Source organism: Prosopis cineraria, unplaced genomic scaffold, assembly GCF_029017545.1.
Source record: "Prosopis cineraria cultivar Desert tree isolate PC_DT_omini unplaced genomic scaffold, ASM2901754v1 PC2, whole genome shotgun sequence".
Lineage (NCBI taxonomy): Eukaryota > Viridiplantae > Streptophyta > Magnoliopsida > Fabales > Fabaceae > Prosopis > Prosopis cineraria.
The window spans coordinates 40,991,839-41,063,927 of NW_026555333.1; the positions used below are offsets into that span (position 1 = coordinate 40,991,839).

General features: G+C 32.2%; 5 protein-coding genes across 9 annotated transcripts; 4 read left to right on the forward strand and 1 right to left on the reverse strand.

The window, feature by feature from the left end:
• The first annotated feature begins 9,817 nt into the window (after positions 1-9,817).
• LOC129298369 (probable jasmonic acid carboxyl methyltransferase 2) lies at positions 9,818-15,124 on the forward strand. Its single transcript, XM_054936773.1, has 4 exons — positions 9,818-9,957; positions 10,586-10,990; positions 13,162-13,428; positions 14,365-15,124. Exons 1-4 carry the CDS (start codon positions 9,883-9,885, stop codon positions 14,737-14,739), a joined length of 1,122 nt encoding a protein of 373 aa, XP_054792748.1. The 5' UTR covers positions 9,818-9,882; the 3' UTR covers positions 14,740-15,124.
• A 4,222-nt stretch (positions 15,125-19,346) lies between these two features.
• On the forward strand, positions 19,347-25,825 carry LOC129303820 (abscisic acid 8'-hydroxylase 4). 2 transcript variants are annotated; one of them, XR_008591543.1, is made up of 10 exons: positions 19,347-19,651; positions 20,803-21,124; positions 21,373-21,522; positions 22,533-22,734; positions 22,854-22,933; positions 23,064-23,147; positions 24,305-24,383; positions 24,514-24,620; positions 24,733-24,854; positions 25,556-25,573. XR_008591543.1 is itself a non-coding variant. In XM_054943359.1 (10 exons), the coding sequence occupies exons 1-10, from the start codon at positions 19,398-19,400 to the stop codon at positions 25,668-25,670; spliced, it is 1,512 nt and encodes a 503-aa protein (XP_054799334.1). In that variant the 5' UTR covers positions 19,352-19,397; the 3' UTR covers positions 25,671-25,825. The 2 variants fall into 2 exon arrangements, 1 of the variants encoding a protein (XP_054799334.1); XM_054943359.1 differs by having other exon boundaries at positions 19,352-19,651; positions 24,736-24,854; positions 25,556-25,825.
• A 6,741-nt stretch (positions 25,826-32,566) lies between these two features.
• LOC129304214 (TMV resistance protein N-like) lies at positions 32,567-36,532 on the forward strand. The gene is made up of 2 exons (XM_054943906.1): positions 32,567-33,039; positions 35,069-36,532. Exons 1-2 carry the CDS (start codon positions 32,573-32,575, stop codon positions 35,502-35,504), a joined length of 903 nt encoding a protein of 300 aa, XP_054799881.1. The 5' UTR covers positions 32,567-32,572; the 3' UTR covers positions 35,505-36,532.
• Positions 36,533-36,661: 129 nt separating this feature from the next.
• On the forward strand, positions 36,662-39,454 carry LOC129302759 (protein SUPPRESSOR OF npr1-1, CONSTITUTIVE 1-like). The gene is made up of 4 exons (XM_054941643.1): positions 36,662-37,163; positions 37,264-38,052; positions 38,440-38,971; positions 39,366-39,454. Exons 1-4 carry the CDS (start codon positions 36,936-36,938, stop codon positions 39,452-39,454), a joined length of 1,638 nt encoding a protein of 545 aa, XP_054797618.1. The 5' UTR covers positions 36,662-36,935.
• Positions 39,455-40,675: 1,221 nt separating this feature from the next.
• Positions 40,676-46,422, reverse strand: LOC129302360 (uncharacterized). Of its 4 annotated transcripts, none has more exons than XM_054941178.1 (5): positions 44,544-46,422; positions 43,574-43,733; positions 41,570-41,661; positions 41,116-41,238; positions 40,676-41,026 (listed from the first exon to the last, which is right to left on the reverse strand). In XM_054941178.1, the coding sequence occupies exons 1-5, from the start codon at positions 44,555-44,557 to the stop codon at positions 40,981-40,983; spliced, it is 435 nt and encodes a 144-aa protein (XP_054797153.1). In that variant the 5' UTR covers positions 44,558-46,422; the 3' UTR covers positions 40,676-40,980. The 4 variants fall into 4 exon arrangements, with proteins under 4 accessions (XP_054797153.1, XP_054797154.1, XP_054797156.1 ...); XM_054941179.1 differs by having other exon boundaries at positions 41,116-41,252; XM_054941181.1 differs by lacking the exon at positions 41,116-41,238.
• Between the last annotated feature and the right edge of the window lie 25,667 nt (positions 46,423-72,089).

Consider the following 72,089-nt stretch of genomic DNA (forward strand, 5'->3'; position numbering starts at 1 on the left):
CAGCATTATGATTTAATCCCACATTTTAAATCTAACATACATGGGTCCATAAAATCAATGTGTTATTTCTTTCCAATATTTCTCACCATACTCGTCATAAGTGAATTTAAGTGTTCTTCCTTTCATAAATCAGAATGATAAATCATTCCTCAACTCGTAACTCAAACATTATCAATATGTTAAATAATTAAAGATATTCAATTATAGAATATTTCTACATTTTCCCCTTAAATCCTAATATAATGAAAAAATTAATTTTAAAATAATTAATATTAAAATTTAAAGTTGTATCAATATGCATATAAATATAATTTAATAGTATTCAATATAAAAGAAATTAAATTATTAATTAATTGGGATGCTATTCACTTACCTAAATTTTTCAGAGTTCAAAACTCACCTCTTAACTTCAATCACATTTCTTCTTTTCCAAACACCCTATAAATCATATTAAAATTCTATTAATCCTTCAACCAATACAATAGTTCCTTTTCAACATCATCCCCACTAATATTAAACTATAGTTGATTTGAAACTTTAAAACTAAAGCTTCATTTTAAAATTCCTCATTAGTATTTTGTTAAAACACTAAATATACATAATTTCCAACCCACTCAAAAACTTTCTACCATTCAAATCTTTTATCAACAAACCATCAATCTCCAAGAATTTAAATAATCACATGTTATTAATTTCATAATCAAATTTCCTTTACAACTTCCAAGTTAAGTTCATAGATCAATAACAACCAAGATAAACATACTTCCCATAAGAATTAATAAAATTTGAAAAATATTCAAAATCAAGTACAACTTCCTCTAACAAACATTTTGTTGAACACCTCACATGCGTTGATTCTCAAACTTAAACCAAACCATCTTTTCATCAAGTTTCGTCTCCCAAATTTTCTAACATGACATATTAATGTGTGTGTGTGTGTGTGTGTGTGTGTGTGTAAATCAGGCTTCCAAGTTCCATTTCTTTAATGGGTAAATTGACTTTAATTGAATAAAATTACATCTCATCCTCCACTTTTCTCATGATAGCAATATGAGGAAAGAAACAAATCACAATCTCTGTTAATTAAACATGCAAAGACACGCGAAACAAATAAGGAGTAGGGGAGAAGGGTTGGATGCACTTGAAACAATGATAGAGGTGAAGGAAGAGTGATGGTGTAAGGGAAGAAAATGATCAATAGCTCAAACCTCCTACAACAATAAAGCTCCATTATGCTTCACTACTCACAACTTGACGAAATGAGAGGAGAGGAAAGAAATTTGGCAGCCTCAATTATGTAAAAGGATGAAGAGGTTGATTGAAGTAGAAATAGGGAAGAATGGAGGGATCTTGGAAAACACACAATAATGGCAAATGAACGCCAGCAGCTATCAATCACGGATGGATGAAGCAATGGTAGTTACTCACGCCAATAATGACTGAAAATGGAAGGAAAGAAGGAGAAGGTGCAAAGGAAACAAAAAATTAGAGCACTTCTTTCTCTCTCTTGATAAGTCTGGAATAATTGAAGAAGAGGAGGAAGATATATTTTAGATTTGAAGAAGGGGCAATTCAATAATAATCCATTTGGCCACAATCAAATTAGAACTTGGGACCTAATATGTAAGTTACTTACATGGCTTCCACTACATCAGCTTACCTTCTTGTCATAATTACACCAAGAAATAATATAATTACAATTAAAACACATTATTACATTTTTTTTACTTAAAATTCCTAGGTTATTATATTAGCATCCAAATGGCCCCATATGAGGCTTTATATAGTAGAAAGTGTAGATTGCCTCTTTATTGGACTAAGTTGAATGAAAGAAGCATAATGGGTTCAAATTTGGTAAAACCATAACAAAAATTGATATTGTCAAATAAAAATTTTTAACTGCTCAAAGTAGGTAGAAGAGTTATGTGGATAAGAGGACGAGACCATTAGAGTTTATGGTGGGTGTCCATATGTTTTTGAATGTCATACCTATGACTGAAATTAGGAGGTCTATTCGGGTAAAGAAATTGACTCCCAAATAAATTAAGCCCTTTTAAATTCTAGAAAAGATTAGGCCACTGGCGTATTAAATTGCCTTGCCTCCTCACTTGTTGGGCATATATGATATGTTCCATATTTTACAATTGAAGAAGTACTAACCTAACTCGTCACATATAATTGAATCAGAAGATGTAGAGTTATGTGATAATCTAACTTATAGGGTTAAGTTGGAGCAAATTATGGATGTGAAGAAGAAATAGATGAGAAACAAGACAATTCATCAAGTGAAATTCATTTGAAAGGGAATGACTTTCGGTAATGCTACATGGGACATTAAAGAGAAGATAAAGCAATAGCATTCTTATTTGTACTAAGAAGGTATGATTTTAGTAGGTTGGTTAAATTTTGGGGACAAATTCATAAAAGAAAGAGAGAGTTGTAATATCTTAGAAAATTAAACCCCTATTAACTAGATTAAATGAGGATAAAGTAAATTAATATGGTGTGTGGTCAAAGGGTCCTAATGAATGCTTTGGGTTATGATTTCAGCCTTAGGATTGGGTCTGAAGTAGAGTTGAGACATTGGGACCAAAAGAAAGGAGAAAAAATAAGAGAAAGTGCTTCTGTGCCATATGCCGCAGCGCAAAGCCATATTATTTGACGTATCATATGGTTGTTAAAATTGTGGCAAGTTATGATTATTGAATTGCTACTACCACATAGTTGTGACTTGTGAGTATTATGGTAATGAGCACTATAAATTGATTGTAATATGTATGAAATTTATACACATAAGTGAAATGAAATAAGTGTATTCATATGCTATGGGATTGTATTCATATGTAAATATGTTTAATATTAATTGATAAGCAATTGCATAGATTAGATATACTTTACTTACTGAGTAGTTGTATTCACCCCTCTCTCTTAATATTTTACAAGTTCTATCTCAGGTATCCAAAAGGGAAAAGCTTTGGAGGTTTAGAAATCAATTATTCCTATTATAATTCCTCCATTTTCATTGGTTTATATGTAACTTTAGGATATTGGCAACTAGGGTTATAATTGAATTTATGCTTGCACTAATTTGTTGCATGATTGAGTTTGTTGTATTTTGGGCCTTGAGGTTATATGTATGTTATGTGTTGATTTGTATAAAGCCCAAATTCTAGTGCAAGTATAAGGTTGGAATATCTTACTTATTTTACATGGATATTGATTCAAAGCAAATTTTTGACCTCCCTAGTTGTTTTTTATATTAAGGGGTTAAGGCTTGGAAATGAGATATGGTGATTATTATGTGTATGTGATGTATTGCACAAGTTTTCCTAAGTCTATTGAGCATAGTATAGGTGTCAGTTATAGCTTTGCCACATGTATTTGGGTTTTAGACACTTTTGTGTTGTGAAAAGTGTGAAAAATGGGTAAAATGCATTCAGGTTCTAACTTTTTTATGTAAAATATTTTGAGAGTAAAACCCATACCATTAGCTAGTATCTGTAAGAAGCTTTCTGTGAATACCTAGATTATCTCAATTGGATGTCAGATGGAGAAATAGGGCACATAAAAAATTTGCCCCTTGATAGCGGCAAAATTTGTCAAATTTTGAAATAAATTGCAACTCATGGCATAGCATCGAAGATGCTACGATGCATAAGGATATGTTGTAGTGAACTCCACTAATTTTTACTGAATTGTTATTTTCTTTCAAAATGCACATACTTTAAACATTTTTTGGTGTCCCATGCTTCAGTATTAATACTCTAGTTTGATTTTAGTTTACAAAAATGATATTTAAGTATTCTTTTAAGTATGACAACTTGAAATTCCATTTATGCAAGTATTACAAACTTGGTAATGTATTGGGTTAATCCAGTGATTACCTTAATATTGGTGTTAACTGTGTATTGATAAGAGAGACCTTACATTAACTATTGTTTTCAAAGTTGGGTTATTTTAGGATCCTATTCACTCAAAAGTATTTATAATTAATCTTTTGTAGTTTTAAATAGTTAAGGTTGATCATATCATTCTTTGTTAAGTCTCTAAATTAATTGAATGGTTTTTATGGTTAGGAAACTATATGGCTAATGACGTTGGACACATTACATTTATCTATGACCAAGGCTTGGAAGTCATGTTCGTACTCATGCAAACTCTTTGATGTAATGAAAGTAGTAGCAAACCTGGTCACTCTCGAATGCACAATTCTTTCCAACCATCTCTTCTCCTAAATCATGACAAAAAAGTTATATGATAATACATAAAAATAGTAATATTTGATGCTTTTGTTGCAAGGTCAAATACATCAGGCATGCTTGTAATATCTTACAAAATAAGATTCAAATAGTGAGGACCATAGGGTGACTAATAAATATGATTATTTCACAAATCAACTTGCTAGTAGTTGCATAATTGGCTACATTATCAATTACTACATGCATTATATTTTCAAGGCCAACCTACTTTATAACTTTACATAACAATGAAAAGAAATTCTTGGCATCTTTGATTATATGTGAAGCATCAATATATTTTATGAAAACCCAAACTAATAGGAGAATAAGCAAGAAAATTTATCAACACTCGTTGCCTTTCACAGTCCAACCATCAGCCATGAGTTTGCAGCCATTTTCTTTCCTAATGGCTCAATGGCTTTCAATAAACAATTGACATTCTTTTTTGCAATTAGGCAAAAAATTAACCCTTAACTCTTCAAATGAAAACCTAGGCTAATAGTAGCAATTGCATCCAAATCCAATTAAAAGTAAGGACAATTAACATCATTAAATAGAATGCAATTCATATATAGCTACTTAGCAGCTACCATCTTAGCTTTATATTGGGCTACTTTAGATGACAATGCACTCTTATGGCCTAGTTGAGAGCCAAGTATTGTGCTTGGGGCAAAATAATTGCCACCACTAATAGTTTTTCCTTCTTTTCAATGCAATAATACTAGAACTTGCCTTCTTAGTTTGATTACTTAGCTTTGGATTTGGAGTAAATACTTCACATTATGGGTTATCAACATGCTCTTCAAGCACACAATAATGATCAACCTTCCTCTTATTTGCCAATGAAACTTCTTTCAAAGATGGTATCATCCTATAGTGAACATCATGTGAAAACTTAACATACAAGAAGTTATATTTCTCGAAACACTTACAATATGTTGCTTCATCCTATTTATCCCACCTTCTCTAAATGACAACAAGCAATGAAGGCAAGTATACACACAAGTTCTTCTATCTTTTTTAAATGCAATATACTCCCATGTAGGATCAGTCTTTACCTAAAGAGATGGTATGTAGATGATACTTGAAGGATAGAGGTATTACTATTAGAACCAACAACAGTTTGTGGGGTAGAACTAGTATTTGGAATAGTTAGACGCATTATTTGGAGTAGAACTAAGAGTACTAGTGGCAAGACTTGGATTATTAACTTACACATTGGGGCTAGAGTAGGGGCATCCATATCTATAAAATAAATGTAAGATTAATCAAAATTTACAAAATCATAATTAGCATTATGCACCGAAACCATTAAATAATAGAAGATAGAGCTTTGACTTGTTAACCAAAAGGTAGACAAGACACACTTACTAGAGGGATGAGGAAGATAGAGATATGAGATAGAGGAAGATGGAGCTACAAGACTAAGGATGAGTAAATGATCACAAGCATGACTGCATGATTATGATGAAGACGGCTAGAAGAAATTGAGGAAGACTATAAGAAGAAACTTGCAACAAAAGATAGTCACGAGCAAAACTAAGATGATGTTGATGAGATTGAGGAATAGAGCACGAGTGCAATGAGATTGAGGAAGATGGTTGAACAAGATGAGGGATTAGGGTTTGGGATCGACCACAAGAGCCAAGAGGCTCAGGGTTAAGATTCGATTTGCGTGAGCTTTTTTTCCCTTTTGTTTTCCCAAGATGGGAGAAAATACAAAAATGACATCATATTATGAAATTAGGGGGAAGAAAAAAAAAAGAAAATCATTTGGACTGTTTGAATTGTCAGTTTTGATTAGTTTACATCCACTGTAGATGATTCAAAAGTTATTCTCTCACTTACATAACATTAGTCTTTTGTATGGTTTTCCGTAACATTTTATTTAAAAAAAAAAGGTCATTCCCTCTTTCCTTGATTATGCATCACTTTTGGATTGATTACCTGACTAGTTTTCAATTAATAAGGTCGAACCGGCATTTGTAGATTGTTCAGATATTTTTCCGAGCTTGTTGTTGCCCACGTGACTTCATCGGCTGTGGCCCACTTCGCTGCCCATTGAAGTTATTGTCACCTTCCAAAACATCAGTAAATCGTAATCCCTGTGCAATCAACCCACATCCGATCCTAGTGTCGCTACTAGTTCGTATTTTCAAGCTAAGTTGACTAATTAGCTTTTGTCCAAAAAGGAAAAACCACATGGCTTTTCATTTGGATGGTTCTAGTTGTCAGACGTCTGGCCCCCTGTCGTTGAAATTATTGTTATGAGAAATTAAAGCTGCCCAGTAGGCAGGTTACGTCCATGGCTTTCATTCATCCAACAACGGGTAACAGCGTTGACACGTTCTCAATAATTGTACGTTCTATTTTTCAACGTGATCCACATCCGATTTACAAAATAGGAAAGGTAATGAACATGTTTTTTATTCTTTTATTATAACCCATTTATACCCTTATAATTACATATTTTTGTGCTGTCCAAATCAGACCACAAAACAATAATTCACCAAAAATACAGGGATAATGAAGTTTTTAATTTTTTAAATTTATCTTAATTATTAATTTAATCTATTAAATTTAATTTTTATTATTTAAATAGGAGGTAATAATATTCAAATTTTTTGACTTGACAGCGAAATATTGATAACAACCTTTTAGATTAATAAAAATAATATGTAATTATTTAGGCAAAAAATAGACACAAAAATAAAAAAAAAACACAGGGCAATGGACTAACTTAATAAAAATTAAACAAATTTGAGAGTTGAATTGTTCTAATTCAATTACATATATATGTCAAGTCATCAAAATACTTTACACATTAAATTAATTTGAGAGTAAAATTATTTTTTAAAACTTAGAGGACTAATATCATATTTTAAGAAAATATAAGGGTCCAAATTGATAAAAAATAAACTTAAAGAACCAAATCGATAATTAATTTAAAATGAGAGACTAAAAATTTTATCACCTCAAAAATTTATAACAATTTCAATTTGAAAAGGAAAGATGGGGCAAAAATAAGAACAAAAGTCAACAAAGAAACAAAACTTCGGTCTGAAAACGTCATTTTAGTAATATCCACAACAGGAATTGAAGCAAGTCCTTAAATTTATATAGGAGATTTATATATAAGATAATATTTAAAAGAAGAAAATATGTACACCACACCATTGCGTGTTGGGAATTTATTACTTTAATTTACTGTGCTAATTAGAACATTGTAATAGTTACTAAGAAAATGAAATGAGAATAAGAATTCTTACCAAAATATGTTTAATAATTAGTTTCTTGTTTGACAATAGAATCTCATTCTCGAGGATTTAATTATACATGGGAGTGGGATTCCACCACACAACACAACACAACCACCAAAGGATTGGCCTCTCTCTGATGGAATGAGATTTTAATGGACCCATGCTCTTTAATTGTGCACTTCATGGTATACTTTTAGCATCATTGACGCAACGGTCCTTTTTAACAATATTATTTTAGTGCTTCCTTTTGGAAAAAAAAACTTTAAATTTTGTTGAGTTCAATTGAAAAATATTAAAAAAATAAAAACAAAGGTTAAATATTAATTTTTTCCCTAAATATTTTTTGAGGTGCATTGGGCATTTTATACTAAAAAGTGAGGCAATATTCCTCTCTAATTTTTTTTAAAGAGCAAACTTGTTCTTCTGTCAAAGACATGTTATCTTCTTTGTTATCTTTGCTAAAGTGGAATAATTGTGAGACTCAAATATAATGACAATAAGACATTATAACCCATTTTGACCATTTAATATGGGCCAAAGGGGCTGAAAGTGGCAATGGCAACTTGCCTATTTTAATAGGGAAATCATGGCAAAAGGGGTCAAAATATTTTTCTATAATTGTTCGTGAGCCCCACAACTATTTTACCTCAACAAATAATAGAGAAGGGAATGGATCTATGAGGAAAGGGCGATTTACTCAAAAAAAAAATTATTTAGAGAAGATATTGCCCTAGCCTTCAATGTAGAGTGCCTAGCACTCCTTTAAAAAAATTAGGGAGAAAAATAGCTTTTAATCCAGAAAACAATGTTGAAAAGGTTCAATAAAATTAAATAATAAATAAAGATTCAAAAAAAGTTATAAAGAATCTGAAATAAACCACGTGCATTTTATAACTCATATGGACTTTTTAAAAAGTTGATTTGAAACTTTTATTATAAAAGTTTACTCACTTTCCTTAATCTAATAACCTGTTTTAATTATCGTGCTCGCTATAAAACAAAATTTTGTAATTAAATGAAAGATAATTGTTTTGATAATTTAACTATTTATAAGAAGTAAATTATAGTTTATAATTATAAGATATAAACAAATTTATTCAATTAAGAATAAAATAGATTAATTTAAATAAATAACAAGCATTCATTATTATAACAGTATACATTTTTAGCATTGAAGTGATCTTATTTATTTGATATTATTATATTTTAGGATTGATTATTTAATTTATTTTCTCAAAGCATGATTGTATCCAATACGGGAGGATTTGACTCGGATACTTCTGATATTTTATGTTTATTTCATGGCGCAGATGGGTAAGGTACTATAGAGTAGAAAATTCAAGGTAGATGTGAAATTAAAATTTTAAATTAATTAAATTAATAATTTCATTTTTGATACGTATATATACTTTTTTTTATTTCTCAAAAGTATTCCCATAGTCGAAAATTATGAAATTAATCTCTCCAAAATTTGAGTACCATTTAAAGAGTTATTCTCTTTTAAGTGATATGGTCTCTATACACCTTCAGGAATCAAACTTTGAGATGATGATTAAAGAGCTCAAACTACTATCATATATGTCACATCCACTTGGTTGATACATACATACATACATACATACATACATATATATATATATATATATGCACACTTATTACATAAAGAATTTGTTATCTCACACGCATACACATATTATGCTAGCAGTATGTATGTATATATGTATTTATTAAAACGTGTATAAATTAGACTAATTTATTAGAAATTACGTATTAATTACTTGACGTGTTTAAATACATATCCAATAAACTTAAATAAGAAGCCAATTATTTATTAATGGACATTTGGCTTTTCATATGTCATTGTTTTTAATTTTTTTCTGGAATGATGAAACTTTTAATCTCTTAAATTTATCTCAATTATTGATTTGATCCCTAAAATTTAATCTTTATCAATTAATTAAGTTTCTAAAATTTTACAATCATACACAATCGGTTTAATTTGAAGGAAAAAAAATAGTATCATAAGGAGTAATTATATATAGTTACGAAAACTTTAAAAACTTAATCAATGAAAATTAAAAATTGAAGGACCAAACAAATAATTGAAGCAAACTTAGAACACTATAAATTTCATTACCAGTTCACCACTAATTAATTTTGGCATGATATAATTAATAATAGGAATACATTATTAATCACATTTTTCATTATTTCTTTGTCCTGTGGTGTCGGTGACATACGGGGCAGGGTATTATATATATGGAGAGAAACCAAAGGTTTGGCTCATGCACTACATAGAGAGAGAGAGAGAGAGAGAGAGAGTCCTACACCAAATACTCTATTAGTCCCTCAACACATAACACTTTGTCACAACAAGCTAAGACATGCAGGTTGAGCAAGTACTTCACATGAACAAAGGAGCAGGCGACACTAGCTATGCTATGAACTCAGCCGTTCAGGTTCATTTCATTTCCTCAACTCTCAGTCTACTAACACAAACCTTTCCTTTCTTGCTATAATTAAACTTGTGCTTGTGCACGTGTGTGGGTATTGCATGTTTGGATATGTGTGTGTCTCTCTGTGCTGTCAATTACGGCAAGCTGTCTCAGTGGCCGTTACCTCTCTTGCTTGAAAGAAATCCTAAGTTCAGACATAGTATTGATATATTTGTGTGCGTGCACGCATAGTTGTGCGAGTATTCTTTTCCTATAGGGAATAATAGCTAAGTTATGGGGTAAAATTTTTAAAATTATATTTTTACTATTTTTATGAATTTTCCCTCATAATTTTTCCTTCATATTTTCTTCCCACTTTTCCTCCAACTAGGCTTTGTTTGGATGAAGCGAGAAGAGGCAAGAAAATTATGAGGAGACATTTTTAAAAATAGTAATTTTTTTTTTTACTATTTTTGATTAGAATTTTTCTTTGTAATTTCATTTAATCTCTATTTTTCTCCCTATCCAAACAAAAAGGTTAAAGTTTAAGTTAAAAAAAAGTTCATTTCATTACCTTCAACCCATAAACCTCTATTCTTCCAAACATTCATAATGATACAAATAATAAATTGTAAGTAAATGTTGCATGTAGAACACCATTATCTCTGTGTCCATGGCTGCAACAAAGGAAGCCATTGTAGAAACCGTGTGCTCCAATTGGACAGACAACATGGGCATCGCCGACCTGGGCTGCTCCTCCGGACCCAACGCCTTGATGGTCATCTCTGACATACTCGACACGGTGTGCGCCACCACGCGTCAGCTCGGGAGACCATCGCTGGAGTTGAAGGTGTATTTGAATGACCTGTACACGAATGACTTCAACAACATCTTCGCCTCATTGCCAAGTTTCTATAGAAAACTGAGGCGAGAGAAAGGAAGCGAGTTGGGGCGATGTTTTATTTTTGGCGTGCCTGGCTCTTTTTACTGTCCACTCTTCCCATCTAATAGTCTTCACTTTGTTCACTCTTCTTCTAGCCTCCATTGGCTTTCTCAGGTACGTCAAATTGATCTCCGCAATTATTTTTATAATACTTTGATTTATATACATGGATCAGAATCCTCTAAAGTTCGCTTTCGAAAGATTTCTGAATTTGAGAGAATGTGATTAAATGAACATGCATGATTTTACCACATGCTAAATGAAATCACGTACTTTAAGCTTTAGTAGTTTAAATGTACTCCCCAATCCTTGTTTATAAGACATTTTTTAAGATGATTTGACCTTCTAAAATATAAGATACTTTAACAAAAATAAAGTTTCATTTACTATACTAATTCCATTAATACTACCAGTTTATCCTTATTATGTTTTTCTCTCTATTTATTTAATGTTTTCCTAATTAATAAAGTTCCATTAAAATGAAGGATAATTTTAAAAATTTATATTTATATTTTTTTAAAAAATTAAGATTATAAAGTCTATTCAATAAATTAATATATGTAATTTTTCCAAAAAGTATATTGTAAATTGAGCTTGATGGACTGTAATATGTGGTGCCAAATACTTTCAATTTTTTCCTCCATTTTTCATATAGATTGTACATGGATATTGCTTTGTGTTCATATTGCTGCATGTGAATTGAAATCAAATGCATCTATCGTCACTTGATTTATTCCACAACTCAAATGCTTTCAAAATTCAGGAAATTTTAGATGATTTTGATTAATCTTATACAAATAATCTTAATCAACGTTTTCTAAAAAAATTATTTAATCATGGAATCTAAACATGCATGATACATACATACATACATACATACATATCTAAAACTAGGATCCATAGTTTTTTTTTTTTTTTGAAATGACTAAAGTGAGTGGAAGAGGAGGCTTGCAAGTGTTTCAAGTTACGTTAACGTCAAAATTTGAGAAAATCATGAGGGCTTTCAGATATGTCTTTGGTCAATGCACAAGCAACTGTAGTCACAGTACCCAATCCTAATTCCTAAGAGCTACAATACTATGTTCTGTGGTCCTAACTCTTACCAGAAGTCCCGTGTGTGGAAATTAGGCCTAACTGTTACGTGTGGTCCCAATCCACTGAATTTCTTATCCACTCACTCCCTCCCTCTCGCACATCCACACAAGCACTTGCTCAAATTAACAAATTATTCTCTCTATTTTAAAAATATTTGTCGTTTTAAAAGGAAAAAATTGCTTCATATAATTTTTCTTTTCAAAATGCTTCATATTTTATCCTTTGAGATATTAAAATTACTATTAGTTGCATGTCTTAATCTGTTTTAAAGTAAATCATATTTTTACACATTAATTGTACTTTTTAATATGTATGCAATCATTTTCAAAGATAAAAGTTTTGAAACAGAAAGAATAAAAGGCACAATGGAAAGAAAGTACATTTTCATTGTTTGAGAGTGAAAAAGGAATTTGAATATAATAAATAGCACAAATTCACTCACGCAAGAAGTGTCTCACATACATTATAAGATATATAACAGCTATTCAATTTAAGTGCAAAGATTTAATCTAACAACTGTAAGAAATTTTGTCATATAATACTTATAAAATATCAAATTTCAAATTTTTAAAGGAGATGGCATATGTGAGGACTATTCTAATTAATCACAAGGGTTGTTTAGAATTTTTAAAGGGAAAAGTATCTTGATATTTTTTTTAAAATATTAATGAAATTCAATAACTATTATTGGGATGCTCATTAAGTGAGTAAATTTATGCCAATCATCAAATTCAAATCTGAGTGAAAGACAAGCTAATATATTATTATAAGAAGAAATTAAATTTAGGAAACATTATTGAGAAGTCCCATAACAAGATTTCAATTATGTTAAAGTCCCATAAAATGTATAAATTGCCACTAAGTCCCAAGTTCTGTCCAATTAAAACTTGACAAAGAAAATGGCAACTTGATATTAAACTCATATCCAAGTTGTCATTTTCTTTTTTGCCAAGTTCGAGACTTGCAACTATTTTGTACATGTCATGGGACTTCTTGATACGTAAAATCCTTACAAAATCCTGTGAAGTGATTTTCCCTTAAATTTACTAGACATGGTCCATGTCACATGGAAAAAGGAATAAAAGAGTAAACCTCTGTTGGCATGAGTTAAAAAAAAGAAGAAGAAGAAGTCTGTTGTTGTAGTTTGTAAATAATATTATAATAAAAGTGAAAAAAATGGATGCATGCAGGTTCCTGCTGGGTTGGATGGAGGGGGATTGGTGAACAAGGGAAAGATTTACATATCAGAGAGCAGTCCAAGGAGCGTGGTGGAAGCGTATTCAAGACAGTTCCAGAATGACTTTACAGTGTTCCTCAAGTCTCGTTCTCGTGAGATGGTTCGTGGAGGACGGATGGTCCTTTCCCTCATTGGTAGAGACTCCATCGACCCCACCACTCCCCACAGTTGCTACCAGTGGGAGCTCCTGGCCCAAGCCCTCATGTCCCTTGTCTCCCAAGTACGTCTTTCCTTTTTCTCTTATCTCTAGCTCTCACCTAATTCAAAAGTGAGTGAACTTAATTGATATGAAAAGTATCATGTCAGATCAGGTACACCCAGATGATCAATTCAAAATCACTCAGGTTGTTGTTCATAACATCCAAATCCATTAGCTTTTCTAACTTGAGAAAATTAAAGAGAAAAGAAAAGTATAAGAGAGAATTACCTTTACCAATTGCTTTTCTTTTTTTTTTTTTTAACATTTTCCCTTCATCCAAACCAAAATTAATCTTTGTTGCTGTAATCATAGCAGCTTATCTAATTTTCAGATTTCAAATAATGTGATACACACAAGTTTCTAAGCAAAATCAATGCGAGATTTATTTTTGAACTTCAAATAGTCTGTAATTATGGGCTTTAAACATTATCTTCACATTTATTCCTAGACAACAAAACTAGATTCTAATGCCACTTACTGAGGACAGAGAGCAAAAACTTTAAAGGAGGGAAGGTAATGATGGATAAAGGAGATACCCTATTTTAACTCAAAATCTTAAAATTAAAGTTACAGCCCATGGGTCATTTCATGTATGTTTTTATATTTTTTTTATTAAACCCAACTTATACTTCTATTTAATTAAATTTACTTATATTTGAATATCCTAACAAGTAGTACATCTGGTTCAAAATACAGATGTATATAGATTGACTCACAAACTTGGCTTACCTACAAAGATCAAGCTCATGGGTCTTCCATGTTTATATATTTCTTACTAAACTTAACTTTAACAAATACGAAATTTTCCAACTCAATTTAAATTTATTTACATTTGCACATCCTAACAAGCACCCTTTCTTGAAAAAGCACCACAACATAGACTTACACACACACACACACGCACACACTTGACTTGATTACCTGGTAACTATAAATTAATATACGGTGAACATGCAGGGTTTAATTGAAGAGGAGAAGGTGGATTCATTTGATGCTCCCTACTATGCTCCGTGCATGCAAGAGTTAAAATTAGCAGTTCTGAAGGAAGGATCATTCATGGTGGAGAAAGAGAAGGCATGTGAGATCGACTGGGATGGCGGAGATCAGGCGGTGGAGGCGGCGGGGCACTGGGAGGCGCTGGGAACGATGACGAGAGGAGAGCGAGTGGCTCGCACCGTAAGGGCGGTGGTTGAGTCCATGCTGGAATCCCAATTCGGAAGCCACGTCATGGACAAGCTGTTCCAAGTCTACACTGAGCTTGTGGACCACTATCTGTCGCGCACCTCCGCCAAATACACCAACTTGGTTGTGTCCCTTGTCAAGCGCTCCTGACTTCGTGCGTACCTCTCGTTACTTCCCTATTTCTCGACCAACCAATTCCGCCCAATATCTCTATCTCTCTACTGTGTAGCGTCCTTATTTCAAACGTTGTAATCTTTGCTTCTAGTACTGTTTAATAATGCGCGCTCTTATATGTCATGCATGTTGGGAAGTGCATGCTTTAACTTCAAGTGGTCCATAATTGTGCCTGCATTATTACACATCTTAGCTTGTGGGTTTGCAGTATGTGATGTATATGTGTGTAGAGGGAGTTAGATTTGATAATTATACTTAATACAGACATTAAATATCTGTACTATCTGAATCATTAAAATTCAGATCAATGGTTATAAATGTATATTTACTTAAAATTAATAAATAAGTAAATTTATCCGAATCATTGATTTATATTTTAATGATTTAGATGGTATAAGTACTCAATGCCTATATTAAGTACAGTCACTAAATTCAAGTCCATGTGTAGACTGTGTGTAGGAGTATCATTATCAAATGTAAGGAAAAAAAATTGTGAATCCTAGGAAGTAACGATGGGGATATATATGGGAAGGTGGGGCTAATTTGTATCATTTATAAGAAGGCAATAATTAAAGATGAATGAGAATGATTTCTGGTTTCTTTTCTTTTCCTTCTTTTTTTTTGAAAAATAACAAAACAATAGCTCCAAAATATCCAAGGGACAATTAAATATCATGAGATTTGATACTTATTGTTTAGTCCTCAAGAACTTCTTTGGAATTTTAATTTTTGATGAAATAACATATTTACCTTTCATAATTATTATGTATTGAGGAATGATTACTTTATTAGTTGGCTATAATTGGTTAAAATAGAATAGAATTCTTTCTGCAAATTTATTTCGGTTAAGTGTAAGTACTAAAAGTAAAATATAACTTTTGTAGGGTTGCAGTCGATAGTATGTGTGTGTACGAGTACCATTTTCAGATTTATGAAAGCGATAATTATTTAAACCACATGGAAAAAAAGGGGGGGAAAACTGTGAAGCCTGAGCGAATCAAGGGGATGGAAGGTGGGCCTAATTTGTCGTATGTGTAAAAAGACAATAATAAAAGTTGATGAGAATGATTTCTCGTTTTTTGTTTCTTTTTGTTAATTATACTTCCCTTTTTTTTTTTTTTGAGAAAAAGAAAACGATGATGGGAATGGTCCCTCCCAATAATGCGGGCACACATAATTGGTGGTAATGATGAATTTCTAATAATGGACTTATCACTCAATCTGGCACACCCAAGGGTATGGTTCCTTCCTGAAATAAAAATAAAAATGTTACTTTTTATACATTAAAAGAAATAAAATAGTTTAAATAAAATGTTTTTATTTTTTTAAAACAACAACAACAACAGCTGGGATAGTTTTTTTCCGCAGCCCGGTAACATTAGACTTCATTCATGACATAGAAATGTGATTTTTTATAGAACTCCTAAAACATTATTATCTATTTTGTTAAAATAATCAGAGGTGTCTGGATGTTGCAGTGGCCTTAACCTGACTTGGTCATTTAATAAAAATAATAAAATATTATATATTTAAATTGATTTCATTTTTTTTCTTGGTATTATGAACTTGTTTGATGAAGAGAAAGATGTGGATTCAATGGATAATGACAAAAAAAAAAAAAACTCTATTAGAATTACTTCGCTTTCCCCTGTTAACACGGTACGTTATCCATGCATTGAATAAGTAAAATTAGACAAAATTGAAATTTTAGTCACCTAATTATTTTTTCGTGAGCCTATGTTAAATAAAAATGCCTTATATTTAAAATAAAGTCAATATATTCAAAGCCGCAAAATCATTTTAATTTTTTTTAGTGAAAAAGTCCCAAAATTAGTTTTTATTATTTGCAAATATTCTTCTATTGAAGGCAATCATGCATATTCAAGACACTATCTACACTAAATGTAAATGCCTTTTCCAACAAAAAATCAAACCTTATTACATGATGTTGTGAGGTATAATTAGTTATCCCCACTAAACTCCACTTGTGTTAGTGGCTACAAAATAGTTTTAAAAAGCCATATATATATATATGTATACACACATAATGGGTGTTATTATGCATACACTCGATTAGATTTTTTTTCTTTTCATTGAATCTTTCAAGTTATCTCCATTAAATGTGCTGGTGAGTTAGAGAGAGAAAGTGAGTGTAAGAGAGAAGGCGAGTCTTGGTGCGAGTAATGTTTACAACACTATTTGCCCGGCTGTCTAGTCTACTGGATAGACCCCAATATGGCCAAGAATGAGATCTTAGTATCGAAAAAGAAGCTTATCAATGAAAATGTTGTGATGGGAGGTGCAAATAATATCACTAAAGGAACTTTCAAACCCATGATCAAGCCAAATATCATTAAAAGCAGCGGATCAAAGTCTATCTCTCTCCTTCCATTATTACCTATTTCATTATATTCTCTCTTTAATATTTTTTTTTAAAATAGAATATTAATTAAATGAAGAATAGTTTTGGATGTTTATATTTTCGTTTTGAAAAAAAATAATATTGCAAAATATATATTTAATAAACTTTAGTATATGTATAATTTTATCTAAAAATATTTAATAAGTTTTATTAATATATATAATTTTACCTAATAATATTGTATAAATTAAAATGGAGGGTAAACTATTCGATCGCAATGACAATAGATGCCAAAAATATCTAAGCTAATGTCTCCCAATACAATGATGAATTGGCTGATTCACAGCCCAAATAATTATACGTCCATTTATTATTTTTAGTCATTGAATTTGAATTGAAGTCTTAAAGAAAGAAGCTAGGCCGTGCATTTTAATCATACGATGCATGCGCAACATCTTTTTATTTAAAAAATAAAAAAAATACAGTTATCCTCTTGTTGACTATTTCTATTGAATTTAAGCATCCATGTAAACAAACACATGGTGACGTACCCCCGCGAGAAAAATAAAGTGGGGCTGAATTAATTGTGTACAATTAACGCTGTGTCCTTGTGGCAGTCACGATTAATTAGGCGAAATTTGCAAAGTGAGCATTCGTCTAATTTGATAGGGTTCACCTTAATTAATTAATTAATTCCATTGCTTTTGACCGATTCAAATTACTTTCCTCTCATCCTTCTTCACTGTATCACCAAATGAAACTTACATATCCTTTTATATTATATACTTTCTTTATTAAAAAATGTAAGATATTTTTTAAAAGTTTAAATATTTAAAAATATAATATATTTTTAATATTTTAAAGTATAATCATTATTTTTTTTCAAACGTGCCTCTAATGAATAAATCACTTGATATTTATTTTAAAATAAAATATTTAATTTAAAAATAAGTAATTACTTTATTAAAAGGTGAGATTTGATTAAAAATATCTTTTATTTTTTAATAAAAGGAGTATAAGTTAGCCAAATGAATTTATATTCCATCTGTGAAGTATTATAAGGCATTTTTAACTTAATTACATTATTTAATAAGTTTTCTAATAATATTTTTAAATTACATATCTTTTCATGAGGTGTCCCAATTAGAAAATCATATTGATTAGATATCTAATATAATTAAAGGTATTTTTGAAAAAACCTCATTAATTATATGTTGAAAGACCTAAAAAAATTTATATTTTTCAACATGATCCTTTAAAAATATGTTGTATAATATTCATAAATAAAGTAGTCTTTTTTTAATACTTTGCATAAAAAATGGATTATTAATTAAAGTCTTTTAATTTTATCCTTTCAAAACTTTTACTAGTAAAGTAAAACGTTAAATAAGTAAGAAAAAGTTTTTTTGAAAAATTTGTATAGTTAAAGTTAGTTATAACTTCTATATAAAGCCAGGGAGGAAGGACACATGCCTTTAGCTTCTAGTTTTACTTTGGACTCCTACTTTGCAGAACATCCCCCTTCCCTCCAAGTATATTCTATATGTTACTTATCCCACTAGATTGTTTTAGTTTATTTTTATGAAGAAAAAACCACTTATTTTTTTTAAAAATATATATTTTATGATTTTTTATATTATTTATTTAAACCTTTAAAATTAATTAGAATCTAAAAAAAGGTAGATTTCTGATTGTCTTGAAAATAATAAATCATTTTTATAAAACCAAAATTAAGGAAGATATTATAAAATTTAAAAATAACTAATTGATGATCACTTTTTATTATTGTAACTAAACATACTAATATCTTTTTTTATACAATATTTAAAAAATAAATATTTTTATAAAACAACCATACCATGCTTTCCATTTCAGAAAAATATTTCTTTTAAGTCTTTGTAGTACTCCAAAATTAATATTATCATTTACAATTTTTAGGAACAGCTAATTTTTGTTATCTAAAATTTCAGATGTAACTTGGTCGTAATTTAAGACAAACTTATGCACACTATTTTTTTAAGTAAAGTTATTTAAATATAATATATACCACTTCCATACTGTTTTAATGGAGATCGAGGAACGCAGCCTCAAAATCATAATTCACCTTAATCATGATTGCATGTCTGCCATGTTGACGCAATTGTACTGTTTTAAACCGCACACGTATCATCCTTTTAAATGTATGAGTCCCAAATGCAATTAGGCAACACGGACACACATATATATAGGAGTACAGATGATGAATATAAGTTGGTAAGAAGAACATAGCAAAATGTTTGGTCATCTACTGGTTCAGGAGATTCCATTAATGTCTTGGTATTGTTGGGGCATCCTTCTTGTTGTCGTCGTCGTTACAATAATATGCGAGAGAGTGTTGAATCTGATATGGTACAACAAGTCAGATGAAGCAACTGGGATTCCTCCAGGAAATCGAGGCCTTCCCTTTGTCGGAGAAACATTGCATTTCATGGCTGCAATTAATAGCACTCAAGGAGTCTATCAATTTGTCCGATCTCGTCGAATCCGGTAACTACACCAACCATGATGATGATGATGATATATAGTTACTTGTTTCACTTATATTGAGTGATGATTGATGACCGAGTTATAAGGTTGAAATTTGGTTCACTTGTTGTGAAGCTAAGAAGTTCGGGTCATGAACATGGGTATTGGATATGATACAAGATGATATATATATATATATATATATATATATGGAATATGACAATTTTCAAAATTTTAGAATATGAGTAGAAGAACATGCGTTATATAGTTTAATATTTTAGAGAATAAATATTGATATTTTGAGTTTTAAACAAATACTATAAATATATTTAAAATTATCAACAAAGTTGTTAATTTTTTAAAGTTTTTAAGTCATACATTAAAATAATAGGCATATATCACTACTTGTCTCTCTAATTAGATATGATAAATTAAGCTGGCCTCGCTAATTTTCTTACTTATTAGAAAGAAATAAAAAATACCTCGTTTATGTTTTCACAAAATTTAGTTAAAATTGCGATTTAAGTTATTATTGCTCTCTAATTCAGCTTTTTAGTGAGGAAAAATGATCTCTTGCTAAAATTTCATCGCTTATAAATAAGATTTTTTCTAATAGTGCATCGTAGAAATATTTTAACAAAAAAAATACAATAATACTAATGATAGAATATGTGATAGATGGATACACATCATAAAATACAATTATACACGTATCATATCATATATGTATAGGTATAAGTTCGTTTACTTTCTTTTGTGCTTCATATACAGCTAGTTGTAGGACAGATGAGAAGGTACTCCCTCCCTCACAAATTTTTAGACAAAAGTTTCACTTATCAATAAATATCATTTTTAAAATAAAAATATAAAATTTTAAAAACATCTTTTATTTAATATATTAAAAAGAGAGAAGTACGAAAATTAAATAAAGAAAGGAAGGGTAATATTAAAATAAATCTATTTAATGAAACCTTAATCTTGCCAAAATGTCTTATATTTTGAGATATAGAATTTTTTCTCAAAAGTATCTTATAATTTGAGATAGAAGGAATAAGTAAGAACGCATGGATCAAAGTTATGTTTAATAGTGTGTTCAAAATATTCTAGCTATGAGAAACATGATATCGTTCCAGAAACTGAGGTAGATGAGTGGAGATGTGTGTGCATGGCAGATATGGGAGATGCTTCAAGACGAGGTTATTTGGGGAAACCCACGTTTTTATGTCGAGCGTGGAATCGGCAAAAGCCATTCTAAACAATGACATTGGGAAATTCTCAAAGAGGTACATCAAGTCTGTAGCTGAGCAGGTTGGACCTCGCAGCTTGCTCTCAGCTTCTCAGAACAATCACAAGCTCCTTCGCGCTCATCTCCTTTCTCTGTTCTCATCTCACTCTCTCGCTTCTCTTGTTCAACACTTTGATCAACTCGTTCTTCAAGCCTTCAATGGCTGGCCACGTCACGGCCTCATCATTATTCAACATGAAGCTCTCCAGGTACGTATACATACGCGCGCTAGAATTTTGGATTTAAATTCTTTGAAGTTGTTATTCATGAATTTGCTTTGTGAAGCTAGTAGTTTTCCTTTTTAAAATATTTTATGTTATTTTATTATCTTTTGTAAAACATATAATCTTCATGAACACGTCCGAGGATCTGTTCCCTAGAATTTCATGATGCATTTTTGTTAATGGATCAAGTTCAATATAATTAATGGAGGTTGAAAAATTTTGTGGGGGCATAGATAACTTGTAGAGCGATGTGCAAGATGTTATTGAGCATTGAGAGCGGTGATGAATTGGAGACGATGCAGAAAGAGGTTGGTCGTGTATGTGAAGCAATGCTTTCCTTTCCTCTGAGTTTCAAGTGGACTAGATTCTATAAAGGCCTTCAGGTGTGTGTGTTCTTTCTCTAATTATTGATTTCTTCTATTCACTCCACCTTATAAAATCTGGTGGGCTACTTAGGTATGAGTAGATTTAAGTTGATGCAAGAAGTCTCACACCGAATTAAGTTGGACTCAACAATTAATATATATTTAATCCTAGTAACAAAATCTAAATGCATTATAGTTCATTCTTCACATCATTTCCATGTCCTTTTTTTTTTTCAAAATTACAATTAAAATTTTTTAAAAAATTGAATTAATGACAGTTAGGTTCTTAATAAAATTTTCTAAAAATGAGTTAAAAATGTCAATTTATACACTTACAAATTTAAGAGTTTCAATTATAAATAAAATTACATTTAATCAAGTTTCAAATACAACTCTGAAATTGTAACTGGACTCATGTTTATAATTGTCTAAATTAACATTTTCAAATTATTTTTAAAAAAAAATGTCAAAGGAATCCATCTATCACTAATATTTAATATTTTGAGATTTAATTGTCATTTTCATTTTTTAAGGAAAAAATTTCATATTTGTAGCTCACCCTCACATGCCTACAAAGGTTCTTTTGATTTATAAGATTTTAGCATGTAACTTATGAAGTTGTGAGAACAAATATTAATGCCAATATGATAATCTTATTCATGAGCAATGTGTAAGTATTTTTATAAACATTCTTTGAACTTGAAGATATGTCACATGATCTTGTTGAGCTCATAGGATTCAGCTCACCTGAATATTTTTGTTAACAAAAAAACTCACACTACAAAAAAATTTAATTTGTAATGGCAACATTTTTCATTTGCAAGGTTCAAATCTTGGACCTCACCATCAAAAAGAGGTAGTTTTGCCACTGAGACAATTGGCAATTTTTAAACAAATTATACTCTTGTCCTCGAGTTCTTTCCCTAGAAACCACAAAAACTGAAATAAATATACTCTTGAAGAGTTTTCTATGTATTTGACCCTGTGGGAAATTGATAATTTGATCTATAAAGTGATGATATGTACAGGCTAGAAAAAGAATCATGGACATATTGGAGAAGACGATGAGTGAAAGAAGAAGTGGACAGAAATGTGGCCGTCATCAAGATTTTCTTGAACGGCTTTTAGAACGAAATGACAATAAATTTAACAATCAAGAAGAAGAAGCGATCATGAGAAGGCTAACAGATGAAGAGATCCGAGATAATATATTAACCATGATAATCGCTGGTACGTATAATTAAGACTGAACTAACAAAACATTACTTACCTGATTTAATTTAATTAGCTGCAAAAATAATTAAGCCTGTATTACATTTTAATTTTGGGATGAAATTAATTAATTGCAGGTCAGGACACAACAGCAAATGCGATAACGTGGATGATCAAATTCTTGGGTGAGAATCAGCAGGTTTTACACGATCTTATGGTCAGTCATCAATTTCAATCTCCTCACTTGTTTTAGTTTAATTTTTCTTCACTCTTTTTTTTTTTTGGGGTCCAATTTGGTTCCCTGCTTTATAAGATATATTATTGGGTATATTCTATGAATTGAGCAGAAGGAGCAACTTCAAGTAGCAAAAAAATGTGAAAGCTCGAATTTAACACTTGAGGATCTTAATGAGATGCCATTTGCTTCCGCGGTGAGTAATATTAGCGGATAGGTTATAAAACTAAACAACGACACTTCAACAACGTAGCAATATATTATATATGTGTATGATACGATGCAGGTATTATACTTCATGATAAGTGAAACATATTTTATCCTTTGTATTATTAGTTAAATGACAAGATTAATATTTTGGTTTAATATTATAATTATATGGGAAAACATAACTTTAAATCCCTGTATTTTGTTATAGATTCCTGTACTTTTTTGGTATTATAAGTCCCTATAAATTTATGTTTTTTGGTGTTTTGGCACCAAAAAATAAAAGTGTAAAGACCTAGAGAACACAAAAAAAAAAAAACTACAAGAACTTATAGTAAAATGCAAACAAAGTATAGGATCTAAAGTTATGTTTTCCCTAAATATATTTATATTACTTGCCTAAAACTCAAAATACCCATACTCTTCTTCTAAAATATTAAAATACTTCCTCTGGTTTATTATAAGGCATCTCTAATAATCTTACCATAACCAAGGAAGAGGTGATTAAGTTATTAACTTTGTCTAAAAAAATAGACTTTTAATTTTACCCTTATTTAAATAAAAAAAATCACATTTACATTGCATTCTTTTTCATTGTTTATAAGTTTACATAAGACTAATGGAAAATTGTAATTAATAACCCTAACAAGTGCCTTATATCACGAACCATCAATCTGTCATAGAATGTGCTTTATAATAAGGACATGAGAGAGTATATAACATATATATTTTTGCATGTATCTATATCCTAAAATTTTAAAAATCGTCATATTTAATATATCATGCTATAATTATGTATGTATGTATGTATGTATCCAATAGTACACGCCCCTGTACCTGTGATTATTAGGTTGTAGCTTGCAATGGCAAGTTGTAGGCAATTACAAGTGATTATATTGATCTTCAGGATATGGGTGTACATTCATATATTCATATTATCCAATTCAATTTTCTGAATTTATAATTAATTTAATTACATATTACTAAGTTAGTTCACTTAAATACAAATAATGAGTTATACCGATATTATAAATAATCATCATTATTATTACAAAACTGTCACCATCTATTTATTACATCAGTTTTATTGATTTTTTTAATGTAGTGTACATACCATAGTAATAAGCGTTATACACAAACATATAGGTGGTGAAAGAAGCGTTAAGGATGGCATCAGTTGTTCAGTGGTTCCCAAGAGTGGCACTAGAGGACTGCGAGATTCAAGGCATGCACCTTTAATTATATTACTTATCATCTTAATTTTCTTCTTTACAATTTATACTATATATTATATGTAGAACTTGAAAGAATCAAACTCATATATTATATATGGTGTTATATATTTATGCATACAGGATTTAAAATCAAGAAAGGATGGAACGTCAACGTGGATGCTAGATCAATACACTTGGATCCCACTGTGTACGATGATCCAGACGTTTTCAATCCTTCAAGATTTCATGTAAGAAACCTAGTGTCACCAATTAATAATAATAATAATAATAATTAATTTTGATAATTTTGAGATAATATTATATTAATTATATTGAATAATAATTAATTATAATTGCAAGTAGGTCAAGTCAAAAGCACACGGGTTCTTACCGTTTGGTGTGGGAGGAAGGTCGTGCCTTGGGAAGAACATGGCTAAAGCCATGATGCTCGTCTTTCTTCATCGTTTCATCACCACTTTCAAGTCAGTATTTCATTTTCTATTTTTATTATATTGAAACTAATTAATAAAGAAGCCACATAATTATCAAAATCAAAATATTTTGTCCGTTTCTATATATTTATATTTATTGGGTAAAAATTTGGATGGTGATTCGTTTTTATTTATAAAACAAATTATAAAAATTGGGATTGTGAAACTTTGAGTCTCTCGTATTTGCTTTAGTTGTCAATTTGGTTTTTTTACCCTCAAATCAGTTAATTTTTATCAATTACTCTCTTACAATGTGTTTTATTGTCTTGTATTTTAAAATTTCAGAGTCATTTTTTACTTAAATATTACTTAAATAATTATACTTGTCATAATTTATATAGCTGCCATCAATATTTTGTTATTAGCAAATGATATAATTGTTGAATTTTCTATTAAAGGTTATCAAATAAAATAAGCATTAAATAAGGATAAAACTGAAAAGATAAGAGTAACTGAGGGAGAAATTGTTTCAATATGAGTGAAAGACCAACTAGCTAATTGTGTATTTTAATTAAATTGGGGTGCTTTAGTAAAAAATTATGTTTAAACTAAAAATCAAATGGTAAAAAAAAACTAAAAAAATCATGATATTTAGATTGATTAATTTCACCATTTTATGATTCTCAATTTTTATTACTAATTTTTTTACTATCTTAATTGTAATTTTCTCTATGCTTTTTCTATCTGCTAAGGTGGAAGGTGACTGATCCTGACTCAAGCATAGAGAAATGGGCACTTTTTTCAAAGCTAAGAAGTGGGTGTCCAGTTCACCTGACATCAATAAAGGACAGCAACAATGCTATGTGATGCAATAATATGTATGACCTTCACTACTTTATATGCCACATATGTATATGTAACCCACTTATGTTCCGAAAAAGCATATAATCCCCTGTCTTATAATATTGTAATTATTTATGTGGGTAAATCATGATGGATAAATTGGTAAATTACCTTATAAACTGTATGTCCAGAAATATTTGGGATCTAAATTTATTTTGAATGCAATATGCTCATTCAATTTTTAAAAATAGTATAATCTAATCTTTTATTATTAATAAAAATTAACTTTGATCATTAGTTGATAAAAAATAATGGAAAAGCATATACAAAATTGCATAAAAACAAAAATAATTATAATAAAAAATTCAAAAATAATATATAAGGACCAAAAAATTTCATTAGTCTTTTTTTTATAATTTTTTAAATCTTTTACTGTCATTATTTGTTACATATTTTTTAAGTCTGTTTTTGGTTCCTTTGCGGGTGAGTGCTTGACTTGTTTTCATTTCACAACAAACGGTTAAACGGCAACTTAATGAATAATTTAATATAAGGTGATGAACAATAATATATATGAAAATGAATAACTTAAATCAATGGACAAGAAAGTAGGGATAGTCAGGTAATTTACCTCAATATTCTAAGTTCATTCCAATACATTTGAACTACAATGAAATTTTGGAGTTTCTAAAGCTTTCTTTGTTATTAACGACCCAAAAAATTTAATGGTGATAGAAAGTTGTCACAATGTCGATGTGAGAGCTCTTATCGCTGATTCTATCTGCAGTGACTTTTATTGTCACCGTTGAAAGTTAAGAATGTAAAACAAAAAATTTGTTACTGTAAAAAAAAAGTCGCCACTAAAAGTTGAGAATTGACGGCGATAAAAGCCACTGTAGAAATCACACATCAGCGACGATAATTTTGTCGCTGCTAAATGTTAAGTATCAACAGTAACATTTGTCGCTATAAAACTATCAATTAGCAGCGACTTTTTTGTCGTCGTTGAAAAGTAATGTTGGTTTTACTCACCATATGTCGCTACCTCATCCTTTCACATGGCATCATGTCACCCTTCATGTGTCATCCCATCTCACGCCACATGTTATCAATTTATATTGCCATTACACAAGTTGCCTCCTTTAAGGTTTAAACCTATGACCTCATCTTTTTATGTCCCATCATTTTGTTATTAAGTTGGAATGAACTTGCAATCTATTACTACATATATATATATATATATATATATTAAACTAGAAAAACACACACATATATATTAAATATTAAATATTTTAAAATCTCATTACTATCATTAAATAGTTCAATTTAATTCTTTTAATTTATTCAAATTGCAAATTATATTATTTATTTTTTCTAAAGGAAATTATTAATATAGTTGATACAATATCATTTGTATTATTTATTTTAATTTTTTTACTTCTTGAGGTTATTATATTATTTATTTTAATTTTTATATTTTTTATTATAATATAAAAAATATCTAAGAATAAATAGTCAAAATATAGATAATTATATGTTAGCTCATAATTATTTATTTTTTAGCTAGTTTTATTTAAAATTTTATTTTTACTTTTAATTAACAATAATTCTTAAGTAATGTAATTGGGTTGTTTTTACATTACACTTTACTTTTTTAATTATTTTTCATTTTTAAATTATAATTTTATAATAAAATTATACACTATATTATCTATTTTTTTTTATATTTATGTCACAAGATAGCATCAAACAAAAAAAAATCATATAGCATCATATGCATAGATATTTTTTGTATATTGTATAAATTAAAAGTAAAATTTTAAAATATCTCATTTTCTTTTCATCTTTCTCTTTCCTATCATTAGCAATCAAATTGAAAATATCTAAACCGACATCAAGCTTCAAAGCTACCAGTATTAAATGTAGAATTTAAATTGAAAAATTACATTAGATGAAATATTATTCTATGAATGAATAAATTTAACTATTACATGTCTAATTATTATAAACAAGTAATGTTATTGCATAAAATATCAATTTAATTATAAAACATTTGAAAATAGAGACTCATTACCACATTATATACATTCCAAATTAAAAAATCAAACATTAGATTTTTGAATGAATTTATCACTTCATATAGGGATATGCATCAATCAATTTAGTTAGATTTGGTGTCATTTGACCAAAACCAATTAACTAAATTGGCTTAAATAGTTGTATTGAATCAAACCAAACATTACTTGATAATAAAAATTAACGTAAAATAATATAATTTAGTTTAATTCTTTACTTTAACTCATTAGCATTAAATAATACTTTAACTTTATCTTAAAATAATTTTATTATTTTAAAATTGTAATTTAACCATAACTATATTAAATGAAAACTCATTATGTTATTTTATATATTCATTATAAAATTACAATAATATAATAAAATTAATGGCTTAAAAAGTTAAATATTAGATTAAACAACAATAGAAAAAATAATGTTGAAAATATAAAATCAAACTTTCAGCAGTTATTGTAAATGTCACCGTTGATTGTCAACTTTCAATGGCTACTTATATGTCACCACTAAAACTTATAATATATTAATTATAATATTATTTTTGAAGAAATTATAACAAATTTTAAAATATGTTAATAATCACCGACAACTCTAAAAAATTGCCGTTGATTGTCAATTTTCAACAACGACTTATATGTCGTCCCTGAAATTTAGACCTTTAGTGATGACATATACTTCTCATCACTGAAAGTTTGACAATTAGTAATAAAAATATATTGTTGTAGTTGAAAGTTGTCACTGAAAGTTTTTTTTTTCTTTTTAGTGTATTAACTATGGTCAAAGTATTTTTATTGAAATTTTTCCACGTTATAAAGAATCTGATATCAACAATGCATGCACATTTTAAATCATATATATTGACTTTTGTGTCTTGTACTACAAATATAATACAAAATATGTTTAAAAAGTTCATTTGAATGAAAGAATTTTTTTTTTGATTATTTAACTATTTATAAGAAGTAAATTATAGTTTATAATTACAAAAAATATAAGCAAATTTTATTCAATTAAAAATAAAAGAAATTAATTCAAATAAATAACAAGCATTCATTATTACAACAATATACATTTTTTTTGCCAACATATAACAATATACATTTAGTATTGAAGTAATCTTATTTATTTCATATTATTATATTTTAGTATTGATTATTTAATTTATTTTCTCAAAGCTTGATTATATTCAATACGGGAGGCCTCAACTTGGATCGATGTTTCTGATATTTTATGTTTATTTTATAGCGCACATGGGTAAAGTACTCCAGTGTAGAAAATGGATTTGCATTCTATGCTTATCAACTCATCATCCCAGGGTCATTTTGGCCCTTTATCTTTCTTCCAATAATCTCTGTCATTAACTTGATTTTTTTTAAAAAATATTTTTAATATAATATTTATTAAAATAAAATATGTAAAAATTATAAAAAAATTAATATTAAATTGGACCTTTTAAATTATATCTAGAGTACATTTTAAGAAAAATTGGCTTCCAAATATTTTTAATAAATATAATATTAAAAATATTTTAAAATCAATGATAGAGATTATTTGAAGAAAAATTAAGGATCAAGATCACCCTCTAAGGGTGATGAACGCCCGTGCTCATCAATCTTAATGAGAACCAAATGCAGATCTGTAGTAGAGAATTCAAGCTAAATGGGAAAATTGTAAATTAATTAAATTAATATTTTCATTTTTGGTACGCATATATATTTATTAGAGAGAGAATATGCTATCATATAAATAACATTTAAATATTTAATTTTATATACTTAATGTACTTCTATCCAATCAAATTAAAATAATTTAATTTTAATATGTTAATAATATTAATAATAAGAGTTTATTACAGAATAAATAATATATAAATGATTCACATGTTTTGACTCATTTGAAAAGAGTAAGACTTAAATACTTGGCTTTATATACTATATGTATTTTTTATCTAATCAAATCAAAATACAGTTTGGTTTTAATATTTTAATAATATTAATAATAAGAGTTTATTATAGAATAAATAATATAAAAATGATCAGTGTGTTGTGTTTTGATTTGATTGAAAACAGGCTGTATAAGACTAAATATATTATGCTGGCTATATATATATATATATATATATATCAAAACATGCATTTTTTTTACCTTGAAAAAAGGGTATATTTTTGAATAACTTATTAGAAAAGGTATTCATTACATAACATATATTTATATAATAAAAAATTTATCCTAATTTTTTTATATTTGGGAAAATAAAATTTTTGGCCCCTTATATAAATTTTCCTCAGTTATTAGTTTGATAACTAAAATTTAAATTTTATCCCAAAATTTCATAATTATGCACAGTTGATCATTATGGTTTGAAGAAAAAAACATCATAAAAACTAATTGTGTATAATAATAAAAATTTAAAAGTAAGGATCAAGTTGATAATTGAAACAAATTTAAAGGAGAAAAAAAATTCATTACCACGCACAATTTACCGGAAATAATAGGAGCACATTAATTAATCACACTTTTCACAATTTCTTTTCCCCGTGGTCCCAGTAACATATGGCCATGTATATGGGGCATGGTATTATATACATGGAGAGAGACCAAAGCTTGGGCCCATGCACATACATAGGGAAAGAGTCCTATTCCGCCACATACTGATCTCTTAGTCCCTTCAACTCTCAACATTTTGTCACGCGAAGCTAAGACATGAAGGTTGAGCAAGTACTTCACATGAACGAAGGAACAGGCGACACTAGCTATGCTATGAACTCCGCCGTCCAGGTTCGTTTCATTAATTGCCTCAAAAATCTCTCACTTTAGCTAGTAACGCAGAAACTTTCCTTTCTTGCTATAGGAGATTGGCTCACAGTTTCAAATAAACTTGTGCTTGCGCATGCGTGTATATTGCATTTTTGGATGTGTGTGTATGTTTATATGTGTGTCCTGTTTTCAACTGCCACTACAAAATAGCATTTTCATGTTGTATTTATAGGTCTTTCCATATTATAATTGGAGGAGACATCATACTGGATGATTTAGAATTATGACTTATCTATATCACAAATATCTATGAAGTAGAAAACATTAATAAAGGAGGACGTGGCTTATAGACAAACCACGTCGCCCTTGATATAAAGGTGATGTAGTTTATAAAAATATTTGGTGAGTAGAATGTAGTTTATATAGAAATAAGGCCCCCTTCTAATAAGGAGGACGTGGTTTCTCACTCCTACATCTTCACGAATTGAGAAACCATGTCTCCCTTTTAATAGTAGTGACATGATTTGGTATGTATACGATGTCTCTCTTTTAATATTTGTGATGTGGCCTTTAGAATTTTTTTAAATATATAATTTGCATTTGCTTTATAATCAAAATAGAACCTGCCAAAGTATGCCATAGAAATAGCCATTTATACAACGAAAATCTAGCAAATAGCAACTCATATTGATAGTCATTTATACACCATCACAACAAAATATACCAAATTAAGCATACCATGGAATAACAAAACTATTGTCACCTATTCAAATATCAATATTTATGGCCAAATTTCAACAAACTACTTTCCATTGTTTTTGTTAAAATTCTTACTTAATGGACCAACTATCAAAACACTATGTAAATAGCTCTTGAAGCAGATAACTTACTAAATTTTTTTGAATGTCACTTATGTCTTCACTAGTATAGGGATACTCATTGTCCAAAAATTATAAATTTTCATCAGATGTTCATTACATATCCAAATTCTAAAGCCCCACAAAACTAGTATTATTAAAATAAATAACAACGTAACTTACTATGTGTAAATTTTCATTAGTTTTAGATTGACTAATCTCATACATATAACAAATAATATAATATCCACACGCTGTATTCCCTATTTGGTGATGGTATTGAAAATTAAAAATTAAACGATAAGTATAAACAAAAATATATATGAAATAATTGTGGATAAAAAGTATTGAATTGAAATTACTTACGTTTAAAAAGATCCAAGTCTGTGGGAGATTTTTTTGAGATATATTTTTTCATGGGTGGTGCTTTTCCCTAATCATATAATATATTTTCAGTGCTCTATCATGAAATTTAAATAAAACATAGAGTATTAAAAAAATAAATATCTAATATTTATAAAGTTAATCTTAACTTACGCTTCATATACAATTAAGGAGGTAGATTGCTCTACATTCATGCAACTCAGACGCTTTCAAATTCAGGAAATTTTAGAAGATTTTGATTAATCCTATATAAATAATCTTAATCAACGTTTTCTAAAAAAATTATTTAATCATGGAATCTAAAACATGCATGATATATATAAAACCAGGATCCATAGGTTGTTTTTTTAAAAAAAATTGAATAAAGTGAGTGGAAGAGAAAGGTTGCAAGCGTTTTCAGTTGATCACAAAAGTGTCGGGCTTGCAAGTGACCACAAAAATATCTACCGCCTTTTATTTCTACACCGTGTACACCTGAACCGGTGTAGACATGCAGGTGTAAATGGCCTATTTTCTACTCGTGCAAGTTACGTTAACATCAAATTTTGAGAAAATCCCGAGGCCTTTCAGGTATTTCTATGGTCGATGCAAGAGCAGCTCTGGTCGCATTATCAAATCCTAAATCCGAAGTACTACAGTACATGTGTCTGTGGTCCTTAACTGTTACCAAAAGTCCCAAGATCAGATATTTTTCTCCCCAAATGTGGAAATCAGGCCTAACTGTTACATGTGGTCCCAATCCACTGAATTTCTTATCCACTCACTCTACCTCTCCCACGTCCACACAAGCACTTACTCAGACCAACAAATTAATTAGCATTCATGTCTTCGTTTCTGATCTTCCACTAGGAAGCCATCATGACAAGGTTAGCCTCTTGGAAATACGATGTCTTCATCAATTTTAGAGGTGAGGATACGCGTTATGGTTTTACAGGAAATCTGTATCATGCTCTAATGCAAAAGGGAATTTGGGCCTTCATGGATGATGAAGAGCTAGAACAAGGAGATGAAATCATGCCAACACTTCTCCAAGCAATTGAAAATTCTAGAATGGCTATTGTTGTATTTTCTAACACTTATGCTTCTTCAACATATTGTCTCAATGAACTTGTCAAGATCCATCAATGCGTTAAGGGGAAGGATCAGTTGGTTTTGCCCATATTTTATGACGTGGATCCATCAGAGGTGCGACATCAAAAAGAGAATTATGGACGTGCATTGACTATGCATAAAAGAAACTTCAGGGCTAATGAAAGGAAGATACAAGCTTGGAAGCTCGCACTAAATGAAATAGCTAATCTTTCTGGCTTCCCTCATAATCCCAGGTAAATCATTGCTTTTATCCTTTTCCTTTTTGTATTTTTCCTACTAGCATTGATTCAAGTAAATAAATACAGATTAGGCAAAGCTTTTATTTTTCTTGCATATGAAACATGAATAGGATGAAAGTAATTAGTTAAAGCTGCAAATATGAGTTAGGCTTGATGGGCTACCCATTTTTTATGGCTGAACTTGAAAAAAAATAAAATTTATTAATGTAATTAGGCTTCTAAGCTCAGTCATGTTTAAGCCTTATAAAAACAAGCTAGAGCTCAAGGGGCTTGTTAAGGCCCTTTTTTTTTTTGTTTTTATCCTTAAAAGATAAAATTTTGCTCAAGGGGCTTGTTAAGGCCCTTTTTTTTTTTGTTTTTATCCTTAAAAGATAAAATTTTCAAATTTTCAAATTAAGTTTGAACTTTGGAATATATATTTATGTCTTAAAATTAGAAATTTTTTCCCACAAAATTAGAATTTATATAACTTATTTTTAATTTTTGTTTAAAAAAGAATATTTAATATCATTGTGTAAAAAAATTTCAAAATAAAAGAATAAAAAATGGCTTACAAACCTAGCCCTGAGACCGATTAATAAAGGTCAAGCATGAAGAAATAACCAATTTTAAGGTAAAGAAGATTTTGAGCTTAAGCCCATATGCAGTGGCACACGCAGGCAGTGATAATTGTAGGGGTGGGGCTATAAATTTTAATTAGAGGTTGAGATGATGAATCGTATATATGATAATTGAAGAAAAGTTAAATCTAAATATGTTACTAAATAAAATAAATGTTTCAATGTATATATTCAATATTCAATTCTACAAATAGATAACAAAAATAAATATGAACTTTAATTTTTAAAGTTTTTTCTTTAATTTTTCATGGAATAAAAAATCATTAATTATCATGCATATGATAAACTCTTCTACAATTTCTTTCTTGATATAATTTATCATTAAATTAGTGAAGATTTTATTTTCCTTTTATGCATTAAATTATTCAATTATATCCTTAAGATTCAAAGTTGTACTTAGTCAAAGAAGTTCTATTGCTTTCTCCTTGAATTTATTATTTAATTATTTTAATAGATAATTGATTATAGTGGTAAATTTATCAAAATGTTAATAATACTTAATTGTCATAGAATCTTTATGTCTATAAAATTAAATTATATCAAAGTAAAAACCATTAATGTTATACATTTCAATAACTTTGTTATTATAGAAAGAAGTAACTTTTTTTTTTTAGAAGAACATCTTAACCACCATAATCTCTTAACTTTTGAATAAATGATTTTATAATAGGCATCAAGCATATAATATTCAATATATTTTGGGATTTTTGTTGCAATTCTTGACCAAATTTGTCAATAATTCTCATAATTTTTTTCATCAAATATAAAATGAAAGAAAAATTAAATGAATATAAATTCTTTAAAAGCATATGTAGCATTGTCTCATTGGAAATGAGAACTATACATATGTAAAAAACTACATATAGAATTGAAATAAGAACTCTGTCTAATATCTCCATGAATCTATAATGTGTCAATTTAAGGAGCCAAAAATATATAACCCTTACATTTTACTAAGAAAAAATTAAAAAGGTTGTGGGGCTTGGCTCCCCTTGATCCCCCTGTCTCTACCCTTGGTGTGAGAGTGGACAAGCGTTCCCACTAAACTTGGAAAAATTTACAAGGAATAGGTGGAATTCTTAAAAACTTGCTATACTAGACTCAAGCTAAAATATATTTGAATTCAAAGTTTTTTTGGCATTTTATATTTCACTTAAGTACAATAGGTTTTAAATTTTGATTAATTGATTATTTTCATAAAAATATCATTTTAATTTTTCTTTTCTAATATTATTTGACAAAACTAAATATTTATTTTATATATTAAATAATCATTTTTACATCTTACATAATTATGTCCCCATTGGCTCAAGGTCATGTGTTTGCCACTATCCATACAAGCTGGGTCTTCCTGTTTACTAGCTCTTTAATTAGCACTTATATGAACTTTTGTGATTTTTCAGGAAAGATTATGAACATAAGTTGATCGAGAGAATTGTGGATGAAATATCAAAAATAATTAATAGGGTTCTTTACTCTCTACCTAAACATCATGTTGGAATAGTGTCTCGGGTGCAAGAAATAAACACTCTTTTACAAATTGGGTCAAATGACATGGTCAACATGGTAGGAATTTGTGGAATTGGAGGGATAGGTAAAACAACAATAGCACGTGCGGTGTGCAATTCAATTGCTGGTAATTTTGACAATGTGTGCTTTCTCCCTGAAATTAGAGAAGATGCAAGGAAAAAAGGCCTGGAAGGAATTCAAGAGAAAATGCTTTCAAATATTGGAGTGGGCGTCAAAATAGAAGATGCTGAAAAAGGTGTTGAAATAATAAAACTCAGAGTCAAACAAAAGAAAATTCTTTTGATTTTGGACAATGTTGACAAAATATGAGCAATTAGAAAAACTAGCCGGCGAGAGCAGTTGGTTAAGTGTTGGGAGTAGGATCATTATAACAACAAGAGATAAACATTTACTTACAAGACATGAAGTTGAAAGAATTTATGATATTCAGGCATTCAATTATGAAGAATCTTTTACATTATTGAATTCAAATGCCTTTAAAAGTAACCCAGCAAATCCGAAGTACCTAAAGGTTTTGAATCATGCAATAGCTTATGCGCAAGGCCTTCCACTAGCCCTTGAAGTAATAGGTTCTAACTTATGTGGAAAGATTATTAATGAGTGGGAATCAATGTTAGACGTATATAAAAGAATTCCACCTAATGACGTTCAACAAAAATTGAGAGTGAGCTATGACGGCTTAGATCAAGTTGAAAAAGATATATTCCTTGATATTGCTTGTTTTTTCAAAGGGAAAGATTTGGAATATGTCAAACATATGGTGGAAGTAGTTCATGACTATGATGACCTAAGTTATTTTATTAGAGTGTTGGTGGACAAATGTCTTGTAAAGATTGAGAATTGTTGTATTGAAATGCATGATTTGATACAAGATATGGGAAGAGAAATTGTTCGCCAAGAATCAACGAAAGAGCCAGGAAGACGTAGTAGATTATGGTATTATCATGATATTGTTCATGTTTTAGAAGACAAGACAGTAAGTAATCAAGATTATCTACTTTTTCTCTGTCTTATAATTTTATTGACAAAACATTAAGTAACTAAAATTATCTACTTTTTCTCTGTCTTATAATTTTATTGTTCTTTCACAATTTCTTGGAAGAGTTCATTTTGTTGATGAGATTTATATTTATTTTTCTTGTAATGTGAAGTTATTCACTCATGCTTTTGTTTTATAAATTGAATGAATAGAATTAAATAAATAAATGGATTTTTCTGTCTAGTTGGGTCTTCGGGGTAGTTCTAAGGGAGAATGACAGTTAGGTCTCAAAACAATGAATTAACACCAATTAAGTCCTTGACAAATTTTTTTGAAATGTCAATTGAAAATATCGATCCAAATTATTACAAATTTAAGAGTTTTAATTATAGATAAATATTTAAATATTAAATATAACTTTTAGATTATAATAGAAATTCCTATTTGTAATTGTTTGAATTAATATTTATAATTCATTTTGTATTATCGGGGACTTAATTGTATTAATTCACTATTTTAAGACTTAATTGTTATTCTCCCTAGTTCCAATGGGTTCATTTACTTAATGTCACAGTACATGTTCTTTTCCTTTTTGGGCCTAGTTCACAGTATATCTTTGATTTTGACTTTGAGGCAAAAAGCTTTCTATCTATTATTATATATGCATGAAACTTCTAATATCTCATAGTTTGATTTTATTATTGGCTTGAAAGGGCACAAATGAAGTTAGTATCATAATTCAAGACAATTTGTCCAAATGCATGGAAATAAAATGGGATGGAGAGGCCTTCAAGAGTATGAAAAACCTCAAAGTTCTTATTTTTAAGGATGTAAAATGTTCAACAAGTCCCAAGTATCTTCCTAACAGTTTAAAAGTGTTGAAGTGGCAAAGGTATCCTTCTTCATTTTTGCCTCTTGATTTTCATCCAAAGAAGCTTGTCGTACTTGACATTGGACATAGTTATCTGAGGTCGCTGGAAATCATTAAGGTATATAAGAACCCTATCTTATGATCATTTTCTTGTTAGGTAGCATCTATTTGATAATTTCTTTATTGAAATTTTTAGATGGCTTTATTGGTTATTGCAGACTTCGAATAATTTGGGCATTTTAAATCTTAGAAGTTGCCAACATATTACAGAGATTCCTGATCTATCGAATCTCATAAATTTGAAGGAATTAGACCTTCAACATTGTAAGAATTTAATCGCAATTCACAATTCAATTGGTTATCTAGCAAAACTTGAAATCTTGGATGTAACAAGTTGTGTCCGGCTTAAGACCTTTCCATGTGAAATCAAGTTGCCATCTCTTAAAGAACTTGGTCTTAATCATTGCTCACGTCTGAAGGACTTTCCGGAAATACTTGAAGAAGTGAAAATAAAAGAGCTATTTTTAATTGAAACTGGAATAGAAAAATTGCCTTGGTCGATTTACTATCTTACTCAGCTCAGAGATTTATGGATTAGACAGCACAAGGTCATTGAGATCCCAAATAGCATTTTTCTATTGCCAGAACTAGAACGGATCATAGTTGATAATCACGGGAAGGTGATATCAGCCCAGGATCAACAGTCAATTTGGTCCATGCAATGTCCCAACAGGGTTAATTTTTGCCTCCCAAGATGTAACATCTCAGATGAGCTCCTTAGAAGTTGTCTTAGTCGATTTACCAATATGGAACGGTTGAACTTGACGGGAAATAATTTCACAGTTTTGCCCTCATGGATAAAAGAATGTCATTTTTTGCGGGACATCAAATTAAATGAGTGCAAGTTTCTGAGAAAAGTTGAAGGGATTCCACCATACGTAAGACTTGTTGGAGCAATAAATTGCATGTCATTGAGTTTGGAGTCCAAGAACTTATTATTGAGTGAGGTAATTGTTGAGATTATGACTCAAATCTTTATAATTTTTTTGTAATTATTTTTATTTATTTTCCATATTATTTTGGCTTAAAGTCTATCATATGTCTATTATACTTGTAATTGAGATTCTATAGGATATTATTTATTAGCCACTTTATATATGTTCAGTCTCTAGCTCATATTGGGTCTTTTCACATTAAATTTCTTGATTCATCTTTTATCATTTTTTCTTACTCATCTATAATTTCTAATAATTTTATTCTTTTTAATTCCACTTATCATTTGTGCACTTCCCAACAGTCATCAATTTCTCTCTTTTTGTTGTTTTTCCTTACAGTTACATATCCATTTCCATTGAGTTTGTGTTATGTTGCTCACCGCTTGTTCTGATTCACAGGATTTACTTGGAGCTCCAAGTAGACACTCTTCCACCAATTTTTTCCTTCGAGAAATATATTTTTGTGTGCCCATGGCAAGCATCCCAAACTGGTTTGGCCATAGAAGAAAAGGAGGATCTGTTTCTTTTTGGTTTCGTAACCACTTCCCACCTCTATGCCTTTGTGTTCTTTTTAAAGCAACAGATGGTTCTCTTGAATCAAATCATTCCTATTCTTCTATGTCTGCTTCAGTGTACATCAATGGTGAAGAAGTATATTATCGTAATTTGTGGGATCGGAGCACACCAAATGTTGAACATGTAATTGTGTACAATATAAAAGAGGATCACATACCTGATTATAAAATGGAACGAGCTTGCCGAGAGAATAAGTGGAATCATGTAAATATAGAGGTTGATGCATTTTCACGTGTGGATAAGGCTTTGATCATAGAAGAGAGTGGAATCTATGTAATTAAACAACTAAGTCAGAAGGAAGATTTCAGATTTACAAATCCTTATGAACGATCGGTTTCCCCTTGTGGTGACCAAAGTAATATTCTTCCCTTGTATCATCACTACTTTGAATTATTTTATTAACAAAAAGTTTAGATGAATTAAATTTCAAGAGCTCATTAAAGTTAGAATATGTCTTTAAATTTAAAAAAATATTTATAAATCATATCACCCACTAACAAGATTCTCATATCAATAACAAGATTTAAATCCATGATTTTGTAGGTTATAGACCAAATCTTTATTAATTAGACTAGTTTTTATTGGTTTACAAAATTGCATTATTACAAAATTGAATATTGCTTCACTCACTGTTATACCCTCAACCCTTTAATTGTGATACACAGATTGTGAAATCATAGAGATCTCATATGGTGCTGGCGGTGCTTCACTCACTGTTATACCCTCAACCCTTTAATTGTGATACACAGATTGTGAAATCATAGAGATCTCATATGGTGCTGGCGGTGGTGATGGTGATGATGTGAATCCAAAATGCACTAATAATGATGGTAATTAATGATATCCTGGCTTTTCTCTCCCTTTATACTGTAATTAACTTTAAATTTGCATTGTCTTCCTTTGTTTTTGGTTATCAAATCAGATTTAATATAAATAATTTTTTTTTATTATTGATCAATTTAAATGGATAAGGATCCATTTCTCTGAAAAGATAGGATATATATATATATATATATATTGTACTCCCTCCATTCAAAAATGCAACGTAACGTATTTTTTTAGGAGTTGAATGTTCAAAAATGTAAGACATTTTTAATCTTTTGAGGTATAATTATTATCTTTTTTTTAAAAAAATACCCCTATTGATAATGACTTTATATTTATTATAGGATATTTAATAAGAGTAAATATGAAAAGATAAGGTTAGTTGAAAAAAAAGTAATTACTCTATTGGGATGAAATTTGATTAAAAATGTTTTATATTTTTTAACAGAAAGTGTTTATTTTTGTGCGTTAATATTATGAGCTGACATTGTGCATTAATAGGTGATTAAAATATATTTGATTAACTATATAACTTTTGAAAAAAAAAAATCAATAACAGCAATTTCGAATGTCTAAACATTTTACCTACAGTGCAGAGGCCGCATTATCTTTATTGACATGGGTATCTGTATGCTTTCTTTAGTGACATTTTTTTTCATCTTTACATGATCCTTTTCATGATTAATTTTATTTTCACTAATTCTTTGTTGTAAAGCACTAATAGGGAACAAAATTAATTATGTGCATGCCCTTCAACAGAAAAATTTGGCAGAAGTATGAAGGAGAAAGAACTAGTGCTTAGTCATCCAAAAAGAAAATTGGAGGACGACAATTTTGCCTCAGTAAGCTCGTACTTTTTTTTTTTTGGTTGATCTCTTTCATATAGCATTGGACTTTCTTGTTAATAATAATATACATGTTTCAATTTATCTACAGAGTTCAACTGCCTTAAGATGCACAAAAAGGGGAATGTGTTTCTCAATCAATCAGGATGACAATAACGCAAATACAACTGAAATCCAATTTTTCAATAATGCTATTGAAATAATTGATAATCAAGGTACACAACATACAACACAATGGCTTCAATCGACTACATTAATTTTTACCAAGTTTTAGGTGAATATGGCCTTTGACATATCACATTTTAACATTCTATATTTCATTGCCACTCCAACTTATATTGAACAAGAATGTAAAATATAAGTTTATAGCAGAAGTTTCAAAGAGAATATGGCTACCTTCTTTTTACTATTACGAAAATAAATCTACGAAAGAACTACTCTTGGCAAAGGCATAGAAGCACTCTGAAAGTGCTCTGCATTTAGGTAATCTTGAAGCCATACTTATGGGAGCGCTTCCGCTTTGAAGCGCAACTGTAGATCACCCAATAGGAGTGCTTCCAAACAATGAGCAGTAGTAGTAGTAATTAAAAAATAGAGGCTCCAAAACTCTCTAATCACAAAGCAAATATTGGGAATGAGTGGCTCTTCTGGTATTCTTGTTCAGAAGCATCCTTGATGGACCTTGATTTGAATACTATTTCATCACCAATGTTACCATGGACAGAGCATACTCATGACACCTTCAGAAACCAAGGTATGTGCATAATCAAGCAATTTACTCCAACATTATGAAAATATCTATATAAACAAATAGAATAATGGAACTAACAGGTCACAGTATTGAAGATAATAATTGGCTCTGCTTGTGTCCTTGTTGGGAAACACCCTTTTATGATGGGTCGACCACCAATCACCAAGGTACGTACGTAATAGACATGGGGATTTCTTGAAACTATACATTCCACACTGTCCATTATAGGTGAGCTAGAGATGGTTATACAAATTAAAATCTTAAATTGTGTTTGAATATTGTCAGAATATCAGCAGCAAGAAAATGTAACTTCCATCAGCAATGTTGAGCAAGTTCCAGAAAGCTTTGAAAACAATGGAAAAGCCAAAGGAAAGGAGATAGTAGTCTACAATGACAACATAAATGAGGAGCGACATGGCAATTTATAGCAGGCATTTTTATCATTAGACAAGGGTAGTAATGTTGCATTTGTCTTTACTAGTTGAAGAGAAAGATCCTTCAAGACCAGGCTATCTAGAAATGCTTGACTTACTTGAAAACTTGGGTAGGTATATTATTTGTCAAGAATCCTCCAATGTTGGTGAACGCAACAGGTTGTGGAAGACTGTGGACATTAAGAAAGTACTGAAAAATAACAAGGTGAGCGCTTTATTTTTAAAGTATCACATTTTAGTGAAATGGTGTAAAGTTTTAAATTTTCTTTACTTACCTATCATTCCCACGTTATTATTTTGATAATGCACATTTTTTATTAGGGATGAAAAGCAATAGCTATAGCTGTGCCCTTGGACCATGGTGAAGTAGAAGTACATCCTGGAACCTTTTCTCTTTGGTCGTCTCAAGTGCCCTCCTAGTGTATTAAAAGTTCTTCAATGGCCATCAATTCCTCTTGAAGCTCTCCTTCTTGAAACTACACTTGATAAAATTGTTGGTATTCAATTGTATCGTAGCAACATAAAGCAGCTTTCGAATGGCATGTAGCTGAAGTTGATGCTTCATGCATAAACGTTTGTCTTACATATATATATATATATATATTGATGTTTTATTTAGAATCAGGAAAATGAGTCATGTCTGACATTATGCCACCCCATTTGGCCATAAAATGCTAAGGATGGGCAAGATAAAACCAACTCGTTCCTTAAAAAGGGGTTGACCCTAGGGTCAAAGGCCAACTCATTTAGGCTTGTTTTACTTCTTTTTTCTTTTCTTTTATATTTGGTACATATTTGATATAAATGATGAGAATGTAAATATTATATTTGACAAACATATGACTCACATTAAATGATTTGTTTTGGTTATGAATTGAGGATGATAATTAGAATTTCGTAAATTTGTATAGATTTTGATTCTACAGAAAAGCTAAAACTAACCTTACACTTATCTCATTGTTGATGTTGATGATTATAGAGATGATAAATCATAGTGACGTTGGCATTGTTGATGATGTTGAAAATGTTCAATCCTTACTATGTCATTTGTAAATTGGAGTACTTGATGTTGATGACGAGTTGATATGTCGATGGATTATCCTTGTTCAAACATTTTTTTTGGACCTTAGAGAATGGATTAGTTTGCACTTGTGATATTATGCTTTGAATCATGATAATTATATGAGTTATATATTTGTTTATTTGAGAAAAATAAAAATATAGCTTTGAGGGGCTTTGAGGGATAAGGTTGGGTTTCAGAAGCCTCAGTCCTTTCGTGGACAAGGGCTTTTTAAACCCAACCCTAATTTTTTGATCTAGTTTTAGTAGTAAGTTTTTTTGTGAGACTGACTTTGCAATCATTTGTTTGATCAGTTTATGGGAGAGTTGAAACGTATTGATAGCTTTTTTGATGATTTGAACGAAACTGCAGATAAACACGAGTTCCATATTTTGATCTAACGTCATTGAGAGTTATATTTCTTTAAGTGTGGCTATACTGATGGATCAATTCCTAATGATTTTGGCAGTTTATCATCACTAATTGTATTGGATCTAGGAGGAAATGATTTTGTTAATCTACCAGCTAGTTGCTTCTCCAGTCTTTCTCGTCTTCTCTTTCTTTATTTAGATGGATGCGATAGGCTTAAGTCAATGCAATGGCTTCCACCACGATTGATCCAATTAGATGCATTGGATTGTGTTTCAATTGAGCCTTTATCAGATAGACAGTTGTGGAATTTCTTTGCTTCAAGATCTAGCTATTTAATGATTTATACATATTTTTTGAACTACACACACACGCGCGACTATTTCTTTTCTCAGTCTCATTTACCAAAAATAAAAGAAAATTTAATATGTTGATACATGGTTCATGCACAAGTAATGAGGTGCGCGTATGTTACATTTTGTGTATTTTTTCTCAGGCTCTATTTAAGTCATTACTGTTCATAATAGTATGGTATTGTTGCAGCCAGAATATCTACCCCAAGAGATTTTTGCGCAATTATTTCAGGAAGTGAAATACCATCATGGTTTCCAAATAAAGATTATCCAATGAACGAGAATAAAGAGCGATATGTGATAATTAAAAGTGGACATACCTCAAAATTTTCATGCAGTGAATCGTCAGGAATTGTTGTATGCCTCCATATCTCAAGTTCGGATGGTTTGATTTCGTGGAATAGCAAAGCTCCTGGAGGTGAGTATATATGGAAGAGTGGGCCCATTATATTCCCCCCGGACCGATGAAACTTCTCACCTCTGCATAATGGTTTTGGATTTTAATGAGAAAACATGTTGGCCATAGCTCATAACAATTGAAGAACCTGGTAAAAGTACATCAAAGAGGTCATAACATTTCCCTTTGCATTAAACTTTACGTATCCTATTCTACCATGATATTTATTCAAAAGATGTTGTATTCTTTTTTCTCATGGTAAAAGGGCATTCAAAGGATTAGTTTAACCTTGTCTACCATAGTAGATACTTTTCTTTGTGGTCTTTCTTTTTCAAGTGAGAATGTATGACAATTGAAAATAAAACCCCTTGTTCCTTAATAGGTTGGTACTAAAAATAAAACGGCTATACAAAAATACCTTTGTCCGTGATAGACGTCTGGTGGTTGGAAACCCTACAAGCAACATTGTTTTTTGAAAAAGTGCTCGCCAAAGAACCTAAAGCAACATGATCACTTTTTTTTTTTGAAAAAATAAATCTTTTTCAAAATTATTTTATCAATATTGTTGAAAAGGCATAAGGTGCCTATTGAATTTGTGTCACTCAACTAATGTAAGGTGTCTAAACTAATACAAAATACCAAAACCTCTTAACCCTAAACCCAAATAGGGGTATAAAACAAGGTAAACTAATATAAGACCATATCACAAATATAAACTCCTGATTTCAAACAATCAGAGATCCAGTAGCCCTAAAAACAATAAACGAGATGTAAAACAAGGTAAAATTATCCAAAACTGGGTCATAGATACGAACTCTCAATGTCAAATAAATAGAGACCTATAGAAAGTCACATAGATAAAGAGTTACTTTCAATGGACTAAACCTACATACCTTAATGGAGACATCTTGACATCTTCTACTGTGGTGTATGTTAAATTCCATGCAAATAATATCAGCTTCTGCTGGAGGGGCTAGGGGTCTCTAATATGCTTTTCTGCCTAGGGGTCTCTAACGCACCTTCCTCTAATGCCTCAACTTCTCAAATAAGTAGTGAAGTTTTATATTACATTTATGGACTTCATGATATGAAAATGTTTCTTATTTTATATAGAAGCTAATTATCCAAAGAAAAAAAAATGAACATGGGAGTGTTTGTTTCATTACTGTCCACGGTTGAGGACAGAAACATATAGTAGAGCTATTTTATAATGCTGAAGCAAAATTAGGGCAAATTAAATAAGACGAGGCGTGATCTAAAGTAAGATCTTAAGGAGAAGCTGAGGGAAACACTTAAGAAGGAGAGCTAGGGTTCTTGAGGAGGCATCTAATCATTCATCAGAAGAAGAGACAGCAAGGGGCGAAGCAAGAGCTTCACTGTTCTGAATTGGGAGTTGCTTTTCTATTCCTTTTCCCTTACTTTCATATGATGTCTCCTCTCATAATATTTGTTAGTTCTAATCTGATTATGTGTTGCTAAATCCCATGTCAGGATAGGATGTAGCTTGACTGGGATGAACTTACTCTTTACTCACTATGTTTTTTTGATTCATGTTGCTGTTGAAAGACTGGTTTTTATGGTTTAATGCAATTGTTATTTATTCTCTTTACTTTCATTGTGGAATGTTTGGTTGGCCACCTTACGTTCTATTTGTGGATTCGCTTGATGCGCCAAGAGGAGGAGAGGAGAAGAGTGGATTTAAATTTAAGAGAATAGGCATAAATAATTGGATTAGAGGTAACAATCTAAGTGCTTATGGCAGCTATAATCGTAGCTTAATGGGTTTAAGTAGAGGCTTCAGAATTTAGCAAGAACTAATACAACACTAATTAGGCACACCTTAATTTATTCAGAGATAGTTAAGATAACTTGGTAGCATTCATCACTTAGATTGATTCAAAATATCATCTAGGTAAGAGTAATAGTAGGCGAAACTCAATCCCTAGCATTTGTTGACTAATTGGATCACTGTTTGATTATTTTTTTTGTTTACCTCAATTTTAATTAATTCCCTTAAAACAAATCTCTTTGATTCATTATGTGTCTTGTAAAAAACAACAAAGATCACTGCTTTCCCTTAGGAATGATTCTTGCAATACTCCAAGGTTTTATTACATCGATCTCAAGCACTTGCAAAACCAATCGAAAGGCTAGCCAAAAGCCCCCATCAAAAGACACCAATTATCACTAACAAAAGTCACTAATTAGACTAGAGAATAGAACTACTGAACCCCCTAATTACTCTTCTACCCTTCATCCCTCCATCTTCTCAAATGGTTGTTTTTCATATGCAAAATAGGTATATATTAAAGAATGTTTGCAAGAAACTTGAAAGAATTCGAAGAAATTTCATATGAGGAACATCAGAGGAAAGGAGGAAGGTGCATTTGGTGAATTGGGAGACATTATGTAGGCTAAAGGAGTGTGGAGCAATGGGGTTAAGAAAGATTGAAGCTATGAATGATGCACTCTTTGCTAAGATTAGTTGGAGTATGTTGAGCAAACCTAATAATGTGAACCTTTATGTCGTTTTGCAAACATGGACGCGGTGCTTATTCCAATACTTGGAAGTATTTGGCTGAGTTGCTGCCAAAGCTATGTGATGATATTGTTGGCAGTATTGGTAGTATGGACATGAATCACAAGTTGCTTGAGTCATGCCTGGAAGGACACTGTCCTTAAAAACTATTCTGACACACTAGGATGATGGACCGATAATTCCTCAGGATTAAACAAGCACTTCCTGCAGGAGCAATGAACCAAAACAACAAAAGTAAAAATAAACTCAGATGAACAACACAGCAGAAGTTGGAGGGAGGAGAAAATTGCCCTGAAAGCTCAAGAAGCTAGTGAGTTGATCTATCCGCACCTATGACTATATGTAGGCTGAAGATGGAGACACGAACGTTAGCTCATAATAACTAGATTAAGGCTTTGGTTACACACATATAAAACACCATTAATCTGGAGCTGTTGGCAGACAAGGGCGTTTAAGAAATTAACTCACCAAATCGGTTTTCAGAATTGGTTTAATGCCTAGAAACTATAAAGGCTTCAAATTCAAATTTAAACAGTGAAAATTTGAGGTTTTTCGAGTAAGCTAAAAATAATTATTTATTTTGTAAAAATAATCTGATAAAAGAAACCCAGTGCCTTTTGAACTCGCGCACAAGGGGGCAAATCAGCTGATTTCAACTGTGATTGCCCTGAGTTGGCCTGTTTCTTGCACGCAAGCCTACTTCTCCTCCAAGCCCATTTTACTAGCCCACTTTATTCCTTAGTATTTATACACTAGGAGAGTTCTTCATTTAGGTAATGTAGAACTTTTGACACACACAACAATCCCTCATGTGTCAAAAAAATCTATTATCATCTAAGTTATTCACACGGAAGATAATCACTTTGAATTTGATGTCTGTTTGAACTAAACCTAGACTAATAAAACTTAGCATACAGAAAAGTCAGTGTAAATTTATTATTGAACCAATAAATCTTGAGAGTGTATTAGAGGTCTTATTAATCGGATTAACCCCTATTGTCTCTATTGTTAATGACGGTTTTACACGTTATCGGCTATGTGCATGCCTAGTTTTAACAAATGCTCTAGAGATTTCGCCACGATCTCATAGGAGCGGCCCCACTTTACATTTATATAGGTGTTTTCATTAAGTGTATCTGCAATGAATACACCATCCATAAGGACTATGAAAACATTAAGAGCTTTCGCTCAGCCTCCATTCAATGCATTCTAACACTTTCGCAAGCCATAGAAAGGGACAAAAATTCAATGCTAGCAAAACTAACAAGTGACTTTTTCTTACCCATTGAACCTTCTTTATGGGATCTCCAATCATAAAGGTTGGGTTGCCATCACTGTTAATTTCAAACATGCTTAAGTCCTATTCCCTCAACGTTTCAATAATAAATTTCTTCCCCAGAGGCTTAATTAACGGATCTACCAGATTTAACTCTGATCTTACATAATTAATTGAGATGATCCCATCTTTGAGCAGCTGCTTTATAATATTATGTCTCAATCGAATATGTCTACTTTTGCCATTAAAGGTCTTATTTTTAGCTATTGCTATTGCAGACTAACTATCATAATGTAAAGACATTGATGGTGTGCGCTTTTCACCTATTGAAATACTCGCTAAGAAGTTTTTCAACCACTCAGCCTCAGTTCCAGCTAGCTCCATGGCAATAAACTCAGAATCCCTTGAGGATTTTGTGTTGATTGCTTGTTTTGTAGTCTTCTAGGTTATTGCACCATCATCAAGAGTGAATATATAACCACTGATGGATTTTGTCTCTTCTGAATCCAAGATCCAGTTAGTATCATTGTATCCTTCCAATACAGCAGGAAATCCACTATACAATATGCCATAATTCATGGTACCTCTCAAATATCTCAAAACTCTTACCAAAACCTCTCAATGTTTACTGCCTGGACAGTGGATATATCTGTTCAATCTGCCTACAGCATATGCTATATCAGGCTTAGTAAAATTCATCAAATGCAACAGACTTTCAATGATCTGTGCATACTCAAATTGAGCAACGGGGTCACTCTTATACTTTTTTAATTGCATACTCGAATCATAAGGAGTACTCAGAGGAGCATCTCTAAGATGTCCAAACTTTTTGAGAATTTTTTCAATATAATATTCTTGGGAAAGTAAAATTCTATTTTCATTCCTAATAATTTTTACACCCAAGATTACCTTGGCTTTACCCATATCTTTCATATCAAAATTTGAATAAAGAAAATTTTTTGTTTCATTAACAACATATATACTAGAGCCAAAAATTAACATGTCATCCACATACAAGCATATAATCAGACAATCATTATTCACAAGCTTTATATAAACACATATTTCTACTTCAATAATAGAAAATCCACCATTTGTCAAAACTTGATCAAGTTTCTCATGTCATTGCTTAGGTGGTTGTTTTAAATCATACAAAGACTTGACAAGTTTATAAACTTTGTTTTCTTGTCTAGGAATCACACATCCCTCAGGCTGTACTAAGTAAATTTTTTCTTCCAAATCACCATTTAAAAATGCAATTTTAACATCCATTTGGTGAACAAAAAGCTTGCAAATTGAAGCCAAAGCAATAAGAACTCTTATAGAAGAAATTCTAATCATAGGAGAAAATGTGTTAAAATAATCAATATTTTCCTTTTGAGTAAAACCCTTGGCCACAAGCCTTGCTTTATATTTATCAATTGAACCATTTAGAAAATATTTTTTCTTAAAAATCCATTTACACCCAATAGCCTTAGCTCTTTGGGACAAATTTGTTAAAACCCAAGTTTTATTTTTTCTTAAAGAATCAATTTCAATTTTAATTTCTTCTTTCCAAAATTTGGCATCAGAAAAAGAAATAGCTTCATAAAAATTTAACGGTTCATCTTACACTAAATAAGTGTAAAAATCATCTCCAAAACTTTTTTCTTTTCTTTGCCTTTTACTTCTCTTTAAAACCAAATCCTCATTCGAGTTTTATTCAGAGTCTGAATTCTCAACAGGTTTAGAAACATACTTAATTTTCAAGGAAAAAATATGTTCAAAAAATTCAGCATCCTGAGTCTATACAATTATGTTTTAGTCTAAAATGTCACTTTTCAAAACTAAAAAGTGATAAGCTGAACTTTGTTTAACATATCCAATAAACATACAATCAGAAGTTTTAGAACCAATTTTTCTCTTTTTAGGATCAGGCAATAAAACTTTTGCAAGCATGGTATTGAAACCCGAATCGGACCGGCCGGGTCAACACATAAATCGGTGACCTGGTCCTTTGCCCGATTTGGGTTTACTCCTAAACCGGTAAGGAAATGAACCGAGGTAACCCGGTCAACCCGGGTTCAACCCAGTATAACCCGGATAACCTGATGGGTTGACTGGGTTAACTGGGTCATAATTTTTTCAAACAAAATCCCTAAAACGATGTCGTTTTGGGGGATTTGTTTTTTTATTTTCTTTCGGTCTAAATCTAGAGCCTATCAAATGAAGCCCAAATTTCAGATTGCAGACGCGGACGCCAAACAACATCACCTTTCCCTTTCCTGAGTTTTATCTGTGTCTCACTATCTCTCCTCTCTCTCGCCTTAATCGGCGTCCGACTCTCCGACCCTCCTCTCTTGCCTTTCCTTGTCTCCGACCATCCGTCCTCTCCAGCTTTCTCTCTCTATCTCTGTTGTTTAGTCTCTCCTCCAGCTCAATGTATGACTTCCGTCTCTTCTCTAGCCTAATCGATCTGAAATCTCAGCTGGTCAGTTTATGACAGCTCAGCGTACGCAGCTCGCATTCTCTTTGCTTCAGGTTAGTCACTGTTGATCGTGCTCAACTCTATTTTTTGTTTCGTGATTCAGTTTAAGTGGTTGACTCTGTTGCTCTGATTTGTTTCTTGCTTGTTCGGCAACTTAAGTTGATTTTTTGTTGATTCAACTTGATTTAATCAACTGGACTGTAGAGGATTTTGATCCTAAGTGATTAGCTTAATAGTGATTTAGCTTAACAGTGATTTAATCAAGTTTAATTCTTGATAAATGAATAGAAAAGGTCTTATAATTCTGGCAATATAGCTTTAAAGAAACAAAACTACAAGTAGTTGTGCCTTTGCATTCAGATTTTAAAAAGATATCAAAGCTGGCGGAGGTTAATAGGCATTGATTCATTTTTTTAATACACAGTAGGCATTGATTCTTTATGTGCATGAACTAATATTGTGGACAGCTTAAAGGCAATTTCTATCTTTTTAACATATGTTGTGTGTTATCTGACAGGGAGATGATTTGCACGTGAATTGCTATTATATAGATTGCAATCTCAAGGCACATGTTATATCCTCTGCTCAGGTTCGTACTGTGTGTGCATTTTGAAAATGTTGTGATTTTCTATCTTAATTTTGAACTACATATTGCACTATGTTATAGATAAGGCATATCTAGCTTCTTCTTTTTCCTTCTTTTTTTGTGGCCAAACCTGAAAACTATGCAATCAACATTGAATATGACTAATTAGCATTTGTGGGGAAAAATGAAATTGAAGCTTAGTTATTATTTTAGCTTGTAGGTTAAAATATAATTATTGCATTGATCATGGATATTGGAAGTAATCCTAGTAGTGATAGAAATGAGAATCCCACCTCCAATTCCAATAATCCCCCTCCTAGTGGTAATAATTCAACATCTGAGGCCCCATCTATGCATGGAAAAACTGATCTTGCTTAGGCACATGTTGCCTTAAGAAAAGAAGGCAAGAAAAATATATATACTTGCCTTTATTGTGCATCAAGCTATGGAGGAGGTGGGATTAACAGAACGAAGCAACATCTTGCTAGTATAAGTAGTCAAGTAGCTTCTTGTAAAAAAGTTCCTCATGATGTACGTCACAAGATGGTAGAGTCCTTGAAAGGTGGGAGAAAAAGGAAGGTTGATGATAGAAAAGAACAAGAACAAGAACAAGAACAAGTAGACATAGGGGACCTTGAAACTAATGATCCAATTGCTCCTACTCCAATTAAGATAGTCCCTGAGAGAGGTGCCAATAAGAGGCAAGCTTCTACTGTTTCAGTTGAGAATTATTTTACCCCTAAGACAACTCCTGGTTCCCAGCTTGGCATCAAGAGTGTGTTTGTAACAAAAGAAGTACAGTACAATGCAAAAATGGCTATTGCTGAATGGGCTATCATCAATTGCATTCCATTTAATGCATTAGATTGCCCTTCATTTCAAAAAGCCATAAATGCTATTGCTTCTATTAGGCCAGGGTTCAAAGCCCCTAATGCTTATGAATTTAGAGTCAATTTGTTGACAGATTGGAAAAAGAATGTCAATTACTTATTGAGAGTCATCGAGCTAAATGGAAAAACATTGGATGTACACTCATGGCTAATGGTTGGACAAATGTGAGGCAGCGAACTTTGATTAATTTCTTATTCTATTCTATACATGGAATGGTTTTTGTGAAATCTGTTAATGCTTCAAATTTGGTAAAAGATACTAGGACTTTGTTCTCGTTGTTCTGTGAAGTGATTGAGTGGGTTGGTCCCAAGAACATTATTCATGTGGTGACTGATAATGCTGCAAATTATGTAGCATGTGGCAAGTTGATTAAGGAAAAATATAAAAATATTTATTGGTCACCTTGTACTGCTCATTGTTTGAACCTTACTTTAAAAGATATAACAAGCTTAGACAATGTGTCAGCACTTACAACTAAGGCATCAAAGATAACTGTTTTTGTTTATAATCATATGATCTTCTTGTCATGGCTTAGGAAAAGACCGGGTTGGAAAGAAATTGTATGTCCTGGTGCAACAAGATTTGCTACTATATTTATCACATTGCATAGCATATATATGCATAAGCATGACTTGCAAGCTTTGGTGACTGATAAGCACTTTGTGGATTACAAATTGTCAAAGACTCAAGCTGGAATAATTGTTACTGCCATCATATTAGATAATGGCTTTTAAGGTGATTGCTTAGAAATTGTGAAGGTTGTGTCTCCTCTTATAAAGTTGTTGAGAATTGTGGATTCAGATGAGAAGCCTTCTTTGCCTTATGTTTATGAAGGCATGCAAAGGGGAAAAAAAAGCAAGTAAGGCAACATTCAATAGTAAGAAAGATTATTACAAGCCTTACACAAGCATTATTCAAACTCGATGGGATAAGCACTTTAAGACAAATCTTCATGCAACGGCATATTTGTTGAATCCTGCATTCTTGTATGATGAGAATTTTGTTCACAAGAGAAGGTTAATGGATGCAATGCTTAATGTGTTTGAGTCAAATGAAAGTGAAGAAGTTGATTATATTGTGATGATGAAACAGTTGAGCTTGTATTGTAGTCGTAAAGAATCTTTTGACAAAACTTCATATGAAAGAGCAGCCTAAAAATTAAATCCTTATGAGTATTCATATTTATTATTTAACATGTCCATGGTAATTCTAGTTATCATATGATTAACATCTAACTAAGTGTCTTTTATTTGTAGATGAATGGTGGTCATTCTATGGAGGTTTTGTTCCAGAATTGCAAACTCTTGCAATGCGTATTCTTAGCCAAACTTCTTCTTTTGGCTGTGAAAGAAATTAGAGTTTGTTTGAACACATCCATACCAAAAGACGAAATCGATTACAACATCAAAGATTGAATGATTTGGTTTTTACAAATTATAATCTGTGATTGAAGCATAGGTAAGAATTAGAGTTTTAAATGGCAATGCTTTTGTAATTTATAATTGAATATGAACTTTATTATTGTTTATCATATTTGATTGCTTTATTTTTTTTTTCAATGAGTCAATTGAGGAAAAATAAAAGTTATGATTCCATTGATTATGAATCAATTGACAAAATTGACTTTTGGGTGGCTGAAGAAGAGGAAGAGCCAACTCCTAAGTTTGATTCTCAAGAAGTTGCAAATCTTGAAAGTGTCATTCACAATGAAACCATAGCTACTCCATTAACCCTTGAGAGGGATTATGAAGGTTTATTAAATTTACTATCATGTCTAATACAAGTATATGAATTTCTTGAAATGCCATTCATTAGTATTAATTTCTGTTTGTTGTAGGTGATGAATATATGAATGTTTTAGAGCCCCCATCTTTGCCTGATGTTGCTAGTGGTTCTGGTTTTTTTCATTCCAGTCCTAATGTCTCAATGCCCGGAGATTTAAATGAAGTTAATGATGACTTTGGTGTTAGTCAATATTAGTTACCATAAACATGTTAATCATATGATAGAAAGGTTGTAATTGTAAGGATAGATATTTGAAATGTTGTATTTGATTGAAAATTTTTATAATTAATGTCTTTTTATTTAAATTGTATTATTTTAATCATGACCAGTTTGTCATCGGTTCAACCCCCGGTTCAATTCTAGTTGAACCACTAACCCGTGACCCAGTGCCATGACCGATTCGATAACCGGTTTGGTTTTATGTACCTTGTTTGCAAGACACCCCCACACTTTCAAATATTTTAAATTTAGGGTAAACCCTTTCTATAACTTATAAAGTGTTTTCTTTGTTTTCTTATGAGGTATTATAAAGTGTTTTCTTTGTTTTCTTATGAGGTGTCCTATTTTGTAAAAAACATGCAGACAAAATAGCTTCACCCCACAAGTTATCAGGTACAAAAGAACTCACAAGCAAAGCATTCATCATTTCTTTTAATGTTCTATTTTTCCTTTCTGCAATACCCTTAGATTCGGGAGAATGAGATGTTTTTTCATGTATAATACCTTCTTTTTCACAAAAATTATTTAACAAAACATGTTCTCCACCTCTATCAGATCTAACTCTCTTAATCTTTTTGTTTAATTGATTTTCAACCTCTGCTCTATATACAAGAAATTTTTCAAAAGCCTCATATTTGTTTCTTAACAGGTATGCCTTAGTATATCTTAAAAATCATCAATAAAAGTGATATAATATTTTTTACCACCTCTAATCATGGTTTGTTTTAAATCACCTAAATCAATGTGAATTAAAGACAGTAATTCAAATTCTCTTTGACTAGAAAAATGAGATTTTTTACTTTGTTTAGCTTCTGCACACACTTCACATTTTCCAAAATTATTGTTTTTAATTTCAGAAAGTAGTTCAAGTTGTCACATCCTATTTGTATAATAGCGTGACCTAGTCTAGCATGCCATAAATCAAAGGAATAAATCATATAAACATGCATATACTCAAAAGATTCAGTCTTATTCATTTCATCAACATTTAAAACAAACAGTCCTTGATTACAATATCCTTTGCCCACAAATACATTATTTTTTATCATTACAATCTTGTCAGATTTAAATGAAACTTAAACCCCAGCTTTCTCTAATAAAGCAACTAAAATTAAGTTTGCTCTAACTTCAAGCAAATGCAGAACATCATTCAGAGCCAGTTTTTCCTGATTTGAGCTTTAAGACCACTTTCCCTTTTTCTTGAACTTTGGCAATTCGGGAATCAGTAAGGTAAACACAGTCTTCCCCTTCCTTTACAGGATCATAGGAGGTAAACATCTCCTGGCTAGTACATATGTGCTTGGTAGCCTCAGAGTCTACCAACCATTTCTTTACATTAGAAATCAAGAGAGCTTGTAACACCACTGCAGCAATGATGTCATCATCACTGTCACCATCTCATTGTACCAAATTTACATTTGATTTCTGAGGTTTATCACGGTTCGCTCTCTTCCTACACTGTGCTACATAGTGCCCTTATTTACCACAGACAAAACAGTCTCCTTTTTCCTTGAAAGAGGGGTTAGAAGCATTGGGTTTGTAATCAGATTTTGGATTCTTTTTGTCTTTGGTTTTAGGGTCATACCTCTTGTTGTGAGGCTTTGTCTCTACCAGATTGAATGTCCTCTCTCTGGTTCGAGCTGCACGTATTGTCTTATGGTTGGTGTCTTCGATGATGATCAGATCAGTCAAGGACAGCTACTTCTATTTGTGTTTCAGTTGCTATTTGTAATCATTCCATGATTATGGCAGCTTCTCAATCAGGATTCCAGCAACGAACTCATCTAGAAAGTTGATGTTTTTAGCACGAAGCTCTTCTAGCAGCTTGTGATATTTATTGATTTGCTCCTTCACATCTTTGTTCTCGATCATCTCCCATTTGTAATAGTTCCCTACAACGAATTACCGTCATCCTCAGCAGTGTACTTCGTCACCAGGGACTCCCATATCTTACAAGCTTCTTTGTAGACACAGTAGACATCGAACAAATTATTATATAAAGTACTAATGATAATGTGTCGACATATCTTATTTGCATGAGTCCATGCAACTTTCTGGCCTTGGTCAGCATCAGTAGGACACTCAGATTGAACAAGAGCAACAACCACACCATGCATATCAATAATGGTGAAGAGTTGTTCTTGCCAACGTTTGAAATTCTTGCCATCAAAAACTTCTATCTTTAATATGTCTAGGAATGGCCGGGGACGGCAATAACAGTAGGGACGTACTGATTTCCAGTCAAACCACCAAGTACACCCTTGGGGACAACATTCTTAGCATTATTGGACGTCATTTAGTTTGGATAGTTCTTAAGATTGTTGGCGGTATTGGCAGTATGGATGCAAATCATGAGCTGCTTGAGTCGTGCCCAGAAGGACGTTGTCCTTAAGAACTATTCCGATACACTGGGACGACGAACCGGCAGTTTCTCAAGATTAAACAAGCACTTCCTACAGGAGCAAAGAACTAGAACAATAGAGCTAAAAATAAACTCAAATGAACAACACAGCAGAAGCTGGAGGAAAGAGAGAATTGCCCCAAAAGCTCAAGAGGCTGGCGAGTTGATCTGTCCACACCCATGGCTATATGTAGGTCGAAGATGGAGACACGGACGTTAGCTTATAATAACCGGATTAAGGCTTCAATCACAGACACATAAAACACCATTAATCTGGAGCCGTTAGCAAATAACGGCGTATAAGAAATTAACTCACAAAATTAGTTTTCAGAAGTGATTTAATGCCCAGAAACTACAAAAGCTTTAAATCCAAATTTAAACAGCGAAAATTTGAGGTTTTTCTGGTAAGCTAAAAATAATTATTTATTTTGTAAAAATAATCTGATAAAAAGACCCCAATGCCTCTTGAACTCACGCGCAGGAGGCAAATCGACTGATTTCAACTACGATTGCCCTGAGTTGGCCTGTTTCGTGCACGCGAACCCACTTCTCCTCCAAACTCATTTTACTAGGCCACTTCATTCCTTAATATTTATACACTAGGAGAGTTCTTCATTTAGGCAATGTGAGACTTTTGACACACGCACAACAAATATTGCTTGGGGTATTAATGATGAAAAGAGGGTGAACTTTTGACTGAATAGGTGACTTGATAAAGGGTTTAGGGTATAAATAAGATGTTATGAGGGTATTAATATTGCTTGAAACGGAGGTGTATCACTCAACCTAGCTGTGAGACGTTATGTAGTAATGTCAATGATTGGATAAATAAGGAAATGGAATGGAACATTGATATTGTCTATAGGTGGTGAGAATGTGAGATTTACCGAAGGAATGAAATGTCTTAGTTGTATTTGTATACAGATATGGACTTTTAGCCCGTTGATTGCCAAAAAAAAAAAACAAAGAAAGAAAGAAAGAATGAATGAATGAATGAATGAAACCATAACAACAGGAAGTGTCGTCCTAATAAGAACAATAATCAGTATGCAAAGCTTAAACAATTGATAAAAGATAAATAAAAAAGTATTAGTGTCTCACCCCACCGCTCCTTTAAATAACATATTTTTCAGCCTAGAAATCCGCTCAAATATAAAGCATGCACTAAATAATATTCAAATTGGGAATTGTAAATGACTGAAAATATTAGCCAATATAATAATCCATACCAGTTAAAAAAAACAAAACAATAGTGAAGAAATTTTACCTCCAAAATCAGCGTGTAGGTTTTTTTTTTTTTTTGGTTCCTTTCCGGTTTCCTTTGTTTTCTTTTTGTCCAATTCTGCAAGAAGAGTAGCATGCATATCAGCTTCCCATGCATATGACTTGATGGCATCGATGTCTTCCAACAACAGCAAGTAAATCACTAAAATTTCTCAGTTTTTTCAAGTGCAACGAAGAACCCATTGCTAAATAGGACATATGTTCTAACATATTTATAACATCATTTCTCATAAACTTCTCTTGAATTTACATTAATATAATACATGTCCTCTAAACCAAGACGTGAAAGGGCATCCCAACTGCAAAAAGCTTTAAAGTTGATGAGCATTGCTTTAACATTGGGAAGGCCCAGCTGTGTGTTGGTTTAGAGAACATGCATTATATTTCAGGCTTCCCGATCTGATTCAATGTGAATTCAATAGAAGTTTGTCAGAGGTATTTATGAAAAAATATTCTAAATCCTAGTAAGAAGGTAGAGGGACAACATTTCTTGGTTTTCTTATGGGTGAATGTACTCCCTCTCCCTTGATGCAGATAATGATTCTATAGATAAATATGTTAGAGCATATGTCCTATTTTCCATTAACTGCTTGCACCAGCAAATATTGTGAGGGAAGTTTCAGTGATTTGCTTGCCATCAAACTACACTCCAATTTTGAGTCCTTGATCCAGTATTTAAGGCGCACCCCCCTACTTATGAGGCTGAACAATTCCCAGATCTGTAGCACACTTTCGTTTGGCAGCTCATGACTTTTTTTGGGGATGGAGGTAACAAAGAAGGTGAAAATTACCCAAGTAAAAGTCGCATAACTTTAGTGTTTAAACATGAAGCTGAACATTATTCTCTCGTTGATGAAAAAAGGAGGGAAGGAGCTATAAAAAGAATATACTTGCGTCATACGGTGCCATCCTCAAGCATTCCGCAATTTGCTACAACAAAGAGGGCAACTAGTGAAGAAAATAGGGTGAAATGCTGCAATATTACTGATATCACAATTCTTGGCAGTCCAAATTTTGGCATGGTTTCACAACAGCAGCAACTAGATATACCATTGGCTAGAGATTCTTCAAGAACATGAGAGAAGTTGAGCTGTTTGGGGAGGAAACTGCCAGTACTTACTTCCAATTCTCACCTTGAGGACAAGGTGAAGCTTCAAGGAGAGGGTAATGATAGAGCTGATGATTCCCAAAAGATTTGCTTGGCATTTCCTATGGCCTACGGTAGACAATCTAGGAAGGGAGGTGCTTTAGAGAAGATTGAGACCAGTGGTCAAGAGGTTTATCCCAAGGTTTATAACTGTAAGATTACAGAAAAAGTCAGGTTAGGTGTAGCCTAGGATATTAGTAGTGTCAATAGGGATAGTGACCACTTTTTGACTCTTTAAATCTGTCCATTTGTGCAGAGGGAAGTGTGTAGAATATTTTGAAAATTGTGAGTGGTAAGGAGAGCTCTGGCTTCTCAAATGCTAGATTGGGGTGGAGGAAGATCATCTTTCTTCATCATTTGTTCATGTGTAGCTTATGTTTGTGTTGTTGTACTGGGTGTATTTTGTGTTGTTTCATGTACTCTGTAATTTCACGTCCTTATTTTGCTTGTAATACTCCATTATTCTGTTAGTACCATTTGAGGTGTATTTTCCGTGTTTCTGCTTGTTTTAAGTTTATTAGGGTAGAGGATTCCATCATTACTACAATGAATTTGAAGGTAAATTCGTGAATCGTCAAAAAGACAATAAATCTATAGGGATCCTAATAATTTGATGTAAAAGAAATAAGAGACTATATCTATTCAGGAGGTCATTTTGATTGAATACTGAGCTTATTACCTAATGCACAGAGAGTTCTACTCATGCAGTGTGGGCGCAAAACAGAGTTGTCCCCTCAGTAGGTGAAGAAATTACCAGCAAAAAATTAAATGTTCAAGCTAAACCGATATTTACTTCTAGTTAGGATTCAGCCTCCTACTAATTCTCATTCTTGCTTATCCAAGCAAGGCTTTAGCAGTTTAGCTCATAAATTCATGTCAAAGTGTGAAACTATTCGTCAATAGTATTATTATTCTTCAAGAATCACTGAAAACTAGTATTTTCAACTGAGTATGGAGTTATGATGACTAAGTTCTTCTATGGATTAGGGTTTCAACAGATGTACAATGATTTCACGCATAGACACATTACATCATAGGGCATCATCAGCATAATTAGTTTAAACAAGCGTAGCCGTGTTTCTAATGTTTTCTCTTTTATGTAAGAGATAATCCGTAATTGTGGGGGGAAATTGCTTTTAGACAATCTACTGAGGCAATAATATTCCCAGCAAAATCTTAAAAAGCAGTGTAAGTGTACTATGAAAAGCAAATCAACTTTCTGTTGTATGAATAATGTCTATTGTATTTGAATCAGATTGTTCTACTTCTAAAGGTGCACCTGCCAGCAACAGATTACTAGCAAAAACCAAATCAAGGATCATTTTTGCCAACTCAGCTTTAAGTTACCAATTGAACTAGCCGAGTTGACTAATATTGTTACATGTGTAAGCTAGCCTAAGTTATGATAGAATACTAAATTTATATCGTCCCTATAAGGAAAATGATGATGACAATGCCAAGTCTATTTCTTAAAGGGGAAAAAAGAAATAATTCCGGTATAAATCCATGTCAAGACTGAGTGTATGTATGGTCAACCCTCCAATTGAACTAACCTTATTTATTGTATGCTCATTTGGAAGAAGTATAGATCCAAAGCACCAAACATTCGATCCTCTTCACTCCTTAGTATAATCAGATAGAACGGCTTGCTCAAAATAAGAATCCATAATAACACCGTTTATAGTATGCATAGCAATCTTCCTTTTTCTAACATCTACTGTTTCTGATGGAATCCTGTTCACAACTAGCATCCTATCCATGTCTTTTGCAATGTATAATTGTAACCCAGACAGAGAGTCGTAGGACACTATCTCACCAAGAGGTACGTCAACCGAAGAAAGCTCCCCAGGGACTGCTGAAAATCCCAATATACGAGTGAGAATCGCATAGGTATCGTTAAATTTCTCTGGTATCAAGCTATCATTTACAGATAATTGTAAATCGTGCATGAAAGCTTCCTGCAAAGGAATAAAAATTGTGAAGGCAACATTCCAACCATCATTTCTCCAAATTTACCCAATTTGAAATTCTGAGGCACTTTCCTGGATTTGAATGCTGGATGTTAAATCCCCATTTCCCTATTTCCGTGTGACACCTCTGGAAGCTTAAGAACAGTAATGATCACAATCGAAAAGGAAACTAACACACACGAGCATGCTTACAAGAGTAACTGAATGCTTCAAAACCAGCCTCCTACTCATTTTCCTCAATAAACTCACTATCTTGGTAAATTTATGGATGCAATTTTCTCGATTTTCAGAACGTATGAACTACGAACAAGAAAACAGAGAATCTAAGCTTCAAATGTTAATGTTGAAGATGACTGGGACTAATTTTAAGCCAAATCACAGTTGTGTCGTGTCTTCGATGTCAAAGGTGATCAATATGAGACCATAAAACTCCGAGTTAGGAAGTAAAAAGATGCAGAATCAGAAATCGAGACTGGTTGAATCCGTGAATCATCGAAAGGATGTATGTGACAGTAAACTTAAAGCATCCGAAGCGAAAACCACAGATCGAGAGGAAGCTGCTGCAAGCAAAAGAGAGAAACGGTGTTAGCGCTCGCTTTCCATTTCTTGGATGTTCGAAGTTCAGTTTTTTTGCCACATCAGCAACTTTCAACGAGTGAAAGTGTTTTCCATTCAAAAACTTTTCCTCCCTCTTGGCGCTAACTTAATTCAGAGAAAGAAATTTCACTGTTCAAAAATCATCATCTCTGTTGGTGCTATTTAGAGGAAGAAATTGTCCAGTGATGGTAGAAAATTTTCAGGTTTGAAATACGGATTCACAAAATCGCATTAATAGGATTGAATTGCAGCAACGAAGCTCTGATTGAACAATCGCAATGTTTCAATTTGAGACAGCAACTGTATATACATACACATCAATTCAAGAAAATCCCAAAGCTTCAATGTAATTGAATCAAACAAACAGAAGATCCAACCTTAAAGAAAATTGGAACATTGTAGATCCGTTGCGTCAAAACGGCGATCTCTTGCTCCCTGCTTCTGACATTCTGATTCCGGAGGTGGGATAACTTAACACAATCTGCTTCCGTCGCTTTCTTCGTAATGAATGGGCAGTGAAAAAGACGATCTGCAGATTAGAGGATTTGCAGATTTTACATGCGGTAAAAGAACATTTTTGGTCTTATTTTGTTAATATCATTAAAATAGTAAATGTTGGCTCTACAATCATCAATCTTAAAAAACAAAACAAATCCAGGCAAGCCGCTCTGGTCACACGGCTCCTCACCCATTCTCTTTTAAACGGCTTAATGAACAGTAACCTGCTCATCTACAGTACCGACTCCAAGATGATGAATTGAGGCTCGCTTCTCTTTCACATTTCACATGGAGATATTAAGGAAGATACTTTTGCTGATCTTGCCGCCATTTCAAAAGGTCAGTTTCTTTTTCCATCATGCAACAATCTTACATATTGGGTAATAACTAGACCCATCTGTCGATGCATGTCACCTCCGTTTCATCTCTCTTCTCCCACCTCCATTATTCTTCAGTTCATAGCTACAATTTTTGTGTTCTCTAGATTTTCATGTTCTCTTCACAAGGGAATTGGCATCCATCCTTCATCGGCTTCTGAGAAAGAATAGTGACGAGTTAATTTATTTCTTGAGCTAACAATTACTTCTTAATGAGCTGTTTGAGTTCCATCTCTCATGTTACCATAATTTCTTCTCCCCTGTTTTCACCCTGTCACTGCCTTCATTTTATTTAGAGCTTTCTTATATTTCACCTTGTCGCTTCCATCATTTTCATGGAGGAAGTCGTGCATGAGCCACAATCATGGCTTATAGGATTGTGTCTATGAATTTGATCTCTTTTTGCTTTTTCTTATTGCAATAGATTTGATGTTAGGAACTCTCAAGTTATGAACTCTATCGCTGTCTATGAATTCTCAAGTTGCTCTATAATGGGGTTTATTTTTTATTTGGTCTCACATGGACACTTTTCACCAAATTGCTCTCAATAATTAAATAACCCAGTATATATTTGTGATGATATGCTAAACATTATTGCTCTCAACCAAGTTGCTCTATTTGATCCCAAATGGGATTTGTTTTTCATTTGGTCACATTTGTGCCTACTCTTCACCAAATTGCTCTCAATAATTAAATAACCCAGTATATGTTTGTGATAATATGCTGAATATTACTGCTCTCAACCAAGGTGCTCTATTTGACCCCAAATGGGGATTTGTTTTTCATTTGGTCCCAAATGCGTCTACTCTTCCCCAAGTTGCTCTTAATAATTAAATAACATAGAATAAGTTTATGATGATATGCTGAACATTATTGCAATAGTTAACCTTCATTTTGGGTTCAAATCCAAATGCATGTCTTATAGATAAGTAAATAATGTTGAACGTTTATTTTTTTAAATTGCTTTCATATGTCCTTATAAATAAGTAAATAAAAAAGAAAACAATAAAATTTCTCAAAATTCAACATAGTTGCAGAAAAGGGGGAAAGAGAGACAACATCAGTGTAGGAAACTGATAAATTAAAACACTCAACATAAATTACAAGCCCTTACTCTTCAACTGCATGCCAGAAGCATGAATCAGTTTATATATATTGTAATTAGTCCATTAGTATTATTGAATGAGGATAGTGTTCCTCCAGGAAAGAAAAAGCTCCACTCAAAATCAAGTAGAAACTCCCACGACTCAAGAGTCAAAACCCATGCCACATGCACAGAATACTTAATATTTTATCTCTTTCTATTTGTTTTCAACAAAACCTAGAAGAAAACCATAACCCATTGCTGCAATTTAGTTATGAAGAATCATGTGAATCGTGAGGACCTGTCAGTGAATTAGTCATGAATGAGGGTTGTTAATATAATGTAACCTTTTATAATTTCTTCCGTTCTATATAATATACAGTTGCTATCATGCAGATTTTTCATTAGCAATCTTAAAGCACTTGAATTAAACCATAATATCAACAACCATCGGCCTCAAATGACAGCAAACTACCATTGGCCTCAAATGAAAATGAGGACTGCAACTTAGATCTTGAAACTTGCAACTTATTACAGCATGTCTCATTTTTCATTAGCAATCTTGAAACACTTGAATTATCAAGCTAAAAATGACATCTTTTTTTTTTTTTTAACCCATTGCTTTAGTTATGAAGAATTACATGAATCATGAGGACCTGTTAGTGAATTAGTCATGAATGAAGGTTGTTAATATGACGTAACCTTTTATTTCTTTCGGTCTGTACAACATACAGTGGAATTGCTATCATGCAGATTTTTATAGTCATGGGTCATCGTGTACAAGATACCCAAAAAGCTTTACTTTCGTGATTTTATTACCCATAGATCATGAATAATCTATTGATTGATAGATACAAGTCTACAGAATCAAATCTACACCCATGGCTACTCACTGCATTGATAAAGGTTCTTGGTCGTGGATGGGAGGTTCGAGTGAAGCAGATCTCCCGAGCTAGCAACGGCTCTGCAGATCGTCCTGCTAAGTCTAGTCTGGATTTGTAAATTGCAAGGCCGTTATGGTCTGAGGCACCGAGGTGGATTGAAGATCTCGTTTGGTTGGAGAAGAAGCAGAACGACGCTTTTGATCATGGTTAATGATGTTGGCTATGATTTGTTTTGTTTATGTTGTTTCGTCATTTCTCTGTTTTGGGCTGGACTTTTTCTAGTCTATTTGCTAAACTAGGCTTTGGGCCTCTCTTTTACCAAAAAAAAAAAAGCAAAAAAGTGGGCCCTACAATTTTGAATACTAAAAAAACATCCTCAAATGCCGATCCTAACAACTTATAAAAAAGAAAAAATACTAGTTTATTTTATACCGATTCTATTCATTTAAATCAACGAGCTGCTAATGCCCATGGTAAATAGCAAGGTTACATTTCACTCGACCGTACAGCTTCAATTTACTTTGTATTTTAAATTTAAATTTAAAAAATAAAATAGTAAGTTAATTATTCATCTAGTCTTATTTATAGGACAATAATAAAATATTAAGTTTGATCTTATTTATAAAATACTTTACTATTTTTTACATTTATCTCCGCCTTTCTACCTTTTAAGACAAAGTTAATGAGCATGTTTAATGTTTTTCTTGATACCGATAGACATTCTAAAAAATACTTATAAATAGGTTAGGGAAATATATTAGGACTAAAATGTTATCATTAATTTGTGAATGTTTTGTCAACATTTAAAATTACTCAACCAACATTTTTATATTAATTGCATTAATTAAATCTATTAACATGAGAGGAATTAAATAAAATGTTTAAAATTAAGAGATTAAATTGAAATAAGATTCAAAAGTGTATTGTTATTGTTTGTGGTTGAACAATAAATACCAAGCGTGCCAGAAACGCTAAGTCTCAATAAATAATGAAAAGAGTCCCGAGTTCCCTTACCACAGTTCACTTGGATATAAAAAGATAGAAAACTTTGATAGAACAAGTATAATTTTATTGAAGTGTAGAAGATTACAGACAAAAAACTAAGAACTAAAAAGGGCTAATGAATGTAAAATGTGCGAGTCATGATTGATTGTTGACTAGCCTTCTCTATTTTTTCTTCTTCCTATTTATAGTGTCGAATAGCAGAAGCCTTTTCCTTGGGACTTAGCACATTCTGCTGAAGAATTAAAAATCTCATGAAACTTATGGCACGGTCTCTTCATTTTGATAACCAGCCTGTTTCACTGGACTATTTGGGCATAGATTTCGGCATTACTTAGGATTGTGTCTTTGTGCCAATGGTCTAATATTTATAACTGGCAGGATTTTGGCATGTTTACTTGTTATGGACTTTATTGAGCTTTGAGGCCAGCTCGTTTTATTTATATTGGGCCTGACGCTTCAATTACTTAGCCCAACTAGTCTTGTGACCTATTTGAGCGACACTTCATATTTAGCCCAAACAATACCCCCCGCGTGCTAATGGCTGGTAATATAAGCCATGTGGCACGTTTGAAAAAATCAAAATGTTGCTTCGCTTCTGAGCACCCTCTACCGATATAAACTCGTTTCTATATTCTGGTCACTTCTCTTGCTTTCTTTATCATTTCTTGAACTTAATGCTGACCTCCCTCATTCAAAGGAAACTCGTCCTTAAATGTTCAATATGATCATGTGCCTTCTTAGATTTTATTATTATGTCATCTATGTATACTTCTAGATACTTCCCTATCATATCGTGAAAGATGGCATTCATAGCCCGCTGATAGGTGGCCCTAGTATTTTTCAGACTCAAGGGCATAGCTACCCATTCAAATGTTTCAATGGAGCCCAGACACCTAAAAGCTATCTTATGAATGTCTTTTTTTACGATAAATATTTGATTGTATCCGAAGAAGCAATCCATAAATGACAATAAGGCATTTCCAGCCCCAGCATCTATTAACCTATTTATAATAGGCATTGCATACACGTCTTTAGGTGTAGCCGTGTTTATGTTTTGAAAATCTATGCAAACTCACAGTTTCACGTTCTTCTTGATTACTGGGACTATGTTTAGGAGCCACTGAGCATACCTGCAGCGCCATATAAAGCCGGCCCATAGGAGGCATTTGATCTCCTCCTTTACTCGTAGCTTCACTTCTACTGACATGCTCCTAGCAGGCTGTTGGTGTGATCTATAATTTAGCTTTATAGAAAGCCTGTGTTTGACCAGTTGCCTAGCCAACCCTAGCATTTCATCATAGTCTTATGCAAAATAGTCCTTAAATTCTAATAGTGTTAGCTTGATGGCATCCTTTTGTTCTTTATCTAGTAGTGAGCTAATGAATATGATCCTTGACTCTTTTAGGGATTCGGGGTTTACTTCTTCTAGTAGATCTTGGACCTCTAAGGCTATATTATCGAATTTCAGAGGTGCAGGGTCTAGCTCATACAGTTGTGCTACCTTTTAGGTCTCATCTTCATATATGACTTCAGTCCCATAAATCTTGGGTCCGTAGTCATCTAGTTTCTCTTATATATTGTGCAATCATAGCTTTTGAATGGTCACAACTACTACGGCCTTTCCTCTATTTTAACCAATTCTATGATAGGCTCACACCTCTATGAGGTTAGAGGCACTACAGCGTCCGTTGATATTTTGCGTGAAAGGATTCCTTCAGCCTTTCAGAATGTAAATAGGCCCACATCAGTATCATAATACCTTGCATCTACAAAATCAGTGGCTATTGTGAATGGCTTGTCTTCAGCCTAGACCACCTTTACCTCCTCTCCTTTCCTCACAAGGAGCATCTAATGCAGTGAAGAAGGTATGCACTCATTGGTATGGATCCAATCCCATCCTAGGAGGGCTTAGTATTATGCCATAGTACTGATCACGAAAAAGGCCATTAGTGATGACTTGGTCCTAACATCAACCTATAATGGTAGTACGCTGAGGACCTTAGATGTGCTCCCAGTGAACCCTACAACTGATACCTCAGTCAGTATCAGATCATGCTCCTCTTGTCCCATCTTGATCATCATGTAGGCTGGCAGAATGTTCATTACCGAGCCATTGTCAACGAGAATCTTAGTTATTAGTCTCCTATCAAAATATGCCTTGATATAAAAGGCTTTAGGTGTTGAGTCATTTTCACGCTGGGTTTCTCTAGGACAACCTGCTTTGATTGTCCTTTTATTGCTTGTAAAGTGATTTGGTAAACGGGCTCTGCAATCTTTTCTTTCTGTGCCTGCGTGCTTATAGGCTCATACTCTTTTTCTTCTCTTGGCTCCATTAGGCAATACTGATACGAGCCAGTTTCTGTAGGCCCTAAGGAGTTTTGTTTCTGCTGGCCCTAAGTACTACCAATGGTGGACCGAAATTGAGAAGGTAGTGTTAACGAGATCACGTAGCAAAGGTTGAGCAAGATCTCTCTAATGTGAATAGTCCCATTTTTTTGATTTTTGACCTCGCTTCCTTTGTCATGATCCTCGGTGGACTTCCTTCTAAACTTGCTAGCCTCCTATTGAATGTCGGGACTATTTTGTACCTCAGTTTTTTGCTGTTTGAGGTACCTCTATGTGGCCCACTTTCATTAAAGACGTTGCTTTTAGGTTCTTGTTAAGGCAACTGGGAACTTGTACCTCACAACTCTCTATTTCAGAAATGGTACATTGCCAGGTAGTGTAATGAACTTGCTTGAGCCCTTAGTGGCTTTTGTTTTTGATGAAAGCTCCGTGTTACTTTCTGATGTTGTCGATGGTAGTAACGATAGATCGTTGGGGCCTACATCCCAACTCGGTGGTGTCCCTGTAAATGGTTCACCTAATTTAGGGGATGCTGAGTATTTTATAACAAAGTCAAATATACCAGACGGTTCCCTTAGGCAGTCCCATACCACCTTAGATCCATCTAGTTCTGTTTACTAATCCCCCGGGGCCAACATCCTATCCCAAGAGTCATTTGCCATTTTTCTACCTTTTCTATTGATTGTATCCATTTTGGGTTTCCTCTAAGCAGTCCCAAACTACTTTGGAGCCATTCGGGCTTTTCATATTCTGCCCCTCCGGGCCTATGTCCCATATAGAAGACCTGTTCTTATTGGACCGACTCGTAGGTTTTCCCAAGCGGTCCCATACTGACTTAGAGTTTCTTTGAGTCACTTCATCCCTATTCCAGATGTTCCAAGGTCTCCCATCCTTCTGCTTACCATCACTTTTCTTAGGCCATCATTTGTCAGAGTTTATCTCCTCCATGTTGACCGTAGCAAATAGGGGAAACAGGTCCTCATCTAGTACCATGGATTCTTCCTTAAGGAATTTCAGAACTCCCTTGTTGATCTAGTTCTGGACGACATTCTTAAATTCCCAACACGCCTTGGTGCTGTGGCTCCACGAGTGATAATACTTACATTATTCCTTCCCTCTCTATTCTTCCTTCGAAGGAATTTTATGATCCATGGGCAGGGAGATGAAGTTTTCCTTGAGGAGGAAATCAAAAATTTCCTCTGTTTGAGTAGTATCAAAGGTGTATTGAACTGTGTTCAGTCTTTTGGACAGTTCCTCGACCTTTCTTATTAGAGTTAGGCATGTGTGGTTACTAGCATTCTTCAGTTCTGCCATCGTTACATCTAGGTCCTCAAAATAGGTCCCAACTATAGTTTGTCAGCGATAGTCTTCTTCCTTGAGTAGTTCCTCATAACCCCACATCTTGGCCGCAAGCTCATAGAAATCTCAAAATTCTATCCCATAGAATTTCTTTCGGAGCTTTATATCTAGTCCTGCCTATGCCAGCTTAACAAATTTAGTTTTTGGAAGTGGCACGTGGCACCTGCTCCTCAAATGTTTGAACCTCACCAAGTATTGGATTGCTATCTCTCTAGCCTGTTGTGTGACTTACAGAGTTCTGCTATGTTGACCTCTAGCTCTGCTTTATAGAACTAGATGCGGAACTTCTGCTCTATTTCCATCCAGCTGATGATTGAGTTATGAGGTAGTGACGTATGCCATGCGAACGCCAAGCCCATGAGAGTATTTGGGAACAACTTCAGCTTCAAGTTAGCAAAGTTCTCATAACTAACAATCTCACCGTACTGGATTGTGAACCTCCCAATGTGCCCCAAGGTTGACTGTGTCCTATCTCTTGAGAATAACGTGAAGTCAGGGATTATGTACCCCCGAAGGTATGGGTTGTCCCTGTCTATATACTCCGGATAAGGTTTTGAGAAGGTGGGGCAGTCGATTAGCCTTAGCCCTGGTTTATATATATCTTGAATGGCATCCCTCAGGGCCTCTATGTTCACCAGTTGGTTTTGAAGCTTGATCGGACGTTTTGGGATCACCGCCGTGCCCCTCAGGCCACTCGTGCCAGCTTCCTGTAGATAATACAAAGGATTAACTAAAGGATGAGTGTGTGCAAATACTTAAGGGTTAGGGATGTCTCTGACAAGTGTGCGGCCTTGATGGCTAGCACCTATATTGATTCCAGCTTGCTGCCCTCCAAGTGGCCCTATACTTGAGCCTGCTTCCAGATAGGTGCCTCTCAATGATGTGGCTATGTTCTTCATGCCTTCATGCAGAGCTTGCATCATGATCTACTGTCATTCTTTCTCCCTGCATTCTAACATTTCTAGGGATATTACAAAGAACCTTTGGTTCTCTTCCAGCTGCTTATCCATCCGGTCTTGAATTCCTAGTAGCACTTCTACCATAGGTCCATTGGATATGATCAGTGGGTTAGGTTGGCCACTTCTTGACTTTGAGTTAGGGCTCGTGCTGCTGCTGCTACCTGTTGTTACTGACATTAAGTGCTCACGATGTTTAGTTGCTTCAGCATCGGGCAATAAGTATTCTGATCCTGCATGCGCAAAGATCCCTTTTGGTTCATGAGAACCAGCACCTGTTTCATTAGTCCTTTTATCTTTTTGCGTCCTTGCCATCTTTGTTACACAGGTCCCATTGGGCGTGCCAAAAATTATTCGTGGTTGAACAATAAATACCAGGCATGCTAGAGACGTTGAGTCTCAATAGATAATGAAAAGGGTCCCAAGTTCCTTTACCATAGTTTGATCGGATGTAAAAAGATAGAAAGCTTTGATAGAACAAATGTATAATTTTATTGAAATGTAGAAGATTACAGACTAAAAACTAAGAACTCAAAAGGGCTAATGAATGTAAAATGTGTGAGTCTTAATTGAGTGTTGACTAGCCTTCTCTGTTTTTTCTTCTTTTTATTTATAGTGTCGAATAGCAGAAGCCTTTCCCTTGGGACTTAGCACATTCTGCCGAAGAATTAGGAGTCTCACGAAACTTATGGTATGGTCTCTCCATTTTGATAACCAGTCTGTTTCATCGAACTACTTTTCCATAGATTTTGGCATTACTTAGGATCATGTCTTCGTGCCAATGATTTAATATTTACAGCTAAGGGATTTCGGCATGTTTACTTATTGTAGACTTTATTGAACTTTGGGGTCAGCCCTTTTTGTTTATATTGGGCCTGACGCTTCGGTTACTCAACCCAATTAGCCTTGTGAACTATTTGAGCGACTTTTCATATTTAGCCCAAACAGTTATATATATATATATATATAAAATCAAAAGTGTATTTCTAAAAAAATTATTTTTTTGTTTTTCAAAAAAAAGATCGATTCTGATTTCTAGAATGAGAATGCTTAAATATGAAGTTTATATATTTGTTGTACTTTTATCTAATAAATATAAAATTTTATATGTTGAGTTTAAATTTTATATCTAATAAATATAAACATAATTAATAACAACTTTCCCTTATTTTGCCCTAAGTAGAATGGCTTTTTCTTTAAAAGGAAAAAACTTACAATAATTGGATCCAAAAAAAAGGGCTATGCCTTACAGCATGGTAAACTAAGATTTTAATTTTCACTAAAAAATATGCTCATTTTAATATTCAACCATGTCTCAAATAAGATTACTTTCAATAAAAGATACTTATGAAACACAACGGCATGGCTCAATTTTAAGTTTAATGAAATGATGCATTTCATTCATTAACTATGCAATTAATAAATAAAGGAATCACAGTCGTTCATCATACAAATTTGTGTTGTTCGATGCAACTGCTAAAGTGCATGGTTCGAGAGAACCCATAGTTTTTGACCGCCCATTGTTTGAACGCTGATTATTTTATCATTTTATACCTAATATCTCATCTATAAAACACCATTAGATCAGATAAGTTGAGATGCAAACTCGGAAATCAATCTTACATAGAAAATTTTATTTGCCCTAGCTTTCATATAGAGAAATTTTTCATGAAATTTGATGTAGATGAAGACGAAGACGATCACCATATAATGCCATCCTACTATAGGAGTTTGTTGTTGAACAGAAATTAAATCAATGAAATACCAAAAGGTATTAAAGTAAAACTTTATCATTAGTTGTTTGATGTGATTTATAATTGTTTTACTTCAAATAGTGAAGGTTAGTTTTTTTCAACCCATCCATTTTCAACCAAATTATAGAGATTTTTAGTACTTCTCATACCTTATATTGATGGTAAAATCCTTTAAACTTGAGGATTTTGTTGGGATTTCTCCATTTCAAGAATTGAATGGAGGATTTAAATAATAACGTGTGGTAGTGTTAATAATATTTATTATTGGAAAGCCAATATTTATTGTAAATTAGCTCTAATATATATATATATATATATATCGAATCACATGCATATATCATTCAAGAAAAATTAACTTTTTATGAGAGAAAAAGCAGAATTGGTGGTTGATTTTGGAGAGGAAGTGGAGGAAGCCATGGTTCAGTTGGTGGTTTTCCCTCATCTTTTGGAGCTCTCTATTTGAATGCTTTCTCATGAGACGAAGAAATAATTATCATCCACGAGGAACTAGGTGGACTCTGTTCTTTAATTTTCTTTCTTTTTTTCTTTCTTTTTTTCTTTCTTTTTTTTATCGTTTACCCTTTATTAACAGGATTGTGAATTACCTTGGATTTTTTATATATAAATATTTTGCACTTGTTTGGAATTTGTTTTCTAATGTATGAAGACAAAAACCAAATGGAAATCAAGGAAAGATATGGAAGAATTTTCTATAATAGGTATGAAAGAATTTGCCGGAAAGGAAATGATGGAGATGAACAATGTAGCAGGTTAATGTCAAAAATGCAGTGACATATTTTCTTGAACTATATTTATCGCAATAATAAATAATGATAGTAAATATAAATATACTCTCTAAAATAATGCATAAATGAATGTACACTATTAATGTTGCTGGATGTATTTATTAATTTTGAACTTGTAATTAAGCGATAGACGATAGCACAATAAATTGAAATGAGGTGCAGACTTAAATTTCAAAGCTTCTTCTCCATGTACACATATGAATTATAT

Excerpts from the sequence above, each read along its gene's own strand:
- LOC129298369 (XM_054936773.1), top strand. The coding sequence starts at position 9,883 with ATGCAGGTTGAGCAAGTACTTCACATGAACAAAGGAGCAGGCGACACT. Across the intron at positions 9,958-10,585 it reads CTATGAACTCAGCCGTTCAG|AACACCATTATCTCTGTGTC; the intron begins GTTCATTTCATT and ends TGTTGCATGTAG. Across the intron at positions 10,991-13,161 it reads GCCTCCATTGGCTTTCTCAG|GTTCCTGCTGGGTTGGATGG; the intron begins GTACGTCAAATT and ends GGATGCATGCAG.
- LOC129303820 (XM_054943359.1), top strand. The coding sequence starts at position 19,398 with ATGTTTGGTCATCTACTGGTTCAGGAGATTCCATTAATGTCTTGGTAT. Across the intron at positions 19,652-20,802 it reads GTCCGATCTCGTCGAATCCG|ATATGGGAGATGCTTCAAGA; the intron begins GTAACTACACCA and ends TGTGCATGGCAG. Across the intron at positions 22,934-23,063 it reads AGGTTTTACACGATCTTATG|AAGGAGCAACTTCAAGTAGC; the intron begins GTCAGTCATCAA and ends TGAATTGAGCAG.
- LOC129304214 (XM_054943906.1), top strand. The coding sequence starts at position 32,573 with ATGACAAGGTTAGCCTCTTGGAAATACGATGTCTTCATCAATTTTAGA. Across the intron at positions 33,040-35,068 it reads GGCTTCCCTCATAATCCCAG|GAAAGATTATGAACATAAGT; the intron begins GTAAATCATTGC and ends GTGATTTTTCAG.
- LOC129302759 (XM_054941643.1), top strand. The coding sequence starts at position 36,936 with ATGGAAATAAAATGGGATGGAGAGGCCTTCAAGAGTATGAAAAACCTC. Across the intron at positions 37,164-37,263 it reads GGTCGCTGGAAATCATTAAG|ACTTCGAATAATTTGGGCAT; the intron begins GTATATAAGAAC and ends TGGTTATTGCAG. Across the intron at positions 38,972-39,365 it reads TTCCCCTTGTGGTGACCAAA|ATTGTGAAATCATAGAGATC; the intron begins GTAATATTCTTC and ends TGTGATACACAG.
- LOC129302360 (XM_054941178.1), bottom strand. Across the intron at positions 41,662-43,573 it reads CACTGCATGAAAATTTTGAG|TACTTTCTTAATGTCCACAG; the intron begins GTATGTCCACTT and ends GTTATTTTTCAG. Across the intron at positions 41,239-41,569 it reads ATACCTACCCAAGTTTTCAA|TTTCAAGAAATCCCCATGTC; the intron begins GTAAGTCAAGCA and ends TGGAATGTATAG.